This window comes from Adelges cooleyi, unplaced genomic scaffold, assembly GCF_023614345.1.
Source record: "Adelges cooleyi isolate 19-005CV unplaced genomic scaffold, UGA_ACOO_1.1 ACOO_flye_CR_arks_rails_tigmint_CR_PRNA_784, whole genome shotgun sequence".
Classification (NCBI taxonomy): domain Eukaryota; kingdom Metazoa; phylum Arthropoda; class Insecta; order Hemiptera; family Adelgidae; genus Adelges; species Adelges cooleyi.
The window spans coordinates 1448556-1520644 of record NW_026096496.1 but is presented as its reverse complement, the minus strand read 5'-3'; the positions used below and the strand labels follow the sequence as shown (position 1 = coordinate 1520644).

Here is a 72089-nt window from a genome sequence, read left to right as displayed (position 1 = left end):
TTCATAAATCTATAAAATAAATAAATAAAAAATTACATTATAACCATGCTAAGAAAAATTGTATTAAAAAATCTTTCTTGATTTTTTTGCCCTGTGTAGATTTCAAATTTGTAAGAAAATCCTTTGGAGCCACTAAGTACATACAATTTATACCCTTACTTGTGAGGTTTCATGGGAAGGTATTGTTATAAATAATTTCTAGCTTTGGTAGCACACAACTGTTTGCCAAGTTTTACATTTCTACGACAAGGAATGCTACTAAATTTTGCATTTAGATAGCGAACAAGTGGTCTAATTTTGTGTAGCCTATCATGATTTGCATGATTTCTGGGTACCATTATTGTTAAAATGAAAATACTGTCTAATTTGCTCAAATATCTTTTAACTCATTGCTTCATAAATTGGAGGAAAAACTAATTGATCACTCCAATAGTCCCTCACATTTGGTACATGGCACACTGAAGTATATAAACATATACCTACATATGTACGTTTTTAGCTCAACAACAGATACACTGCATGGTTTGTTTGAATTTTTTGTGTTGAATATAGCTCTGATTATTTTTTTATTTTTTCAAATAATTCATTAGTGAAAAAATAAATATGAAAAAAATATTGTGTACTAAAATGATGTCATTGGTTATCGCTTATTACCTTTCTTCTATTTCAAGTTGACTGATTTGATGTATTGGTAGGAACAGGATGACTTATATTAGGAGAATAGAGTTACTGGACACTGTTATATTAGGCACTGGTTCTTGAGCACTAGTTTGAGATTGTGAAGTAGTAGGAACTAGATGACTATTAACATTGGATGAGTTAACAGTATGAAAATTTTAAAGTCCAATGGTATTTTTTGTATTACTGTTTCACGACACAATATTTTTATGGTTAGTAATATTATTTATATTTTCTCTGACGGTAAATTAACGGAAATTGTTACAATTTATTTTTTTGTTATAAGAACGTTTCTTACATGTTTCTACTATAGATAACGATGGATGATTTGTAAACAATTTCCATATTACGTATTGTGCTGTGCACGATGAGTCCACATGTCTCAGACCACTTGAAAGTTCAGTTAAGATCGCAGTTCGTACATTATTTCCTTGTGTATAGCAGCTATTTTGTAGTAAGTTTGGACATAAATGCCATCTCTAATGGCACCAGAAATTAATTTTAAAACATTTTAATTGTTTTCTTGATTAATAACCAAACTGTCAACGTATGAATTGCATATAATGTGCACGATAGTATCAAAAACACATGTATTAGTGAGCGTATAATTGAATCCGTCGATGTATATTGGCTTTTAATTTGGATTATTACCATTTCTAAAATGCCTATAACTGGAATTCTGTTTCTACTGTTATCGTTGTAGAATAAAATATTGGAATCTTTATCGAGTTAGTAACTTTTTTGTAGGTTCTTCACCGAGTCCTCTCCATTTTTCATACTATTCATTCTTCCCGAAGTTAAAATTAAATTAATTTAGATTGAGCTTTAAAACCTCCCTTTATCGATCCGCAGTTTTTAAAAAATAATCTTAGGTCGAGCCTATGTTCTTCTTTTTTTTGGATAAGTTCTTTTTCCGATGCTCTTTTTTCTTGTCTCAATATTATGCTTGTTGTTTTTTTGTTTTTAACAAATTCTTCTATATTATCAGGAGATGGGTCTTGTATCATTTTTAATCTTACTTCTGCGCGTCTTTCTATGGCATCCCTGCACCGTTCATTAAACCATAAGCTCTTAACGTTAGACGTATTTTTTTTTAATACTTCAGTTGGTTTGTTAATTAAGATTTAACTGTGTTCCACGTTTCTTCAAGGTTTTGCTTTTTATTTTGAGATCTTATCGTAAGTTCATTATTTAGATTTCCTCGGTATGCTTTAACTCTCTCTTGGTCCTTAGTTTTTGTTTATTTCCAGGCGGGTTCTACCTTTTAGTTTTTTCTGATTCCAACTATTCTAAATGATGCTTTGACCAGGTAGTATCTGTGTCTCCATCTGCTTCTTTATAACTTATAACATCGTCTAACACTAGATCTGTATCTTTTATCTATAAGTATATAGATCTATAGATCTATCTATGGTCAATTTTGTTTTGTATTAATAATAATATATTAATTACTAGTTGTAAAAGTGTGTTTATTGTTTAAATATAAAAAAATGGTATTTATTTTTAATTATTATGTGGTGGTTAGTGGTTTTTTTATGTTCCTAAGTAATGGACTATTACAATTTACTATTTGTGATTAACTATAATATAACCATATATTTTGTTATTATTTTATTAATTTTTAAGAGTAGGAACTCTTAAAAATTAATAATTGGATAATTCGGGATGTAAATAGCTCCTTCCAGAATCTTTTCTTGTATGGTAACTTTTTCTACATTTGAATTGAATAATGTGTTATTTTATTGATTCCGATAATTCATCATTAACCAAATTTACACGATGGCCGCTTCTTTTTTTCACAGGACTACAGTGTTTTGATAAAAATGATTTGTTTAAAATGTTTAGTCTTCTACTAGAGACTGACGTTATAGAACAAAAAACATCAGCACAAACTTTTAACAAATTACCATTAGTAGCGGGAATAAAATATTTAGTAACTATTCGGGAAGAGTTATTGGTCTTACGATCTAATCGTATAGGTGCTGATATACTCATCATGGTGAGTAAAAATTTGTCTTAATCAATTTTACTACCTATTTTACACAAATTTGTTTTGAAATCCATTAAGTTTTGTTCGGTCAACTCAGCCACTCTAAAAACTGATGGATTACTTTTATTAGCATGGTTACATTTAATTTCCCAAGTAGAGGCCAGTGTATTGTTTTTAATTTTTTTTTTATTCATTAACTTTCTTTTTCTTCCTCCTTGCACTTCTAGAACTGGATCATTGTATTCAGGATCCATGTTTGTAGATAAATCTGATAATGATTCTATCATGGGAAGGTAAGAATTGAATTCTAGTGTGTCATTAGCTTGTGTTAAAATGTTTGATTCATGAGGTATTTGAATGATAATGGCATTGCTTAAAGATTGGTTATTGTCCAAATTGGATGGTTGAATATTTGAAGAAATTACTACTTCACAAGATTCTATATTAATAACCGACTGAAAAGTAGATAATAATGTACATTATTTATCTATTTTTTTTTAAAGTATAAAATGTATTTAAAATAAAACCAAAAGTCCTTTAGCAAAGTTCTTTAACTTTTGGTGTTACTTTATATAGCAAGTTGTTTAATAATATGTATACATATTATTTGTTAAAACTAGGTAGGTACATCAAAATATATTGGTTGAAATGATCATTTAGACATTTTGAACTTATATATTTCCTGGTAAAAAACAGGTTTTAAACTTTTTTTAGCTTTAACTTTCCAAATACTAATAATAATAAAAAATCATTCTAGCTTTTAAAGTAATAAAATACTTTTTTAATGTTGTTGATTTTCATTTAAACCTCAAATACTAGTATTTGAGAAGTAATAATACTCAAGTATCTATACAATATATTATTGATTAATACAAAATATAAATGAGTAACTTATTGAGAAGATACCTAACAATCTTATACAGGGTGGGGCGTGGTTACTTCCTTATTTTAAAAAATCGTAACACAAAAAGTATTGGAAATATCGATTTAATTTTTTTTCCATTGTACAGGGGTACATTTTAAGTTTTATTTCATTGGGTTTTAAAAACGACATCTCGAAGGTGGCCACCGTCTCTTCGTCAATGCACTGAAATGGCCGAAATCTCTTTAGCCGCCGAATGTTTGCGTGCAGATCGCCTAGGGGATTTCAAAAGCGCCGCCCTTACCCTCCCGATGTTTTCTGGCGTCCTGACGGTTCTTATAATCATCAAGGCACTTTAACTTTAAAATTTATCAATTATTGTTTCATTTGAAGACAATTCTCCTGTTTTTTTTAATGCGTCATACGCAGTTCGTAGGTAATGGAGTAAAGCAAAATTTTTATTCTCTACATTCAATAAAAATTTGTTTTTCTCGTAATAATTTTTCAAACGTATTAACACTTCTTAATTCCTTCAAACTAGAAAGTCCACTATGTATATAGTTGATAGCAGTTAATAAATCAAAAAATCTGTTGATTGATATTAAAAAGCTTGAAAAAAAGTTTAGTCAGAATTTTACAACATATTAATTATTAAAATTTTTTTTTTTTGTATTTTATTACTTAGTCCAGGCATCTAATTTCATTCTTCTGTGTGCACATTAAGCCAATCCATTAAGTCGTTCTTGTGACATAGTAGATCGTATATACGTTTTTAATCGTTTCTTCAGTGTTGAAAACGTACGTTCAATTGTGGCTGAGGTAACCGGCGCGTCGTACATACTAAAATTTGACTAAAATACTAAGATGTTTAACATTATTTAAAATTGTAGTTAATTTTTGGTTGTTTTTAAAGTGATTGTCATTTTAAACAAATGTGCTACAATTGATTGGTAAATTGTTCTTATAGCAAAATTATTTTTTACTTTTTATTGTTTTTTAGAAATGCGTTTTTAAAAAAAAAATTGTATTAATTTATTTTATTTTTTACTTTTTAGTCCTATTAAAGATACTTCATAATTTTTAATTTTACAGTTTTTCTACTGAAGATTGGGTTCTCAAGGCAGGACAGTGCCATGTTTAACATAACACCTATAAATTCTAACACGGGAATGTATTTCAACTCAATGAAACCTGTATGGATAAGCGAAACTGAATGGAAACTATCAATTTATATAAATGTAAGCCATTATAATTATAAGTACGATAAAATTATAGACTTAAGAGAAAAAACAATAAGCAATTGTTATTAAATTGCTAATCAAACATCAGCAGATGCATATTATAATCTAACATCCTTATCCCCATCCCCAAATCTCTTATCTTATATCTCTCCTATGTTATCAGATAGATCAGCTGATATTTTCTTTATGATAACATGATGGTGTCGATTTTTTCGTGTGAGTGCCAAAGCAAAGACATGAAAACGTCAAAAAATAGGAGACTTTTTGACAGAATTGGTAGGTTATCAAATACTTTATTTGGAACTTTATCAGACCAACATTATGATTATTTTGAACATAAAATTAGGCAATTAGAAAGAATAGGGATAAAACGATAAGTTTGTAAAAAAACTAACAGTAATTACCTAATGAGCTGTTTATAGTATAAATACAATAGCAGAATCAATTAAGAAGAAGAAATTAACCAAAATGAACGAACAGATTATATAAAAAAACTAGGAATTAACGCTGATAAAACAAATACGGTTCTCAAACAAGTAAAGGTTAAACAAATAATCAGAGCCGTACCGAGCCATTTTTTACCCTGAGGCAGAACTTTAGCAATGCGCCCCCTGGGTGGTGGGGTGACACACTCCCAGTTTTTATTATTTTTCAATAAAATAATAAGATTAGGAAACTCTGTAAATTTTTTATTAGGTTTCGAGCAAAACAAGAAATAATATTTTTAGCCACAGGTTTATAATTCTCAACCTTACATTATAGTAAACAAATCAATCAAAAATTACAAATTTATAAGGTATTTCAAAATAACAATTAATAATAATAAAAAATAAAATAAAATAATTATTATTTATAAAGATATTTTCCTTGCTTTTGTGTCGGCAAATTTGTCAATAACTTCTTCATAATCCAATTTATTAGCGATTTCTGTTTCAATTGAAAGTATGGCCATGCTTGATAATCTCTCCTGAACCATTGTAGATCTTAAGTAAGTTTTTATCAATTTAAGTTTGCTGAAACTCCTTTCACATGAAGCTGTTGTAACGGGCATTGAGAGAAAGATCCTTATAGCAATTTCAATATTTGGATACGATTCTTTAAGCTTATAATCGTGAATCATTTGTAATAAATCCAAAAACGTTACTGATTCAATACTTGGCAAAATTGATAAAGCTGCATGTTTAAAATCTTTAATTTCTTCAACTATTTCCGCAGTATTTATATCTTCATTATATTTAAGTCCTAGATCAGCAGCTGCTTTTTGCAAATCGTGTGAACTCATATTGGTTAATGAATGACCGGAAAGAAATTCAAAATCGTTTGAAATTTCCATAATTTTTTCATACCGCCATTTCATCTGAGTAAGAAGAATATCTATTGAGTCTATAATGGTAATTCGGAAATTTTGTTCTGTAGAAATATTTATCACATCATCATCTGTTTCATAAAGTTCTAATCTTTTTTTTTTTTTTTGTTCTTGATTCCTTAAAAGTTGCTGATATTTGTAACTCTTCTGCAACTTTTGTAGCATTTGTAAAATTGTCTTCCATAGTTGTGTCGCGAATTTCCTGCAAAGAATTTTTAAGCCCAAATAACAAATTGGAAGCTTTTTCCAACGATAAGCTTTTGTTTTGTAAAGCTTGATTAACACGATCTATACTACTTAAAATTTGATTCCAAATATTAAGTAAACAGAGAAAGTCAAAATTGATCAATTTAAGTAAATTTTTAGCTGTTGATTTTGTTTCCAAATTAAGTTCTGAGTCAGAAATATTTTGTAGTACCTTAAATACATCTTTTATTTGTGAGTTCATCGCCTTAACAGCTTGTGCTTTTGAAGCCCATCTAGTATCTGAATGACCTTTCAATGAAATTTTTAATGTGTCCATTAAAATTTTCCATCGAGTGGTTGATTTGACAAAAAACGTATATATTTTCTGAATCACATCGAAAAAAAATTGTACCTTAACATTAGCTGATGCTGCATGTACGCCACTTAAGTTAAGGCAGTGAGCAGCGCATGGAATGAACGTGGCTAAATTGTTTTTATTTAATATGACTGCCTGAACGCCATGGTATTTTCCTGACATGTTAGCTGCATTGTCATACCCCTGTCCCCGTACATTTTGTACATCAAGTTCATCAGCTTTTAATTTTGATAATATTTCCATAGCCAACCCGTCTCCAGTTTTTTCCTCTGTGTTTATAAAATCTATAAAACTTTCTTCAACTGTAATTTTTCCATTGTGAATATCAACATAACGAATCACTTCAGCCATTTGTTCATTATGTGACACGTCAGGAGTGCAGTCAAACAACAAAGAAAAATATTTTGCTTTTTTTATTTTAGATAATATTTTATTTCGAACTCTTTGTCCCAACAAACAGATAAATTCATTTTGTATTTTTGGAGATAGGTAACTGATAGCTCCCTTGTTATGATTTACAAGATGTTGTTTTAGAATATTATCATATTTACTAAGTAATTCTATTAAATTCAGAAAAATACCAGAATGTTTAGTTCCTACTGTTGTGCTCGATCCTCTAAATGCTAAATTATTTTTTGTGCAAAATAAAATTGCATCTAAAATTATGCGAAGTATATGACGCCATCGATCTTTTTCTAGCAAAATCGCCTTTTGTAATTTATCGTCAATGCATTGAGAGTTTTTCAACCTATTTTCAAGAGATTTCCATTGTAAGAAATGACTTCTATGATCAGCCGATTTCTCGTGATCTAAAATACGATTAATATTTTTCCAATCCGAAAAACCCTCGTTTGTACTTGCAATACTTGCTGTTTTTGAGGTATTTGATTTAAATAAACAGCATGGAAAACAAAATACTGCTTTACTATTTTTAGAATAAATCAACCAATTTCTATCTATAACTTCATTGTTTGATAAAGTTTTTTTAAACCAATAAGGGGAAAATCGACGACCATCGTCTGACACAGATTCACTAAAATCAGCATCTTTTCCTTGATCAGGTTCTTGCGTTACAAGGTAAATTCTAACACTATCCGTAATTGGGGGCCAAGAAGGTGGGTCGTTAGAATTTATAAGTTGAAAAATAGTTTCAAGACTAGTTGAAGAAGATGTAGGTTCATGAATATTGGGTGAAATATCATGAATTATTTCACTTGATTTTATAGTAACAGAATTAACACAAGTTTCAATTTCTTTACTTACTAATATTGGCGTATTTTGAAATGAGTCATTTGAATCACCGGAATTTTCTTCTGAAATAAAGATTAATGATTATTAATACTATTTATTTCTGAATAGATCACGGTTTTGCGAACGTACAATCGTTTAAATAATTAGAAATACGAACTGCATCTTTTGGTACTACTTTGAAGAAAATCGGAGCAGTTTTAATACCTTAACTTTTGATTAGAAAAAAAACTAACCTTTATTTTCTTGATATTCTTCCAAGTTTGACACTATTCCAACCGATTTTTCATCTGAACCAAAACCTCTAGAAAACCAGTCTTTCATTTTTTTTGACAGTTGTACGTCTTCATTTGCTTTTTTTTTCTTAATACTTCGATTCTCTGCTCCACTTCGTTTCTTTTTATTATTCATTATTCTTTTTAATATTATTATTTTTTAATAGTTAAAGTATCTGTATAGTTTAAAAATACATTATTTTAGTATAAATAATTTATAATAAGTACTAAGTACATACCTGTTTCTTGTACGAAAAAAAATAGAAAGTTACACACTTGCCTTAACGAGTGATCAGCAAATACTAAGTCAAATTATTAAAATAGTAATAATTACACAACATTTGTTCACTATTTATAAACTGATGTATCGTACGTATATCAACTGATATAATGTAGATATTAAGCATGTACGTCGATCGATTCGTCGATTAAACGGAAAATAAAGATAATATAATATAATATACTACTAATAACAAAATATATAACTAATAATAAATACTAATAATGGTATACTATTCTTATCGGCGATCAACGTCGTCGTAATTTCGAGGAAAAAATAAATATACAATCTAAAAATAAACTACCCGTCGACAAAGGCATTGAACGTATTAAAAATATAATATGTAATATGTTTACGGATTAGTGCGTAGTAATGACAAATATTATATTGTCAATAATATTTTTTCTTAAGTCAATCATTTAATATTTTTGCGCCCCCCATCATCAAGCGCGCGCGCCTCGCTCGCCTCACCCTAGTTACGGCTCTGCAAATAATGGTAGATCAGACATCAAGAGTAACAACATTGTTAACTCAACACATGTTTGAAATTCAAAATCTAGTAGCTATAATTAAAAGAATTATGATGGTAAAAGCGCATTCTAGTATATTTTCACCTGAGCAATTATTTGAAGAATATTAAATTACAACTCAAAGGTATTGAAGATCCATTGTCGGTGCAAATTGTGTGAGTAAAATTTCCAACATTTCCGATGTCAGTGCAATTTTGGGTAGATGGTAAGATTCTTGTAATACTGATCATTCCCATAGTAGAACATAAAAGTTATAAGCTGTACCAAGTATTCCACTACCAATTCGACAAAAAGACAATTACTACGCCGTAATAAAAAATAAAAATAATTATATATAGCACTTACCTCTTCTTCCTAGGCTTATAGCGGTCCATTCAGGACCATTGCCGCTTCTAAAATGCCTTTTCACCTCTCTCTATCCAATGCAGCTCCCATATCTAGCAATGGATTGACTTTTTTTAGGTCTTTTTCTATTCTATCATTCCACCTCTGCTGAGGTCGGCCTCTTGATCTTTTCCCCGTTATCTTGTTTTCCGTGACTTTTTTAATTAGCGTGCCTTCTGCTCGCCAAACATGACCTGCCCATTCCAACCTCTTTCTAACTAAGAAGTGCCGTAGCCTCGGCTTATTGTATAGCTGCCGCAGGTTTTCATTGGTTCTTCTTTTGAATCTTTCCAAGTCATTATTGTATTCTGGTCCAAATATTTTCCTTAATATTTTCCTCTCGAAGCTCTGTAGTTGTTCTTCATCCCCCTGGGTGCTAGACCATGTCTCGCATGCGTACGTCACTATGGGACGCATGTACATACAGTATAGGCTCTCTTTTGTACGTATGGACAGTAACTTGGAGGAGAACATTCCTTTCAATGTGAAATAACATCTGTTTGCCGCATTTATTATCATCCTAATTTCGTTATGCATGTTGTTTTTTTCGTTTATGTTTACTCCCAGGTACTTGAAATCTCCTACCTGCTCGAAAGTAAGGCCTCCGACGCAGAGATTACCCTTCGCCCTCGCGTTCCTAGTCATCACCTTATATTTAGTCTTGTTCTCGTTTACTACTAGTCCCATACTACTACTGGACTTGATTAGTTTTCTTGCTCTCTCCTCGACATCGTGTTTAGATTCTCCTAATAGAATAATATCGTCTGCATAAGCAAGTAGGGTATGGGTCCCTATTACTTCCATTTCTTTTGGGTCTGGTATATCTCTTACTACCTTTTCCAGAGCTAGGTTAAATAGTACTGGGGGTAGTCCCCAGTATCAGTATCAGACATCACCCTGTCTCAGGCCAGTCTTACATTCAAACATTGTGGATAATTCTCCTAGAAAACGTACATTACAATAGGTTTGTTCATTACACATTTGGACTAGTCTCACTAATTTGTCGGGTATGCCAAAGTTTCTCCAAGTTATCCACAGTGGTTCACGGTTGATGCTGTCGTATGCCTGTCTAAAGTCCACAAACAGCATATGGAGGTCTTTATTATACTCGTAATATTTTTCCATGAGCTATCTTAGTGTGTGAATGTGATCTGTCGTAGACTTGCCTTTTTTAAAGCCACATTGGTATTCTACAACTATGTCCACTTCGTACATTTAAGATGCCTATTGATAACATTTTATATGCTGTGTTCAGTAGTGAGATTCCACGATAGTTTGTTACCTTCTTCATACCTCCTTTTTTGAAGATTGGACAATCCCTAGGTTCCAGTCTTTAGGCATAGGTACAATTTTTTTTCCATACGTCTTTTATTAAAAGGTATAATTCTGTCGCAAGATCTTTTCCCGCCAGTTTTAGTAGTGCCGGGTTAATTTCATCCTCTCCTGGGGCTTTAAAGATTTTAAAATTTTTAATGATAAGCTCTATTTTTTCCAGACCTGGTTCAATCAACTCCGGTTCTAGTACTTACCTCGGACAAGGAATATTATTTTACCTTAGATGACAACTACGTCAAATCATTTAAGCATACCAATGATTATCTGATTTGTTCTAATGTACAGCTACAATTTGTTGTTCATTCCGAAGAGTGTGAAATAAATGTATTAATAAGAAATACCCAATTAACTAATTGTGATATTTAGTTAATCTAACTAAATTAGGCAAAATAAACTTCCATAGGTTAATTAATGGTAATACTTGGTTGTATGCGGCAGATAGACAGAATGTTGCAGTAGATTGTGTGGACGTTTCAAACGAAAACACAATATTTCTCGATAACATTGGAGGACTGTTGACGCTATCGTCAGAATGTAAAGGCAGAGGGGTTCTTATGTGTTAGTGCCAATCAATCAGCTGAAATCGGCAGTTTTTACTGACTTCATACCGATTACTTTAAATATAACGACAGAAAATATTAATTTAAAAAAAATACTTACAACAGGGGTTCTTAAAAACGTAAATAATTTAAACTTTAATAATTTATAATCGGACCCATGAGTCATTATAGATAATTTAAATAGACGATTTGATATAATCGGATAACATAACGCCGAATGATTATACTACACATATAAGGATTATAATTTATAACAACTATAATAGTAGTTATAGCAATAGTTTTATTTACATTTATAATAATAGTTCTTAGAGTTAGGTCTGACTATGCAGTGGCACCGAACCCATCTGTTCATAATCCTATAAATTTTGCGCCAGAAAAAATGAGCTTTTGTTAGTAAATATAGATTTATTTACGTATTTTTTATTTATTTAAAATATATTAGTGTATATTAAGTGTATTTATTTATTTGATTTATACAAATTATGTATTATATAAATATATTAGGGTGGTCCTTAGTCATAGATGAAGAATTTTTTTAAAAAGTTTTTCAATGAGCTACCCCGCCATTTTGTTCATTACTATGAAAAAAAAATTTAGGTAGAATTTGGTTTTGATAACTCACCCCCTTCACGTGCCGCAAGGGGGTTGAAAAATGACCAAATAATGAGTTTTATAGATTTTTGAGTTTAAATAAAAAAATTACTGCATTTAGTATAAAATTACATACTAACTTTATGATAGATTATTAAATTCTCTATAAAAAAGGTTTTTACACATTTTTCCAAAAATGCATTAATATCCATAAAAAAAAATAAAACATAATTTTTTCATTTATTTGGAAAAACTGGTTTTCTACGGTTAATTAAATATGTTTGATGAACGATTGGAAATCGAGTAAAACGCTTTTAATGCATTTAATACAAAATTAAATTGCCTACAAAATAGATTATTAGGAAAAATTTCATACGATCAACCATTATGTATTTAAAGATCGTTTAAACAAATATATTGTGAAAAACGAAAATTATCGTTAGAAAAAAAAGTATAGAAATCGACCCGGGAATGAAATAAAATAATCATATGTTTTCCTATAAAAAAGCGTTTGTCTCTTCAAGTACCTACTGGCCGGTGGCTAGTTTATATAAAAATAAACAAGACACAGGTGTAATATACCACCAAAAAGCAAAACAAAATAATCATTTATATTATTGCATTTGTGCACTTATAAATGATAGATACCTTAAAAAATTGAAGCACTTTGAAATAGCAATAACATTATCAGGTGTTCGACAAGGATTTTTTACACAAGAATAATCACCTACAATGCAGTAAATGTGATAATTCAAGCAAGAAAACCAAGCAAAGATGACAAGAAAATAAATAACTTAATGAATTTGACCTATTAACCCTGGTTTATACTAATCCAAAGAGGGTGGTTTTAACTTTGACATTTTATATCGGTAGATTATAAAATCTGTATATTTGTAATATGGTTTTTAGTTTCTACCAAAAAAAAATCAAAAATTACTACTATATCTAAAAATGTTTTTCTTATTCTCATGACACAAATCACAGGTGTTCCTACCAGTGGCAGGTGGAATATTTTTTTTGTGTTAGGCCCAGACATTTTCTATATTTACCACCACCACCACCAAACTTTATTTTTCATACTAAATCAAAATTTAGATAATATTTTTTTTGTTGTAATGAGTTATTCATTTTTTTTTTTTTACTGGCTTTATGGCTGGACAATTATATAATTTACAAAATAAAACAAATAATTAGTTAACTATAAATAAGTTACTAACTGTTACTGTGTAATTGTTATGTATTTATGTCAATGAAAACATGTACATAAACATTAAGCTCTACTCACTAATATTAATATTTATCAATTATTTACTATCAGTTAAAGGCGTCAAAACTGTGGATGTGGATGGTAATAATGTTTCAATATCATTTTGATCGTTTACTAAATTATTACTTTTTTTGAAGTAAGATATTATCGAAGAACTCAATTTTCTTTTTTCACTCGTTATTAATTTCTAGAATAAAAAAAATTTGAAACAGTGGTAGTGGTGAAAAAATACGCACTATTTTGATCGATAGGTGGTACTTCAATAAAAATGCATTTGTGATTTGCACTGATAATTATAAATTATCAATTTAAAAACCTAATATTACGCACAAAAACGTATTTTTAAAGAGATTTGTATTGCTTAGAGCTATAAAATTCCAATTCTAAAACTATTACAATATAAAAACTAACTGCGATTATTAAAATTATTATAATATTTACCTGCAGTAGTAATATGTTTCTTTATTAAATATGGTATAGTGTACAGGTTTTACTGGAACGTCGTATGTGGAGTGTACGGACACGAATCGCGAAAAAAACAAATGCGCTATCTCATACTCGACAAAGTGTCAATATATTATTATTATAGTATTATAGTATTAATACATATCGTAATATGGTTATAATATAGTAATACATATCAAAACAAAATTATTTTGTTTTGAACGTTACGACGACGCACTAACGGCAAGCAGCGAGGAGCGGTAAAACTATTGTACGGCATATTAATTTAAAAATAGATCGACTTGGTGACTGGTGTTATCGCAAAATCGTAGAATAATATAGCACGTAATATCATATACATTTGTATGTGTACTGTGTCAAACCCCATAAATAACCGGTTGTAGATAAAACGTTGCGCCGCGGATGCCGTGATCACTATTTTAATAAAATAAAAATGGACAATTTTCAATGGAAAAATAATTAAATGTTCATGGTAAATACAATAACGACCCTCCTCGATAACTTGCATGAACAAAATTTTAGTCACAATTAATTACAAATGGAATATTTAATACTTTTTTTGTGAACGGTGGGGGGGGGGGGTAATTGCCCCTATTGCCCCCCCCCCCTTGTATCCGCCCTTGGGCTGTATAGTAGTTATTAAAATACAACTTATGATGACTATTAGTATATAATTTAAATTTAGTCAATTTTTCGTTTTTTACAGTACGCGTATACACATGTTGAACGTGTATAGCAGACAACTTTTACAATTTTCCACAGTTAAAACAGTTTATATAAGTAACTGGCACCGTGTAGTTATTACGTAATACGTAATACGTATTAGTATAATTCAATACGTTAATGCATGGAAAGTCACTAATGACCCCAATGATAAATTAAACTCCAAGTATTTATTTATTCTTCGTAGTCTATGCTAATATCTCTTTCGCAACTTAAAAACATTAAGCTTTTAAGTCGATTTTAAACCATAGTGGATCACAACCGTGATTTAATTATTTTCACCTAGACAATAATATATTTTTAATTACATATATAGCTATTACATAGAATATATTATAAAATATGTATTAAACTAACACAAATTAAATATTTCTTTATTTAATTTTATCTTGGAGAAATATCGTTCAGCTTATGATGAAGAAACCTGTAAAGTCCCTAAAGCTTTAAAAGCGATGTGTAGGTATGGAAACGCAGCCTGCAAACCATAAGTTTATAAAACGTAGAGGATTCTACCAATTCCAATTTTTCCTTTAAATGTTTCATTTTGCTTATTTAGTTCATCAAATTCTGCTTTATCGTCAATGTCATCTTCACATTCAACAGGTATTTCGTTAGATTCTTTATGTAGCAATAATATTAGATCAGCACCAGCCAGTAACATAATATAACAATTTGTTTTTAATATGAAGTGTTAAAATCATACATTTCGAGTGAAATGGGTGATCAAAATTTATAACTGTTTTTTTTTAAATAGAAAACTTTTAAAAGAGCATTTTTAATTTTAGCTTTACGTTTCTCTATTCAGTAAAATCTCTCAAATTGGATAAAAAATAAAATTAAAAAACATGTATTTGTCAGGGTTGTTAATTCTAGACCCTCCATAGTGCTTGATTTGGTATAATCGTATTCCCAAAATTTATAAAAAAATTAATTAATTAAAAAAACACTTTTTTAAAAATATGCTTTTCTAAAAAATATTTAAAATGTGAATTAAAATGTAAAAAATAATTATACCACAAGAACAATTTACCAATCGATTGTGGCATTTTTTTTTTTTTAAATGTCAATTACTTTGAAAACAAGCAAAAACTAACTACAATTTTAAACGTCTTTAATTTTTGACTAAAATGAAAAGCGTGGGCCCTATTCAATAAAGTCCCTAATCAATTTAGCAGATAAAATTTAAGATAATGTTTTATATTGTAATTTTTTTTGTAATTTAAATTTGGTTCAATTTTAGTGTGTGACAAATACATTTCGTAATACTTAACTTAATACATTTGTTGAATAGGGCCTAAGCTTTCATTTTAATAACAAATTAAAGATGTTTAACATTTGTAGTTAATTTTCTGTTGTTTCTTAAAGTAATTGATATTTTAAAAAAAAATGTGCTACAAATAATTTGTAAATTGTTTTTGTAAAATTATTTTTTATATTTTAGTTCACTTTTTTATTATTTTTTAGAAAAGCACGTTTAAAAAAAGTTTTTTTTTAATTTAATTTTTAACGTTTTAGTTCTATTAAAGGTAATTAATAACTGTGAATAGATTACTAAATTACTTTTGGAAGATCTGAAAAAACATGAAATTTTAGTGAATATGACCCTGTGTACGGCGACCTGGATGTCCGAGTCCCAATATTATTACAGGATATTGTATTGCCATCCGAGATGAGTACAGACACCAAGTTTCAGCCCTCTACGACATCGGGAAGTGGGTTAAATTAATATTGCAATATTTTTAAAAAATGTATGTTTGTTTTAATACCTCCAGGTTGAGTATTTAATAATGTAGTACAATCTTGTTCTATGTTAATGCTTTAACTCTAAAAAGATCATTAAATAAATATTTTGATTATGAAAGTAACGAAAGTTTTTTTTCTAGAAATAGTTAAAATCTAATTATTTTTAAGGCAGTATATCACAATATCTGTTTAAATAATATCTTACATACTAGAAGTTGAACTACATTGTAGGTTTATTATATTAGTTGCAGTATTTGAAATAGTGTTTTGATTCATGGAAGGATACTTCGACATAGTGTCAGCACTCGCATTACTTACATCTATTCATACAAAAAAGTATTACTCTATTTTTTATCAAACCAAAAATTGAACCTGATTATTATCATTATTATTTTTTATTTTTTATTTTAATGTTTAATATATTACATTTTAAAATTAAAAATCATTTAAATGAAAATCTACACTTGATATTATGGTATCAAGGGTGTCATTAAAATTATATTAGTATTTATGAGTAAAGAACTTTATAATTGAAATTTGAAAATAAGACACTTGCAAATATTATTGCAATAATAATACAGACAACAAATTTTTCATAACTTATTTGCTTACAGTTTATTTTTTATAAATTATTAATATTGAAATTATCAAAAAATAATTAAATCTAAAACCATTTTATTTTACTTCTTTTGGTAAATCTATTATAAAAAATTGAAATGTCATTAATTGTTTTTGTTTTTTTTTACTTATTGTTAGCTTCATTACATGAAGATAGATGTCTTTTCCAATTCGTATCATTTAATTTTAATCGTTTATGTGCCTGTCCCAATTAGTCGAATTCATACGGCGATCGCCAACTCGTCTGCGTGAATCACATTTGTTAGAGCAGTTTGACATAATTTAATAAAAAATAAGACAGAATATGACAAAAGTCAGTAATAAAATGGGTGAACAACAACGAATGAATCCAGACCGACCACTAAGCACTATGTAATATATTTTATAAAACACGATTATTTTATTTCAAATAATATCACAGTTCACAACTAACAGACCATTGATGATGATAGATACGCGGGACAATAAAAGAACTGTTGATTGACAAGCATTAAAAAATAGTCACTCCACTCCAAAATTGATTTTGTTACCATACTTTTCTCACATTTTGATTCCACACTAATTTTATTTAGAAGTATTAGTATAACTGATAATGTTTTTCTATCAGCGACATGCAGATATCAGGCAAATCCACCTAGTTTCACATAACTTTTTAAGTTCAACTGTAATTTTTTAAGGAAACAATTCTTTTTGGAGTTCCAAAAAAGCCACGTGTACTGTAGATCTAGATATAAAATTATACAAAGCTGAGGAAGTGTTATAGAGTATTGAATATCTGGTACATTTTTACAAACATTCACAATGAATAAATTTAGACGATAGTTTTAACAGTGTGTGTATAATGCTTTTGGAACTTTCTTTTTGAAAATTGCTTGCACACTATTTTGGTTACCACTCATTACGGATGCAACGTCATATTGAACAAACGTGTTTAGATATTAACGCCGGTCGATGTTACCTATTAAAATAAATCGTTCTATTGTTTATATAACGCCATTTTCCCTATATTCTAGATATAAGTTATTTTTTACTTTTTTAGCTTCGATGCGGAGCTGAGAAGGTATTGTTTTTACAATTATGTGTTTTTATTTTTTTATTTTTGTGTCTGGACCCACGATATCTCGTAAACCGCTGAACCGATTTCTTCGTGTAGCAACTTTATAGTTCAGAAATCATACTTTATCAGGCCAAAAATTAAAAAAGTCACCCCTTCCCCATCAAAATCGAGATAAACCTAAAAAATTTACAAATTTTTCAACTTAAAACTACGATGCTTTATAACTTTTTTAAAAATAGTCGAAAATGTTCCAAATTTATATGAATTGTTCTTCAAACATAGTACTATCGATAAACATTAACAAACCAAAAAAATATCATAAACCCTTTCCCTTAGAAGGGATAGAATTTTTTTCTTTATTTCATTTTTTCAAGCAAAGTTTTAGAGATTTAGATCTGAAAATTAGACCGAAGGTAGATCTAAAATGGAACTATAACATATACAATTTTCTCAAAAATCTGTAGTCAATTATTTTTTATCAAGGAAAACCCCCAAAAATACGGTTAATTTACACTTTGGCCGTAGTCAGTTTCTAGGTTGCTATGTGTATGTAATCTAACATAATAAAATCTATAGACCGTGACCTCTCTGTCCCCACTATGCCCCGGCCCCAATTTACTGGCTTTTTTTAATATATTTTTTTTTTGTTACAATTTTTTTTAATCTGAGGTTTTGTCGATGTAATCTTCGTTTAGCTGTTGTACAATATACACAAGTAGATGATGATATAGCATCATTTAATGTATATTACCAGCTAATGTGTCTTAGTGCACCAGATGAGTCAGTAAAGTTTTGTTAGTATTAATATTATTGCCATCTACTTTAAATCCTCTGTAAATAACATATTAGTTTATAAACATAAAAATCGTACGGTATATCAAAAAAACGAAACCTCAAGTATAGAATGTATCGCCCTCTATTTTTTTCATGACAATTTGGTAAATTTAGTACTATTACAGACAGTAGAATGGTATACATTCGCGCAAATCCTGTTTTCACACTATAATCACGGTTGAATAACGTCCACTTAACTACAGCTTTTACAACCAAAATCTACATTAATAATTACATTCGGTTTAGTATTTTATTTGATTCAAAATACATTAGATTGGATATTTATGAAATTTTATAAATAAGCTTCGAAGTCTTGTTAATGTCAATAGTTATAAGGTGTAATTTATAATATACTCTTCATTAATGATTTAAACGAAAACATCAGATAAACAAACAAAATGTATTACTTGTTGAAAATAGTAATACATCAAGTAGATAAATTTATAATCACTGGCAAACGGTTTTCAAATGCTCAGCAGAATAGCTACGCCGGCTAAAACCCATTTGGACGGTTTTTGGCGAGTTTTCAGATTGAACGTCCACACATACGTCGGACCTCTGAGTTTAATTTTATACACGGGACATTCGTACACATTTCGCAGGTCTTGTTTGTCCTTGATAATAGCTTTTACGTGTATGACTGGCATAATGGGGAAAAGTTCCTTGGGAATTGATTCAACAATGCAACCCATATTGACGTCCCATCGAGCTCCCTCCAATATTAATCCGTTGATCATTGCTCCCTCTCGGGGTGGCAACCTAGCGAAAACAGGCTTGTGCAGTATATTATAATGTCGGTAGGGAGTTTTTTTGCACAAGGTTAAATTTATACGGTATTGGTTAGCCAATAGAGCTTACAATACGCTATTATTGGAATAATAACATTTACGATGTTCGTTTACATACACACTACCCAGTTAAACGTTATGCAAAAATCCCCAGTATATACATTTCTATCTTCCTTACGATATTTCTTCTTTAAATTTCTTCGTAACGTCACACTGCAAACACATCTTGTCCAATGGCCATTCCATCTTACGCGCTGTACTTTGCATGATGGCCGTCAGGAACGATTGCGGATTGAAAAACCCGCCCAACCATACGGACGAAGGTAGCTGAGAATATAAATATATGTAATGCATTAACAAAGCCAGACTAGGAAACCTCACCTAAATTTTTAAAAAATCAAGATTTTATAATTTCAACGTAGTTTGTAGGTAAAATAATAGATTTAGACTTTCAACCTTTTTATTTTAAAGAGTATAGGTTATGGAATTTTCAAAAATTCAATAAGTTTGGATTTTCTTCCACTATATAGCCTTTTTTCGTTTGCTTGAATAATGTTACTTTTTATTTCAATATTTACCATAATTATGAAGCAGTTTACAGTTGCAATTATGTACAGTTTTATTAGAAGTTCCATTTAATGAAAATCAGAAGAAGATTCACATGTTTGAACAAATCAACATTACACATGTCACATATCTATTTTCGAAAAGAATACCTACTCTCATCCTGAGATATTAATACAAATTTTTCATGGAACCGTAACTTCTTCTTTGAGGGGGTAAAATTATATATATTTGTGAATTTGTGCTACAGTAAAAACAGGTGTTTGATCGTTTTTTGCTATAAATCATACTTTGGCTGCGGTTTCACTTACTTGGAATTCGCTGACCCACCCTTCGAGTTCACGAAGTCTGAGAAGCAAGTCGGCATACCAGGATGATAACGACAACAATGAAGGATAGGCCCGTTTTTCCCAACTTGGGGGTACTTTATCCATAAACAAACATTCTTCTAAAGCTTCCATCACCGAGGTTATAGTAAGCTCTCCCTATAGGTCAATAACGTGTGCAACATTTTAGGAAAGACGAACATACGTCATGTTTTATGATATATTTGCCCTTACCTTCAAACCTAAATTGAGTTCTTTCAACGACCGTCTAATCTCGTTCATCAGCGTGTTCATGCGTTCACACTCTTGGAACGATACGATAACGAATGGCGTACGTTCTTCTACCCGTGCCACCATGTCAGGAATATTAAACGGTTCGGGAACTTTGTCAAGGATATCGTCTAACGCTTGTTTTACCTACAAAGCAATGTTATCTGTTTTATATAATTTATAATATACAGAAATAAGAATATTTTTAGTTTGAAGTAAACCGAAATCGAGTCGTCACGTAATATCCGACAAAAAAAAAATACAATGGTTAGGTTAGGTAGTCTAACCTTTTCGTCTTTGGACATGCCTCCTCCGCCGGAGCTACCTGCGTCCCGAGGCTGCATTTCCATCAATGTGGCGAATAAATTCTCCGATCTCGTGGTGAGAGTGCCAATTTCGGCGTTAGAATGTAGTCCGTATAATATTGGACTTTCGGGTGGTAGCAAGTCGTCAATATACTGGTGGTACGATTTGTAGTCCATGTTTGGAGGTGCCACGAAACCTGGCGCGAACGAATGATCACCTTCCATCTACGACACGATTTAATTTAACTTTAGCATAGACATATTTCTACATTGGCAATATATTTCGACATGAATATGTCTTATGGCTGGGATTAATTGAAAATTTGCTTTAACATTTTCATGCTGATAATAATTAAGTTATAAGATATTACATCTAATAAAGATTTGATGATTTTATTGATTTAATTGTATTATCACTAATTTTTAGTGAAATTGAAAGGAGAAGACAGAAGAAAGGGGAGAAAAAGATGAAGTGAGTTTAGGGGCGGCGTGTGGAGGGAAACGAAGTGAAGGAAGTAAGCTGATCATAAGTAATATTCACGATCTAAATCGAGTCTTTCCTTGAAGGGAAAGATTGATTAATTTTAATTTTCACACATTACCAATTCCGGATTCATATAAACTTCCAAATAAGTCCTGCATAACCGTCTGTCCCAGTCGTCGGTGATGTGTCCGCCGTACATAATTTCGCCGAACAAATATCTCAGGTCTTCCCACGGGACTTTGTTATTGGCTTCCAAATAGTTATAAAGCACGTTTACCGAAATTGTCAAGTCGCCAACGTTAAACGGATACGATCTGTTCCATCCTTGAGCCCCGAATCTCGCTCGTTCTTGCACGCAAGAGTGGAAGTAACACAAACTGAATATGATCGCTTTGAATTCACCTTCTTTGGAACACATTTCTAACGTATCTTGACTGAAATTGTCTAGAGCTTTGTGTAAATTCGCCATCATTCCTGTCGGTGACTCGTTTGTGATTTTTATGGAAGAGTCTAACACGCCCTAAGTATAACAATCGAAGTGTATTTTTTCTTAAAAAAATATATTATTAGATGTATTTTACCTGAGGTATGATGTGAAATTCAGGACCCGGGGCCGGTTCGGCACTGATAAATAGTCTATAATTTTTATGCGGGTGTTCGAAAGATGCCTCCATTTTTTTGTCTAAGATCGGTAGCCATTTTTTGACCAAATGTACATTCTAGTTAAATATATATTATCAATATAAATATCGATACTTTTTTTAGCATGAAAATATGTTATACCTGTAACATGACCCAGTAGCCCATCTTTGATGACAATTCTATCGCATCTTCTGCTATTTTTTCCTGACCTTGTCCTAACGAAATATTAAGGAAATTTTTCTTTTCGATGGTAAAACCTTTTTTCTTTCCTAACGCTTCGACGTCCTAAAATATATACACCAAAGCGTTCGTGTAAAGTCACAATAATATCATTGAACAAAACAAATCTTACCCTAGTAGGATCGACTCCGGCCGACAGTATGAAAACCACTGGAGTTTTTGATGTTGTTTCTTTAAAAGATTCAGGAAACTCGGGTGGTCTGAAATTTGTGTACTTTGGCCCGAGTGCTTCTTCAACATATGCCTTTGTGGCGTACGTCATCCGATCAGTTCGTAGCGCTCGGAGTATACAAAGTCTTTGTAAGGGAGATTTATTTTTCCAATCTTGTGGCAACTTTTCTTTTTCCGGCGCTTCGCTTTCAATATACATTTGCCAACGTTTACCAGACGTTTCAATATCTTTGTCCAAACCTCTTTAAATAAAAATCATTACAAAACAATTCTTGGAAAATAAAATGAAATAAAAATAATTACATGAATTCGCTGTCAGCCATGACGAGTGCTCGTATAGCCCCCCAAACGTTTGAAGATATAAAATCAAACGGGCTGGACAGTCCGACGATAATGGGTCGTCTCAACAAGTAGTCTAGCTCTGATGGTTTCACTTTTTGTGCTTGGAGTTGTATCTAAAATAAGAATTGCAATTTGTTAGGTAACATTATCGATAGAACGTTATAGTTATCATTATTATGCTTCATACCTGAATAGTCACTTGAGCGATAAAAGTCAGCTTGTCTCTTTCAAATAAGCTTCTGCCTGTGTAAATAAATGTTTGGTAGGTTATGTTGTCAATAAGATTAACGATCCGTTCGCTTAGCGTGTTAGCTTTTTCAGCATTTCGCATAGCCCTCTGAAAGACAACGCTGAAAGCCTAAACAAAAAATATGCAAGAATTACCTGATTAGTCAGTCACAGAATTGCCTAAACACACTTACTTCGAGTGAAAATTGATAAATCATGTTAATTTTAATCAAATCGTTCATTATAAAGTAAAGAATTGACGCTCTTGTAGCAGCACCACGGTAGGCTTCACGGGCGGTATCGATGTTTTTGGATGTAATTTTTGCTTCTATAACCTTTTCTTGGATTTCGGTGGCGGTTTTCTTGGATTTTTCCAGATTTAAAACTAATTCTTTGTCTCCTAAGATTTCAGCGCCGGCCGACGCTAACCTCTGCAACAGTCCGTCTTCGAGTTGTTTCAGAGTGATTTTGAAACCGTTTTGCTGTTTGGTCAGTTCGGTCCTGAGTTTTTCCAAGTCTGGTCTTTCTACTTTAACCACTTCAGCCAACAGCTGGTCTTCTAGCTGATCACGGTTCACCGTAAAGTTGATTAATGTTGTCTGCGCTTGCATTTCTGGTTTGTAGTGCGGATTTGAAAGTTTCGTATGCAAAATAAGTTTGAAGCTCGGATGAAAATCTACCTCTTTCTCCCCAATTTTGACGGCTCTTTACACGAAATTTTAATTTTAAAAATGTTATATTATTTAGAGAAAAAAAACATTTAAAAAAATTTATTCTATCATATTTATTTACCTTCCTTTTTTTATTAAATTTCGACCTAGCACGTTGTCCAAAACGGGGTCGATGCTCTCGCCGATATTTTCAATCAGTAATACGTGACCGTCTCGCACGCAATTTTCTATCAAGCCCAAGTAGTTTTTGTAGCTTAACCTCGTTACTTTTAACGTTTTACCATATTTGTTCTTGACCCACTTGATTCCTTGTAACTTCATGCATACCATATCGTGAATATTTGTAATACAGACTACTTATTTATAACACATTTGATTTTATTATTACCTGAGGATCAACCATCAAAGGCCACCTGTCTGAATTCGTTAATATCGTTGCGTTTTCGGAAGACATTCGATCGTTAGGCAGACCTTCGTTGTTCCACGCAGCAATTTGTGCGTCGTCGGTGAGTAAAACAAGCGGATCTAAATCGTCGGTTACAGGTATTTCCGGCTGTGAGAGACCATTAGACAATAAATAGTAGATATAATGCTAAATAATAAACCATAAACGTATGTTGGATTATTACTTTGACTTCTTTGAAAAACGGTATCCACGAATTCTTCATTAAATCTTGTCTGTAGATTTTCGTGAAATATCCTACATACGATACGAACGCTGAAACCATTAAAATATCTCCGGGCAGGGTCTGCAAACTCTTTTGTAGACTGTTGTGGTTGAAACATTCAGAAAAATATTAAAAAAATAATAACTAATTCTAAATGAAGGGCTGTGGGGAAAAAAGATCAATGTCAATTTTATTTGAAAATGAGATTTTGGTATCAAATTATTTGTATTAATGTATTGTATCTTTTATGCGCTCGAACCAAGGAAAAAAATAGCTTAGTCGAGAGTAACGACCGCCGGAAGTTTAGGCATACAGGCAAAATGTATTACGTTTTGAAATTAAAAACATGATTTTCTCAGAATGTTAAAAAATTGACATTGATCTTTTTTCCCCGCAGCCCTTCAAATAGTTTTTTTAAGAATAATATAATGGTCTAACTAAAAAGTATTGATAATTATTTTAATTTACATTTGAGTAAATTTAAGAAATATATATTATAACCTGATTATTAATTGAAAAATAATTTTTTATAGTATTAATCAACGAGTAAAGCTACACCTGACCTTTTGATATCGGATAAAATTTATCAGATTAAATATCGATTTTTTATTTATTTAATTAAAAATTACTGATTTTTAAATGCACTCACGTTGCCACGCTTTCTTTCCAACGTACGTTTTCTGATGCTAAGCCGTTTACAAGTCTATTAGCCAAATCTATTCGCATGGCAGTTTCGTCAGCTTGATTTTGACATTTAGTCTTTTCGGCAACCGCTCTTTCGAATTCGTCCGTTAGCACTTTCTGTTTTCTCTCCAATTCCTGTACAAAAGCAGATATGGTTTTTAAAACTTTCTAGTAAAATATTTTTATTTCACTCCGTATTTACATTAATCATATTTCGGAGTTCTATAAGCTTATTTCTAGCTGCGTTTAATTCTTCGGTCGCTTGATCTCGAGCTCTTCTTTTGGGTTCGACCACTTGCCAGACGTCATTGAATTTCATGATATTTATAACCCATGCGCTCAAACCTTAAATTAGAGAACTTCTATATTAAACAGAAAAACATATACAGACTTAAACGTTGATTATAGTACTGACCGGCAGCAGCTAACGATTTTCCAGCAATAAAATCTGGATCAAAATCTGGGTCTTTCAAGTAAGGTTGAATTGCTTTGACCACATCTGGATGTACATGCTCTTTGTCGTAGTTTATAAGAGAGTCTAAAAACTGGTCAACTTTAGCCATCATTACCTTAAAATTAAGGATAATTAATACAATAATTAATAATAAGTCAAGTAGATGCCGTAGATTACTTTTAACTTACAATTATTAAATATACAATTAGTTTTACTCGCAGTTTTTACATTATGTTAAATTACCAGACCAACATAACCTTTTTTGATCGGTTAGAGAATTGAATATTTAAGTATATTTGTTTGATAGTTTACCTTACAAGCTTTCCAACTTCTGTCTCTCGGAACTTTTCCTTTTTTAGATTGTAACACCATTACAGCAGCAGTTACATTTACTACTAGTGCCGGAGGTGATCCGAAAGATTTTAACTCCGTTAAGTTGTTCTATAATACACATTGAATATATATATAATTATATTGTATATAATTGTATTATATTTGTACAATATGTTATATAAACATCAAACATTAGTAAAATACATTTTCTGAGTTTTCTTACGTACGTTTGCATACTTAAAAGAGTTAACAACCTTATATGCCATAATGAGTTAAGCTACGACTTAAATTTTTTTATTTATTTAATCGAAAACCTTGTTCAATGTGTCCAAAGCCTTTTGTGCAGCGACCAATGCGGGTTCAGCTTTTTCTAAATCTTCGGCGCACATTTTTTGCTTAAGCGCTACGTCTTCTTCTATGAGCTTTACTTTATATTCTTCCTCGGCAGCTATAGTTAAAAATCAATATACGTTGTAATAGCGCATCATAGATTGTAATATATTTTGAGTAAAACCTTTTTCTTTTTCTAATTTCACTTTTTCAGTCTCTTTCTGTACAATTTTAATAAGTTCTTCGGCTTTAGTATTCTTTTTAGCCAGTTCAACTTCTTGCACGTCTAACTCGACTTTTAATCCATCTACCTAAACACAATAATAAACTTATGTCAAAACTTTTCTAAAAAAATTAAAATGTTAATGTTGCAGTGCAGCGAGAAGAAATTGTAGGAGAGATGTCAATAAAAAAAAAGTAGGTAAATATTATTAACGGCGAAATGAGGTATTAATGAGTTCTTAAGGTGGTTTTCACTTTTGAACAAAATTCTAATAGTTTAATAACAATAATAATAATAATAGTAGAAATTATAATAATTACTTGAGCCGCACAGCTTATAAGCTTCTTAATACCGTTTTGAAATCTCAATATACCGTATTTAATATCGTTCGTTTTGGTAACTAGCAACTTCATGTATAATGTTATTTGTTCTAAAAATGACTTTGGTGTGGTATAGTTGTATCTGCGGTCGTTGGCCAAGTACTTAAGTGACACGTCGTTGACAGAGCTGTGCACGTGTGCCATGAATAGAGAAACGGGTTTTTTCAACTTAAACGTAAGTTCTTCCAAGTTACTTAAGAATCTGTACGATACAGATTCCAATGCTTCTTTGGGCCATTCGTAAAACCAATTGATCGAAGTGCAGTTGACTAGAGCCGGGAATCTCCTGGCTCGGATCCTCAACGTGCTGCCTACGGGCGAGAAGCATAGCACGGTCTTGAGTAACGACCGTACTTTGTTTATGAAAAACGTCCATCCGTTTTCTTTGGTTTCAGGTAGACCCGCCGCTTTTACCTGGAAAAAAATAAATGATCTAAAGATCCGTCACAAAATATATTGAAAACCTATCCAGTCAGTCAACCTCCGGGCCGATGGTCTGTATGATGTTGTCGATTTCGTCGTCGGCGAACAAATCTGGTATCTGACCGCTGGCCAGCATGTCGTTGATGAGTACCAGGAACCGCTCGTCTGCCACCTGAGAGTCGGTCATCAGGAACATGATACCCATGTTCTTCAATCCGGCTTTTAGGTATAGCGCCGCGAGGTCTGCCTTCAAATCGCCGATGCCATACGAGGCCCTCAGTTGCACTTGGAACGGTTCCAGCGAAGAAATGAACGCCGACAGTCGGGCCAACGACTGTTTTCCACTGCCGCCAACACCGACAAGTAGTGCGTTACCTCTGGGCAGCTCCAGTATACGGTTAATCCGGCAAACGTGAGACATGGCGTCCTCGAACAGTACCAGATTCATTGCACCCACCAGTTCGTTGTACGAATTCATAGCGTCGGTCAGCAGTTTTTGTAACACTGGCCACGATCGGACGGGCATGTATTTTTGATCACCGATGGCCTCGGCGAAATGAGAATACAACAACGGATGAATCAAATACTCGTTTTCTTGAACGTCCTACATTCGATAAAATCCCAGTTTGGTTGGTTAACATGTGTTTTACGTGTCCAAGAAATCGTTTGTGCAATATTTTAGTTATGAGCGGATTATGTAACTTTGAACAGGGATCGGAGTAATATGATTATCATGTATTGGAATAACGTTATGATTGAATTACTCGCTAGAAGAAGTCATGTGATCAACAGTCCCCCCTCAAAAAAATATTTTCAAAGTATTGCTTTATATTGTAGTATATAGTAACAAAATCCCGGAATAAATTGTCAATTCCTACATTGTTATCTAATCACATACGAACAATTATCTGCTGCTTTCATTCGGGTAATGAAGATAACTTTTAAAAGACTATACAACTTGAAAGAAAGTATCGAAATTTAGTGATGATTCGTATTAATGAATTGATTAGTCGGAATGGACTAAATACGCTATCCAAACAGAAGAAAATGTTAAGCGGTAGCTTGCAAAAAACTTTAATAGCCAATAAAAGCAAAACAAAATCATAAAGGCTATATTGATATATAAATTAAAGAAAAATTCTATATCTAATTACAGTATTATTTAAACACTATACTACAGTAAAATATTGATTTTTATTCTTACTTCATAGACCAAGGACTGCGTGAATAGAAATATACATATGTTACACATTTTTTGTAGTGGGTACATTAGCGTTAGCTCAATGCAATAACATTAAAATACTTATTTAGTTAGCTGTTTTAGAGTTTAAAATTTAGCTTCAGCATATTTTAACATACAATTTTTAAAAATACATTTTGGCATGAACATGTCTTTTGACTTGGGGAGGGGGGGGGGTCTACCTGAAATACGTAATAAGCTTTTATGTATAATAGTTGATGATGCCTTGATTGCTATGGCTGTTGTTTTATTTTTGGATGCTGATAAGAGATTATTGGTTAGATAATTATGAATTATTCAAAATCGTTGATCGTAAGACATATTCATGATCCAATGTCTTTCCTTCAAGTAAATTATACAATTTATTTATGTTATATTATAAAAAAAAAGAAATAAAAATGCTTCATTGATACATTGATTTACTTACAGAAAACGTTTTCTTTATTTGTTCAACGATCGTCTTCGTGAAAGTCTCTTGATCTTTTTTATCAACTAACTTGTCGCCATAAATCCTGCTGGTTTCGTGGAGCCAAAGTCTTATCATAGAACTGGTCGACGTCACACACTCGCCAGTAGCAAACATTAAACCCTGCATAGGAATGGTCGTATTAAAAAAAAATGGTTAGATCTATATTACTGAATTGTAAATAGTTCATACCTGGAAAACGTTACTCATGTCCCGAAGGTTGAAAATGTAATGAAACTTAATGGCCGTCGGTAAGAAAACCGTTTGGATTTTATCGTGGAATCCTATTGCCAACTGCACAATCAGCTCACACAATCTAATTATGGTTAGACTGAACTTGTTGGCCGGATTAGATAGATGTTGAGAAAATATGGAATTATAAATAGTTTGTAAAGCATCGTGCGACGGAAATCTAAAAAAATTTGGATTATTAGTGGATTTTTTTTTTTTATATTTCAAATTCAAAATTACCCTAAAGCGAACACGTAGAAATGTCTTTGAAGTCTAGAATCTATAGTGAAACTTCCAGCGGTCGGATTCATACTCGCAGTAAACATCACATTGTTGATGTCTTTTAACGATAATTTGGTTCTGTCGTACCAGTGCTTGTAGTCCATGTGTTGTCTGATAAGAGTATGGGGTGCCACCGTTCCATAAGCGTCAACCTATTTATTAATTTTTAAATAAGTAATTTTTAGAGATTTACTATAGGATCCACACGATTATCAGTTTATTTACCTCTGGCATGTTCATATCGTCAATAAAGTATATTAACGTTTTGCCACCTGGTGGACCATAATTTCTTCCAGCTTTCTTCTCTAATGGTTTTTCCAAAATCATTTGCAACATTTCTAATCAAACAATCATCATTTTTAAATAAATAATTTTATCAGTAAGGCATTTTTCAAAAAAATTTCGATTGACAAAATAACAGATTAATGATGAGTTTAAATGAACCGTTAAAAATATTAATCGAATACAAAATAATTAATTTATAGTTTTAACGAATAATTAGTTCTACAGACAATAAAAATGTTTTAACAATGTGATCAAATACATTATACATGATAATATTAAAAATATGTCAAACAGTTGGTATATACAAAATAATATTTTAAAACAGAAGATACAGTACAGTTAATGTCTGCACAATATAACACTTAACAATATAACAATATAACACACTTATAAAAGGAGGTATATTATATATTATGAGGTATATTATATTAATAAATTTACATTGTCCATTTTTTTATCATTTTATTTTCTAATTAATTGTCTGTTATCTAAATCACATATTTCAATTGATTGGTATCTACTAAAATTTAGATATTTAATATCTTATCATATTTAAAATATATGACCAACTCTGATGATACAAATAAATAAAAATCTACACATATCTAATTATTATGATTTGACCTAAGTATTGACCTGTAAGTTTAAATTTTGCATACCTGATGTTGTGTAAAAATTAAGGGGAACACTCGTGACTGCGTATAGATCATTTGAAAGGGATTTAAGTTTTTCATTGATGATTACTGTTTTCCCTGAGCCAGCTGAACCAACCAGCATAACTGGTTTGCGTTTATCGATCAAGAGATCAAGGAAATATCTAATTCTCGTTGTTTCATTGGTGCTGACCAGAGTTTGCTGTAGCGTGTACACAATATTGTTAGCATTTTATATAAATTCCTTTTTATTGTAGTTTATTTAATTAATGTATTACTTGTAGCGGTACGTCGGGATCTAACTCGAACGGCAACACTAGGTCTGACCACGGTCGGAATTGCTTAGTCTCGGATTCGATGAAATAATTGAAGACAACTCCGGCTGGTGGAATTTTGATTGTTTTAAATTCCGATGACCACCATTTAGTAAACTCGTTTCTCCAATCTATCAGCTACAATAATATAATAATTAAGTACGGCATTTTAAACATAATTTTAATCGCTGGTGGTTGTTCTTATTTTATTAATATAAGAAAACAATTTGATAACAGCACTCTGGAGTTAAAAAATAAAATACTAAAAATAGTTATTTAAAAAAATCAACACAGCGGGGTCCAGGAAGAAACAGATCTCTAGAAACCCGAAACTGTAGATTGTAAAAACTATCGGATATAAATTTCAACCATTTTATAGGCAGTAATTGTAATATTATGTAATTAAAATCATATTGTTAGCTTCGATGCGGACCTAAGAGAGGGATACAACTTTATTTTATTAAAAAATCGAGCGGGCTGCCTAGTATTCATACTTCATAGGTTGTCATAAATGACACAGCATTAACAATGGTGGTCGTAATAATAATACAAATCATAATATTACATTCAAATAAAATCAACCCCAATATGTTCAAATCTAGACCATCCTCATTTTTATATTATGATAAAATAATCATAATTTATTAAAAAAAGATGTAAAATGTATGAAGTTAAAATGTAAAATGTTTTTCAGTTTAAAATGTAAGTATTTCATATTGACGATTTAAGTAATTTTATTAAATATTTGCAAATCAATTTAAAGTTTCGTAGCAAGTTTCGACAAATGAACAAATAAACAATTCCGTATATTTTTTAACATACCTGATCTTGGAACGCTGCTGAACCAAAAGCCCAAATGCACGCGAACACAAAGTAGGTCTCGTATATATCTCTCGTAGTATCTGGCGGTACATTTGCCGGCGTTAAAAGGCATTCTAAGAGCGTGCATAGCATTTGAATGTGCGTGATTTCAGGAATGGGAGTGATTATTTTGAATCTCGTTTTTAACGCTTCCAAACAAACCGGCACGTATTTATCGAACAACACGACCAGGGCCGCCTTTTCGGTCGCGCTGGTCCTTGTGTCTATCCAGCTAGCTACGTAAGGGTTCCATCCCAAGTCAGCGGGGTTTATGTAAAGGATACCGGCGCGAGACACTGTAGCCGGAGTGGCTGACCGCAAATTCGATATCTCAAACAAAAGTCGCATTGACCTCGTCAGAGCGATACGCTCGTTACTGGCTAACGTTAAGACCTGCTCAAAAGCAAAATTGTATTATTATTATTATTATAATCATAAGCCAATTTGCGGTAAAATTAAAAAAAACATGCTTTGTTATCATCCATCACTGTGTTCAGCGATTCGATCCACATGGGATCAATATCACCGTCCATCACCATCCACTTGGATCCGGTGCCGGGCATTTGTGCCTGTTCTCTGATCAGACACGAAAAAAGACCTATGAAATACATTTCAGTTCATTATCGGTTTTTCAAAATATGCGATGCATTTCACATGGATATTTGACATTTTATGTCTTTGCTTGGCCACACAACCGGAAAAAATCGACAGTTTTTATATAAGAACATCGGTCACGTTCGATAAGAGCCAGCTGATGAAAGATCAGTAATAAAATATTTAATTTGACGATTCAATACGCCTCATTACTGAACCATTATCCACAGGGTTTTCATCTTAGATTGGGGAAAGGGAGGGAAAGGGTCATTTTTATTAAATCTAAAATTATGTTTCATGTTATTCATGGTTCATGTGAGATGAGTTTCACTGTATTATAATAATAAATATCTAAGTATGTTTACAATGTGTTAATCTTTTTTAGCTATCAGGTCTGAAATAACTACGAAACCATCCAGAATAGGATTAATATATATCCATGATTCAATTTTTCTCTGTGTAACGGAAAAAATGTGCGATTTTTACCGTCCACCCATTCCCTGGTCGCCGCGCTGATCACGCCAAACAACTCGTCGTTTGTCACTGCTTTTGGTTCAATATCGTTGTAGTACGGTTTGTAGCCCAAATTGCTGTACGTCTTGTATAGAGTTTTCCATACTTCCGATTTGCCCGTACCCGCATTGCCGATTATAAATACTGAGTGTCTGACCTCCAACAGTTCCACCAATTGGACCACCTGCGTGCGACAAGGAATTGGTCCGGTAGTTCGCGCAATGTTGTTATAACAGTGGTATTATTAAAATAAGAAAGCAAAATACTTTTAAAATAAAGCTGTCTTCGGGTTGAAGTCGGAGATCGATAGTGGCTTTGCGCACTTGATTTTCGAATTCGACATCGCGTTTACGTGGTACGTCCAATGCCGGAAATAGATCACCAATAAGTCCCATGAAAATGGCCACATCATCGGTAACAATTTTTGGAGTGTTGAAATCCCTGAGCGCTCGCATTAGCACTTGGTCTTCGGGACGATATCTGTCGGCTCTCTGAAAGAATGATTAAAAACGGCTGAGATTGGCAGCATTATTACTTAAAGTGTGTAATATCACTGAAATTTTACCTTTAACGAACCAGCCACCACTAATAGCGATTTGATTGCTCGAAGACCCCAATCGTAGTGATCTTGTTTAGACAACAGTTCTTTACACAGCGAGTATAACGTCAAAAACTTTCTGGCTAGTAACCGAGCGCTTTGGAACCCTTCGGCTATTAGATTAATTTCGCAAATCAACTCAAAATCAGGAACTACCATAGCGCAGGGTCTGTTATTAAGTAACGAAACGTTAGAACGAAACGAATTATGTATAACTTGGTAACAAAAAATTCACCTAAACAAAGCTTTAAGATTTTCCGGAAGTTCTGCGCGCCCAGCATAACCGGGGTTCATTGTAATGAACATACCCACTGTTGTTATAAGATTGACAGTATCGCCTAACAAAATGCACGTACTCCTTTTTGCCTTGATGGAATCCAAAACAGATTTCACTTGTGTCGCAACGACGGAAAGTACTTCAACGGAAATACGATTAAACTCGTCGAAACACCCCCAAGCACCGGTTTGGGCTAAACCTTTATATATGTTACCACACGACTGTAAATAATAATAATGGTTCTATTAAGGTGAATTTGACTGAAAAAAAAAAATGTTTTTACTGACTTGGTAATCCATTTGTTCTGAACAATTAAATACGTACACCATCATTCCGATAGCTTTACCCAAGTCTTTGGTAGTTTCGGTTTTACCAGTACCGGCCGGGCCAGCCGGAGCACCTCCCATTATTAAATGCAGAGACTATAACATTATTAGAATGTATAGGAGAGTAAAATTGATTATAAAAATATTTTTAAAAATAAAGACTACAAGGCAAAAACTATCAAACCCATAGGGTGGTCAAAGTTTCAGCAGAAATTTACTCTCATGCGAAAACGATGGTTCCCTTACTTCAATGGGGATGTAAAGTTTGGACCACAATACAAAAACACAGAGACTGGAACTTTGAAAATAGCTTTTCTCAGTTCGAGAAAAATGAGGTTTTATCGTTTTTGCCTTGTGGTCTTTAAATACGATTGTAATTAACTTGCCTGTGATAAAGTAATGTAACACCTGTCAGTAAGAGGAGTGACTACTAATCTTGGTGTATTTCCCAGATATTCATAAGAATAACGAAATTGTGCATCGCAAATGTTGGCAAAACAGTCCGCTTCCTTCAAGTCCCATCTGATGAAATAGCATGTAATTTTGTTAATACTCGACCATAAAATAGTGTGTATCCTTTTTTCATTATTATAAGTTTACCTGTGTCGAAGTTGTGATTGCCATTGGAATGCAGCACTGGTTTCTACTCTCATCTGTATCATTTTCGCAACAACGTCTCGGCAATGCACATCAATTGTACAAATTGTGTTCACCTTTTGCCTATCTCCAACGGACAGGTCACCCAATAACAAGTCAATGAGCTCGTTTAATTGTGATATCTGAAACGACGAACGAGGATGTCACGAATCACAAGCGATAAAATACGGAAAAAATTACTTGTTTTTTATTAAATTCTTTCATTGCATTCTCGTGTCCTAGTTCCAGACGAGCAAATGCCTCGTTAGTTTCGGTAGTCCACGAAATTTGTATACCGCACAACGCCGTTTGTGCAGGATAATCGAATATCCATAGTCTTCTAGGTTTATCGTCATAGGTCTTTACGCCTTTACTAAAGTAATGACGACCCGACGACCTCATTATATCCGTTAATCGATTCAACCATCTTTCCACCTAAAAATGACAAAAATATTTTTCTATCTAATGGAATAATTAAAACCAAATAGAAGCACATTAACGACTATCTATTAACATATGATAGATATTATAAATTAGATATTGTTAATCGAATCAAAAATAATTATAAGGACGTGATATGGTCATTCTATTTTGTTGACTTTTACATTAAGTGAAACGCTATTTCTAAGTATAAGGGAGTTTTGAATACCTGACATATTTGTTTTATTTTTTATGTTGTTATACACCACAGCTACAATACAATACGGATGTTGTTGACATTTGTTTTTGTTGGACGAATTAATGATTTATATAAGTTTTTTAGGGGTTTAGTAAAAAAAAAATTCGATCAAAGATTTTTGAGAAAATTGTACCTTTGCTCTAATTTTCAAACTTAAATCCCTAAAACTTTGCTTGCAAAAAGTAAAATAAATAAAAAATGTCTCTCCTTTCAGGGGAAAGAGGTTATGATATTTTTATGGCTTGTCAATGTTTGTCGGTAGCACTATGTTTAAATGATATTAAAAACAAATTTGAAGCTAATTCAACTATTTTTAAAAAAGTAACGGAGAATCGTAATTTTTAGTTGAAAAATATGTACATTTTTTGGGTGTTTTTCTCGATTTAGAAGGGGAAGGGTTCTTTTTTTTTTAATTGTTGGGCCATTAAAGTACTTTTCTGGGTACTATTTCTGATCTTTAGCGCTTCTACATGAAGAAATCGGTTCAGCGGTTTAAAAGATATCGTGGATCCACAAAAAAAAAAAAAAAAATAAAAACATTATTCTAAATACAATACTTTCTCAGCTCCGCATCGAAGCTAAAATAATGTACGATTTTCAATATTTTATACGTCGAAGGAAAAACGCAAATATAAATACCTACTTTTTAACTCATTAAAATGTATTTATACTTAATAAACTGCATATATTTTACTTGTCCTCCGCAATCGAGAGTCCCAAAGAATTCTACGTATTCGCCGTCCTTGGCGTACATGCCGTTTGCCAGTTTTTCTTTACCAAATTTCAACGCTGACACCGAATCGTAAAGTTTAGTCAAATGTCTGTAATAACCGATATAATAGTAAAAGTGTACTTTTGTTTTTTTACCACAGCTAGGTGCGTAAAAACACTGCCGCGTAAAGCCTCTCAATCAAGACGCCACAACATATTAAAAATGCGATATGTTAGTTATATTTAGGTCTTATGTTATATTATTTACTTGCAAACCGCTTCTGGATTATTTCCATTGGACAGAATTTCTAACAGATCGGCGACGGATAAGAAATAGAACCGCGGATACGCTAAACGTTTCGTTTCCAAATATTGTGCTAGTACTTTTTCACACTTTCCTAATTCTACTTGTATGTTAGCAAGTTTTTCATATAATCCCGGTTTACTTGTAGCTTTAATAACATTTGGCGTAGTTTTTATATCGGTGAGCAAAACCTGCCAATAGAAACGATAATAATAATTTATGATTCATTAACACACATTAAAAAAAAAAAATTATAAGTGTACCTTGAAGTCTCTGTCAATCATCTCAAACCGTCTAGTATCTTCTGGAAGCTGTGTTCTTATATCGTCAGAGCCGATAAATATGGATTCCAAGTACGCCCATACTCTTTGCACTTCCATCCAAATGTTGATTATTTTGTCGGCAGTGTTTAATTTTTTTTGCCACGTCGAAACTTCATTATAAAAATGACCAACAAATTTTGAACTCATCATATTTTGCAATTGCACTTGATTGTCCTCCAAAATTTCGATAAGCTCTTCTCTGGCTTTTAGTAAGAAATACTTCGTACGACCATGGGGAGTATACTCAAATTCCATGTTGTTCCAAGTTTCTGCAAATTCTTTTAACGATTTTTCCATGCCCATTTCTTTGACGGACTTATCGACTATAATTTTTACGTCTTCCTCACATTGGTGCAAATTGAGTGCCACCAGATCGTCTAAAGTGGTCGTGTCCTCTATGGAGAATTGCACCTAAGACAATAATCGAGTTCAGTGCTCTGCGCGTTTTTGTAAAAAAAAAAATACATTACATTGGTCACTTCCATTAATTCACTCCAATGACGGTCTTTCATCGCTGGATTTTGAAGTTCAATAAGGGCTCTCAACGACGTCATCATGTTTTTAACCATATTATCAATTTTTATGTATACTTCCCAATCTCGTATTTCTTTGTCCATTGCTTCAGAAAAAAACAACGTATATATAAATTTTTTTAATTTTATTTTACAATAGGGCGTTAACCCAAAACACAAAAACTATGAACAATAAAAATAATATACCTACAAATAACAATTAATATTACTTTTCAAATCTTTGGCGAACCGTTTCAACTCCATGTCCATGAATTCGGTATCCACGTCTTTCCACAAAGTCGCTTTCCACGATTCAATCCAACTTCTTACGACACTAACAAAGTCCCATAGTTGTTTGATGAGTTTCAAACTTTTTTTAGTAGGTGCCAATATATTCTGTTCCGGTTGTGGTATTTCGAATAAGACGGCTTGCGAAAGCAATTTGTCGTGTAGTTCATCTAAGTTTTCCATGTCTTTCGCTGATTTATCTATTTCTACATACGGACGCTTACATTTCCATCTAGCCAATAGAAAATGTTAATAGCGCACAAATACCAAAAACGGCAATGTTAATTTATTTTTAACGTTTACCTAAACTGGGGTGCCGTTAAAAAGTTATTTTTAAATATCGTTTCTCTCACACCCAACAGCACGATTCTTCTGCCAATTATCGACCCTTCTGTTTGGATCAACGGGGCGACTTGAGATTTGACGTTTAACGCGTTCTTCTTTGTTGTCATCCATTTGCCTGGCAACTCCTAGACACTCGACGACAGTGATTTATTAAGCTACGAATAATGATTCTGGTTGGAATACAAAAACCAATAATACCTGCATCAAAATGTAAACGTCCTCTGGCATTTCGACGTCGTAAATTTTGAGCAAATCTAATATTTCTTGTAACGGCTCAAACATGTAATCATACTCCATTTGGCGTTCACGGACTTTAAACAGGTGACCCATAATAGTGACCAGCCCTTCGTAATCGCCTTCTTCTAATGGTTTTAAAAGACCGGCATCTGTTTCTACGCAAAAATCTCGTAACGCCCGCAAACTAAAGGCAATAAAACGTGTTTGTTTAGCTAAATGTTAAAAAAACTGTATTTACTTATATTTTCTCTTTAAATACCTATTAACTACTTTGTCGACCAAATATGTTTTATATAAATCGGACCAACTTATAATCAATTCCAAAAGACTGGTTCTGAACGGTTTAAGATCCGCCATAAACCAACTGTCAAAAATTATGTTATCTACTATTTTGTCGATGTTTTGAGTGAGGCGATCGTAGGAATCAATCTAACCACAAAATATAAAATTAAAATACTATTTTTATTTTATTATAAAAATCAAAAGTATTTTAATTACTTTTGATTTGTAATCTTCGAGTTTTGGTGAGTTTTGAATAACAACAGGATTCCCATCAGCGTCAACCTCGTCTATCATTTCTAGTTCGTCGTGAGTGAGATCCCTGCCGTAGGTTATAAACAAATTTAACGCCGACTGCTGATCTATTGACCATAGAGGTGAGAATTCTTGATATTGCGTTACATATTCGAGTGCCTAGAAATACAGTTACAATGTTTAATTGTAACAAAGCAATGAGTACATTGCACGTGTGCATGATATCATAACGTGGTGTAGACTGGAAAAATAAAAGTAAAACATTTTTTACATACTTTTTTAGTAGTATTTTTTACTCTTTCCACGATAGACCTCGTCAAGTTTTCCACAGTTTCGAAATTTTTTATTTCGACCTACATAATACAAATAATTAAAATTAGTTGTTAATAGTAGTAATAATGAAAGTACAGAACAAAAACAATAAATCAAATTGTGTAGTAAGCGAGATTGCTCACATTATATGGTGTATTGTCGTCTGCTACCCTTTCCATATGAGACCCTAATTCTACGATATCGTCAATTAGTCCATTCATTAATGCGAGAAAGTGAAGATCGTCGTCACTAATTTCTAAACTAGGCATAAACGTTGAACCACTCTTTTGAAGGACATATAAAACTACGAACATCGCACACGCTTCTCTTAATGTATTCATTTCTGTGTCGATATAAGAGAGACTGAAATACACAGTATAATTTTAGTAATTCAGTAGAATCGTATAACATATTATATTAGAGTATTAGGTTATAAAATCAAACTAGATCATAGTCATCAGGCTATGTTACACATGTAACATAATTCAATATAATATATGTGAACGAATTTCAATTGAAAACTTGTTTTACGCGATTATTTTTTGCACCATTCCTATTGGTTGTGTGTTATATACGTTACCTGCAAACGGCTGAATTTCGTATTCCATCAAGTACAGCTTCATCGACGTATTTTTTATACTCTTCCCAGTTCCGTTTTATGTTTTCATCCGACAAAAGTATTCTTATTTGCAAATCAATCCAACTCTCAGGAATATATTCTTCTTCCATTTCTTCTCCTTCATTGAATTCTGTTTCTTGTTCTTCGTTAAGGCCTAAATCGTTTAGATTTATCAACGACTGAATGTTTTCTTCTTCTTGCATTTCTTCTTGTTCAAATCCTTCTTCTTCAAGACCTTCTTCTTCCATTTCCTGACCTTCTTCTAAAATAGACGCTAATGCATCTCCCTCTTCTTCAAGTTGATCAACGTCATCCATATCATCGACAGCTACTTGATCTGCGAGTATAACATTTTCATCTTCCTCGCCCTCTTCTTCGAATCCTCTCATGTTCATTAAACTCGGATCCACCAAAGGAACGTTATGAAATAACAATAGGTCCTCCTTAAGCAACTGTTGTATTCGTTTACTAGCTTCTTCCACTTCATTATATCGTACATTTTTAATATCGACTAGACGTTTTTCGAATTCGATTAGCATTGTATTTTTATCGCGCACGTATAATGGCAAAGATTTCCATTGATTGCTTAAAGCTACGATTTCAGCGTAGTTGGTTTGTATTTGCATTACTCGATCGTAAAGATTTTTAGTTAGCTTATGAATATTAGCAATAGTGTGTTGGATAACAGTAAGAACAGTAGTTTCTTCCTCCATTCCTTCCTCCTCGACGATTTCTTCTTCGACATGAATCAATTCTATTAAAATATTTAAAAAATGTTCTTAAAAATATTATAAAACCGTATAAGAGCTTATTAGTTTTATTTAAAATTAATTATCCCATCGTTTACCTTCTGACGACCAAGTAACATTTCTTTGTGCGTTTTCTATGAGGAAATCGATTCTTTCAATTTCTTCCTGTATTAATTGGTATTCCGTTATATGAGTCTTCGTTCTTAATGTGTTGTACCTAAAATTAAATGTTATTTGGCAAACTCTCTATTGTTTTAATTATTACACTAACCATAAAACGATTTCATTAATATCCCTTTTATAATCAATTAACCCTTTTTCGCGTTTATACAACTCCAATGCGTCCTCTGGTAAATCTTCTATTGTGATTTTTAACGCGGGATCTTTATAATAATAAATACCGAGAAGTAAATAACGGGTTTCTTTAATGGCGGCATCAAGCTAGATAAAAATATTGAATTAAAAAAAAAACAATCTTTTATTATTTTTATTTTAATAAATTACTTCTTTAGCAAAGTTTAAACCAATTGTTTTGTCTTCGTTTACAATAAAAAGAGGATAAACTATTTTCTCCCTAATCATTGGAGGAGTATCGCTTTTCCATTTATCGAACAGAGACCATAAATAAGTTTCAGTCATGCCGGAAATTTCGTTAACTTTAGACATAATTGTGACTCCATTTTGGGTTTTCATAATTCTGTGGATAATGTCAGTGAACAAAAAAAACAAATCAAATCAGTAAATTGGTAGGTACATCAGCCCAAAAAACTATAGATTACATAAATTCGAAATTTACTCACGGTAACTCTAACGATTCAATAGCTTTTAAATCTTCAACGAGACGATTTTTTAAAGAATTGCCCCACATAACCGTTCTCACAAGCGGTGGATAATTTACATCCGTTTCTACGGGCCAGCACGACAGTTCTGGATAGTCTGTAGCTTCATTAATATTTTTTACGATACCAGTTTGACGGTCAAAAATTCTCTACAAAAATCACGGATTAAAAAAAATGGATTTTTCAACTACAGTTGACATACCTTTTCTTCAGCTAACTCTCGGTCTAATAATTCCAAAACTTTTTGATAATAAACTGTCACGATGCTTTTAACGATTGGTCTTTCTAATAGAGCCGCACCGAACACCATAATGAACTAAAACAGAACATTTTATAGGAAAAATGCAGTTTTTGAATTTTCAAGGGCGAAACCTCCCTTTTCTTGATATAGAGTGATGAGTGATGGCCCTTAAATTTAGCCTTCAAAGCTAATAATAAGAAAACAAAATAATAATATACCTTGTGAAGTGACATAAGATCATCCGAGTATTCAAAACAAGCCTTGCTGATGGTCGTGATTCGCTTGTCGAAATCGTCCGACATTTCTAAATAAATATTATAGTCTTCCTCGAAAGCTTCGTTGTTTGCCTCGCTAAACATATCTAATGGGTCGTATGAAATGGTACCAAGTTTTTCCAAAAATTTTGAAAAACGAAGAAACATTTCTTCGATTTTACTGGAGTACCAACGACCAATGAGACCGCCCACTTCTACTTTTTCTAATTTTTGATAGTCCAAAAGAGTGACGATGATATCCTTTGAAGTGTAAATAAGTATTATAAATGTTAAATCATTATCATTAAATCACCGTACTATCTATAGCAATAACCATCCATTGTATCGGATGCAATGCATTGCCTATTCTAATCCCATAGACACTTTTTTGTAGTCCATTTTGTATTTTATTTTGAATTAATACTTTTTAATGTATTTAAGATTCAGCCCGTTAGGAATAATATTTTTAAATTAAAATTTCTCTTGTAGTTTGCTTAGAATATATAGACAGTACAAATACATAGCGTTCATTACAACGCTAGTAAAAACTACTTACTTTAATATCAGCGAGACGTTTTTCATATGTGTTAAGCTTATCGAATACGTCGTTTTTATGGAAATTCCAATACCTAGGTTTAACCTTCATATCTTTATTTTTATTCGCTAGTATCGTAAACTGTTCTGGTAGATATTCAGTTCTGATCAACTCGAAGTGATTCCTAAAAAAATATTTCGCATCACTTTCTTTATATTTTATTAGTTGAAGTCGACTCAAACTTGAAATTCAGTAATATTGCTATAATTTCATCTATTCTCGGTAAATTTTCAATAAGTTCACCTTGAAACAGAGCGGTTGGCTCCAAAAATTTAGAAGACTAAAACCAAATTAATTAATACGTACTTATTCAATTAGTTAAAATTATTCTGAAAATAAAAAAAAACCGTCACCAACCTCTAACATAATTAAATTGCATATAAGACTTAAAAGAACAACAATGTATTCGTAGTTCTGAAATTTCGGACAATTCACCCAGATCAAACAGAGTTTTCTCATCATCATGTACAAATCGTTTTTTGCTTCGATCAATCCGACAACCTCGATGTAAGACAGCTGTTTGTTTATTGTGTTCAAGTATTTGTTAATGGTGTTCGCTTCACTGGAAGCTATAACAAAACAAATAGAAATGTATATTTTTTGAAACGTGGAATAAAATAAGCAACTTACCCGACACTATAGTTTCAATAATTTGCTGATAAATTGTCATATACGGACTGTTGGTTATGGTCAAAAAATGTCCAATTTTTTTGTCGATTTGCTCGTACAAATTTGAGAAATTTGTTTCTCGATTTTTCCAATAAAGAATAACTGTAAAAATATGAACGGTCTTTATTTCAGTAATTAAAATATATATTTTGTAACTACTATGATTTGAAAAAATAATTACAATCAGACGGAAGCGCTGCAGGGTCTTTGTCAAGGATCACTTGTGGTTTATATCCCATCAAAATATTTAGGTCTTTAAACCATGTCAATATCTTATGTTCTATCCGGTGTTTCAACACTTCATCTATGTCTTTACCTTTGCTAAATAGATTCCAATAAAATATAAAGATAGTAAATGTAAAAACAAGTCAAAATCTGTCAATTGTAATTATACAATTAACAACAACTTATTTACTTAAACTATGCTAACACATTTTTTTTTTTTTTTTTTTAAATAAAATAGTTAATAAATAACCTCGAAAACTTAAACTTAATATCTTATTTCACTAAACGATTGCCTAGACTTTAATCCTTAATAAATAAGTGGTCTGCAGTCCTCTTAACTATAGTCATACAATGAACTGAATGCCGTGATTTTTTGAAAAAAATACGATTAAGAGAAAAATTAACAAAAAAATTTGTTTTTCATTTGTTCTTCTTTTGACAGAATGTCAAAAAAAAAATATTCCTAATTTTTCAAATTATATGGAAAATTGTAATTCTTTCAAATTTATACATATTTTCAGGACAAAATACCCTAGAAAAAAGTAATTTCCATAGACATTTTCAGCATAAAAACAAAATATTTTTACCCAAAGGTTGATTTGAAAAAAATTACTATTGACAGAGATACAGGCCAATGTTGTCAGTGGTGGCTAGGGTGGATTTAATAAAACATACAGCATACTAGTCAAAAGAAGAACAAAAAAACAAAAAACAATTTTGTTTTCGTCCACTCTCTAGTACACACTATGCATTGCACTTACCGCCTTGACTAGTAAAAAAAAACATACCTAGTTTCAAACATTTCTATTGCTTTATCAATTTTGTCGTAGCCAAAAGGTAGCGTGAGTGTTTGACGGTTTTTTACCAATCCGGTTACATTGTTAATTTCGCTCAACAAGTCATTTAGGTTATCTTGAACGTCCACAAGTATCTCTTCGGCACAATTTTCGAAATTATCTTTATTTGATAAAACACTAGTCAACACCTGTCCAATCAAATGCGATACTTGGATTATTTCAGAAACGTAAAATTTAAACGATACCTATGCTGTGATTTGTTTTTTTTATTAAAAGCTTTTTAATTTTCCTTACGTTTTCAGTGATTTGTTTCAAATCGTCGATAGGATTAGAAGACACTTCTCCAAATTCTAATATTGATTGATAGTTGCTTTCAGTCACTTCTACCCTTTCCATTTTTAACAAATACGTCATTCTTGTTTTGTAACCGTCAGGGAAATCGGTCAATGGCATTAATACTCCCGAAGGAGTCAAAGTGAACAACAGTTTCACACGTTCCGGCACGGTGAAGAAGTCCATTATCATGTTCTAAAATTAGGTAAATAAAAATAATTTTTAAAATTAAGATTCTATAGTTTTTTTTGTTAGTAAAACAAAATTTGTGGTTTTATTTTTCTATTCCTTTGCTAATGTTTTGAACATGTGGAATAGTTAATTTTAATTTAGCGGTTAAAATTCAACTGATTACAATATGAAATTGTTATATTTATATTAACAAGTACATAACTGGTTCAAAAATAATAACACTTCAATTATTAGTATAAACATGTTGAGTATTTATTTACACAGAGTGTCCCACAGAGACCTGACAAATGCAATAATTTATATTTTATTCTAGTGAACATTTTTAAGATTTGTTTTTTAAATTTATTTATTCTCGTTTGGGCTTAAAAAAGCACAGTTATTCTTAACTTTCTTCCTTTTTTAATTATTTTTTTATGTTATTGATTACTTTAATTTAAAATGGTCGTTTAAAACTTAAAGAATGTCAAAACTGGTTTTCGACCAGTCAAAATGCTCAACAAATTATTCTCAATAAAATAGCTATCTTCAATTTAATAAAATTAATGTAACAAAAAAAATGTAAAACAGTTAACAGTAACACAAACCGTGGTGTTTATTACAAATCTTAAAAATATCCACTATAACAAAAGTTATTTTATTTGTCAGATCTTTGTGGGACACCCTGTATTTTTAAAATTTCATTGAGTTTATAGTTATGTTTTTAAGTAGATACCTTTTTAATAATTCATTGTAAATGCATTATACAAAAGTGTTCAATAAAATAATTAAAATCCAAGTAATTAAATATTTCTTTTCGAACACTTATAGACAATAATTTAATGGACCTTTTTAGCGTACATTTTAGGTAATTTTCAACGCATAAATGAGAACGTATTTCGGTTGTTTTTAGAACAAAAATATTCACGTCCTAATTTTAAATACTTTAGGAAATTAGTTTTACTAAAAACCACCTCGTTTAACAAAATTTTTAGATGGCAGAAAGCACTTGGAATAAATTGTTCGTCGATTCTTCGGTTATTGTATACATAATATATCATTTGAGTTCCTATGGACGCCTTTTTTTTACAAAAAAATTATAAAAACTTTAGTTATTTTATAATGATATAAAACAACATCAATTAAAATGTAATTAGTTTTATCTGAGAAATTCAGTGTTTTGCGTTGAATTGATGATAACGCTGTTTATTAAAATAGGTACAAGCAAATCGGACGTACGTAGTTTTCCGGCACTTTCATCATGTTATCCCATTTGTCCATTTTGAATTTCCAGCTTTTCACCAAGTACCTGTACACGAACGCCAAGCGCCTGTCGCTGATCTCCCCGTCATCGCCGCCACCGTCGGCCATGCCGGCCGATCCTTAACAAAACGCACACAAAAACCACTCTCTAACAATAACCGCAGGCTACCAAAGAGAGTTTGAAAAGAAAAAATACAAAATTTTATAAAACTATCCGCGAGATATTTTACCATACGAAATAATAAACACGGCACGAGTTACCCTAGTGACGGGTATCGGTGTTGTATTGAAGGGAACGCGTGAATTCGGTTATTAATTAGGTATCGCGTCCGCGGTATACGAAATCAATAGTGCCGTGTCAACAGTCCATTAAAAACACAGCTTGCGTATGAACGCTGTCAATCATCACTCAGACACCTTTATACTTTATTGTGAAACTTTCCGACATGGTACAGTACTCACCAATAGGTATAATAGAACAATATAATAGACCCTGCCGAACCGTGTTTCCGTGCTGGCCTACGAGTTCATAAATTTCAATAATAATGATTTACAAATAATCCCGCTCTTTTGGGTAAGATATGTCAAAAAAATCAACTTGTTTTAAACCCTACGTTTACTCAAAAATACTTTCGGGCAATTCAAACAGGTGCCTTAACCGCAATTGATCTAGAAATCTACTCGTTTGCACTTTACTTAAATGCTTATACTACAGTTGCTCAACTGCGAGGCTTCCCCTCAATTCCCTGTCAACGTTAATCTTTTCTTCAATTTACTTGTTTTACTCGTAGTATAGATTGTAAATAGTATGTTTGATTTAATCGTTTTAAACTGCTTAAAACAGTCGTTTTTTTTAGTTCTTCTAATTGTTTTTAATGAAATTTAATTTATATACAAAAAATATTAATATGTACAGTTTAGTCAAATCTCCAAAAAAAAAAAAAACACTTATTTTTAAACAGTCCTTGTACGATGATTTTCATCAGTTATCAAACTAATCTGACGCAACGAATTTATATTATATGGTTAAACAATAAATAATATTTATATATCAAGAAAAAAAAAGATAATTAAAAAAATATTACAAAATAACCCTAAAAGTTCACTATTAACCATGGAATATAAGTATTAATATATTCTTTGTAATAATTGCTTTTTAAAAAAAATCTTTTTTAAGCAATAGTTTTTTGGGGTATGTTTCAAATTGATTTTAATGAAATTTAATTTACAAAAAAAAGTATTTATATGTACAGTTTAATCAAATTTGTAAAAAAAAGTTTCTTATAGCCCTTGTGAGATATTTTTTACCATTGAACTAAATATTTTAATGTTCAATGGTTAAATATTTAATAATATTTGTGTATTTTGAAGAAAAAAAAGGATTATTCAAAACAAATTACAAAATAACCCTAAAAGTTTACATTAACCATGGAATAAAAAAAAAATTTAACATTCGTGGACAGTTAGATAGTCCGGAAAATATATAATATACCTTTAGAAACACTTACATACTAGGTCCTGCTATAGCAGTAGACATTACAGTACTGCCATATCATTATTTGCATGTACATATATCACTATATTGCTATAACAGTACATGGTGGTAAGTTAAAAAATGTTAGTATTTTTACGAAATAAAAAGAAAATACTTTCAACAAACTTTACTTGGTTTATTTCTATAAAAAAAAAATTGAACTTATTTATTCTTACTTAAATTAAGTACATAATCCTTTAAATTTTAAGAATGTTATTATAAATTATAACTAATTGTTTGTATGAAACTCTTCAAAACATGGTCCTGGACAATGTGGAACAACGCATTCTCTACACTGGTACTGAGTTTGTTTTCTAATTTTTTTTTTGTACAGATTTTACAGTTCTTATAATATTCTTTTCTTTTGTACTGAGGTGGTGGAGGAATTTTTTCTTGAAAGTACTGCTCTTTTACTGGTATTGGACGTTTTTTTTTTGGATACTTTGGAGAATTAAATAGTTGACTAGCTTTTGTATCTACTGGAAGTTTTATCATATTTTTTATAAGAGTATCACGAAAATCTTTGAAAGTTAAAGTCGTGCAACCAAATTTTTTTTGTATAAAAAAAAACTATTACAAACTGCAATATCTAAAAGTTGGAATAATAATTTTTTGTACCACCTTGATTGTTTTCTTGGGCTACTGTAATATTTTACCATTTGGTCGGATCTATCAATACCACTCATATTGTTGTTGTAATTAATGACTTCAATAGGTTTATTTTTTTCTTTGCCAAATCTATTTTTCGATAAAGCAAGCTGTGGTTGATATTTTGTGGTTATAACGAGAACATCCCTTTTATCCTTCCATTCGGATACATAAACATTATTTTTGCGACGCCATATGTATTCTCCCGGTTTAAATTTTTTGGTGACAACACATTTAGGGTTGCCTTTACGGTTATTACGTAAAGTTCCCGTGGTGTGTGTTTTTCTAAACAGAAGTGCGTTTGATACATCGATACTATTGTAAGTAATAGTTGTCCATAAAAATTGTATGACCTTTGTCAAGGAAAGAATCCATTTGTCGAAAAACTAAACTATTGATTTTTGATGTAGCCACCAACTTGAACCAACTTCTTCCCTTGTACATTTCCATATTTAAAACAAACCCATCAGGTGTACAAAGTTCGAAAAAGTTTATACCATATCGTGCTTTTTTTAATCTCATATACTGTCTAAACAAGAGGCGGTCACTGTAAAGTAAAAGCGATTCGTAAGGTACATATGCCGATTTAAAATTTTTCATTAGAATTTTAAAAATTGGTTCAATTTTTTTTAAAGGCCCACTTGGCATGTTTTCGTGTTCTTGATTAAAGTATTCAATGCTAAAACATCTTAAAATGTGTTCAAAACGCCTGCCAGACATTGTTCTTAGTATAATGGGGTGATAGCACAATGGGTTGTAGGAAAACATGGCTCTAATTACAGAAAATTGTACAGATCCAGAAAGCAAACAAATTGCCAAAAATGTATAAAGTTCTTCTGAATCCATTTTATTGAACTCTGCTATACGACAATGTTTTTATGAGGGCGAACTTGAGAATTCATTTTTATACCATAATTATTTGTAGATGAAACCAACTTATCCGTTATATCACGTGTCTATAACATATCAAATATTTGTATAGGATTGTCTTTTGCAGAATCGGGAATGATAAGTTGTACTCCTGACATACTACTGTCAAATTGGAAATCCGGTATATCATCCCAATTTTCATACCATTGATCGTCATTAGTATTTATATCTGTAATATTTCCGTCATCACTAGAATTTACCTCAAATGATTCGCCACTTGTGTCACTTTCAACGTGAGTTGTTCGTGGTTGACTAGTTGTTGGTAATGAATCTCGACTTGTACCAGGTAAACAATTAATTATAAACTAAAAATTATAAAAATTAAAATTAAATTAATTATAAATTATTAATAAAATAATTTATAATTTATATAACTTGTGCTCGTGTTTTATATTATTAAAATATAAATTGTTATTTAATCAAAATAATTTTGTATTAAACGTTTTTTTATGTACACAAAATACATTTCAATTAAATTTTTGTATAATTAAAAATATCATTATTTTTAAATTTATACATTTTGTAGCAAGGGCGGCATATGTATTTTTGCAGGACCGACCTGACCTCTGTTAGGCTGTTACGATACATGCCACGTTCATTTTGTTCGCTGTTGGTCGATTTACACCTGGCCTCACATTGTTCGTTCCGAATTTTGGCTTCCTTGTTCAATGTTCTCATTGCTCTGTACTCGGATTCGTATTTTTTGTACGTATCAACAATGTATTTCAACTGACTTCGGTGCCCGTCCGAGTTGTCGATTGTCTTCAACAGCTGCATGACGTCAGAGTCCAGCGACCGCAGGCTGAGACTCATCAAGGCATTTTCGTTGTCCGTGTACACGTATCCGATCTGCCGCCTTTTCTCGTACAACGCTTTCAGCTCCATCACGTTTGTTCGCAGCAAACAACACAGTTTTCTCAACTTGGCCAAACCCTTCAGGTCTGTCGCACTGGAGTCCGTGCCGTGCCATCTTGTGTCGGAATGCTCGTTGCCGGACGAATCTACCGGAGTGCTTTTATGACCTTTCGACTCTTTGTCGTTCGAAATGTCCACTTGAACGCTTTTTTTATCTGCGGGATCGTTATTGAGATAGACCGCCCGATCGGTGGATATTTTCGACTTATGGTCATCCGACCCGTTACCCTCGGACTCTTTCGTTGAATTTGTTTTCTTCTTGGACTCTAACATGGAATCATTTTTTCGCTTTGAATCTAAATTTTTGGATCCGAAAAACGAACTTCTTTTTCGCTTTGATTCAGACTTTTTGGTCTCTGCTTTTGAACCACTTTTGTCTTTGTCCGACTTTTTTTGTTTGGTCTCGACTTTCGAACCTCTTTTGCTGTCGGTTAACGTCAATCGCCTGCTGTCACGAGTGTGGGAAGGCTCTCGACTGTGGTTTCCAGATTTCAGTGATCCGTGACTTCCTTTGCTATCGTTCGGCGTTACCTGGGCAAACTTGGTTTCGTCGACCTGTACGCTGGCCTCCGCGGTAGTCACCACAAACACTTTTTCTGTTGACATGTTGTCTTTTGTGGACATCATTTGCACCACGAGGTTCTGCCCGAAGTGCCGGCTTAGCGGACCCACCTCGGACTCTATGTACTTGACGTTAATCGCGGTCGACAACCACATGGCATCCTGGTTGGCTCTCTGCAGGGCTGTCGAAAACCGGTCAAAGTGCTGCACCAACTTCGTGGATTTGTCGCCCACGCACGTTTGTTCGAAACCATTAGCTTGCGTCTGATACGGATTGGCTTGTATGGAACGACCCTTAAGCCCTTTGAAACAAGAGTTCATCGAATTGTCAACGAACTCGACGATTGTCAACACAAGAACGCTGTCATTTTTAACGTCACAGATAGGGACCAAACAATTATCATTTATAGAAAACTTATTACGCGTTTTACAATATTCAAAGCCATTCCACTGTTTACTTTTGAACGGTTACTCTTAGACACGAATACATAATGTACACTTATAATGTGCCAGCTGCGAAGACTGTTCGGCCAAATAGTTCCTAACAAGTACTTTATTAAGCAAAACATTAAAAAAATTCACCTTTCAAAATCGAGAAAAAAAAACGGAAAATGTACTCATTTTTATTATGACACCGTTATAACTTTTCAAAAAATAGTGAATGCTAGAAAAAAAATCTTTCTTTGATGATATAGAAAAACCCTTTTGTTTGTTTTATGTAAAAAATCATCTTCGCGCGTTGTAAAATCAGATCAATATTTAGTATAACCAACTATATTTCTTGCTTCTAACAGTTTTGATACAGATATATATGTATTTATACTACTAAAACTATTAAGAATGTTGTATCGTTCTTGCGAAGATCTTTACAAAGAATCGGTGGTCTTAAATATTTTAAACAAATTTTATTTGGTATTTTTTTATGTTGGATATATTTGTTTACTCCCGCGATTATTATTAAGCCGTAATTACAGCTTCCACTGTTTCATCGCCAAAAAAATTAACCACTTTTTTTTATTAATAAACAGTAAAATTATAATATAAATTTCAGTTTGTAAAAATAAATAAATGTAAATATTATAAAAAGTTATAATATTAAATTATTTAATTAATGATTATTATGAGCATCTGAGGTATAGTTATTAATACATGAATAAGAATAAACACTATCATCAGAAGAAGGTCGGACGTCTGTGTGCAAATTAGATGCTGTTGGTTGGTGGCAATTCTAATTGATATTCTATTATTGGTTAATGTTCTTGAGTGGTTTTTTGCCAGTACAATTGCTGGCGTTGGAACTGTTGTTCACCTACCTACTTCCCTTCTATATTACTTACAATATTAAATACTTTCCTTTTCACTAGCAACTAATCGGCAACAGAAAACTTCTCAACCGTCCTCTCCATTGTGTCAAAAAAAAGATCAATCTCATCTACTTCTTTTTTTTTTTTTCTACATTTAATAAGTGCTTCATGAGAGTACTACTTGCCGTCTCTGCTGGGGCTGATTTCCTTTTCACGCCTTGAGTGGATTTCCAACCTCCATGTACTTGGTGTCTCCTTAGTATGTTTTTAAGATGCAAGTATATATAACCTATCAAATTGTAATGAATCTCTAGGTGGTATTTTTGTATTATCATTTAAATGCAAAAACCTGATTATTTTTAAAAATCTTTTTATTGGCATATCTGAAATTCTTTTATTATGAAAGTTGTCATCTTCAGACCAATATAACCTCATACTTGGTAAAATATTAAAACCCATTATAATAAGCATTCCTATCACAGTTTGTAATTCAGGTACACTTAAATTTAATTCAGTATTTGATTGTATAGCATATAAATTAGACTCTTTAACTACCAAATTTTAAAAAGTTGAACTGATAAATAATGCAAAATAACTTAACAATTTTGAGTTATCAACTACAGCATTTAAACCAAATTTTTCTTTAAATTTAAATGATGAAAACTTAGATGGTATTTGACCATTTTTAGACCATTTTTAGACCATTTAAAATTGTTTGAATTTTGACTTTGTTGATTCTCATCTAAAGCATCATCATCTGAACTAGAAGATAAACTATTAGGAATGGGAACAAAGGGTGAAAAATAAACATCGGGGTCTTCATCTGTATCTTCGAAATCACTTGAACTTGGACGAATAAACTCTTGTAAAAGAGCTCTTTGAACCCTTTTAGGCCGTAGACTTCTGTTTGGAGGTACAGATGACCTTGTACTTGGAGTTAAAAAAGATACAGCACTATTATCATTAGACTGCGGAATATCACTGCTACCAGAAATAGTTAAATTTTGAGATCTTGTTGATACAGTTTCTGTTACACCAACATCAATAGGCAAACAATCAGCGTTACTATCCCCTCCAAAATCTGAATTTTCAACATGGTATCTGGAATTGTATTCAGATATGAAAGTATTTCATGCTTTTACATTTTGATATCTCTATAATAATCAAATATAACAAAAAAATAAGTAACTTTAAGTTGAGAAGTAAAAATGATGTACCTACATGACATTATAAATTATAAAAAATTGATAAGAAATGTTTTACTCAAGTCAATATATTTTCCTTGGCAAACCAATAGTTAGAACATTAAAAACAAATTTAATTTCTACATAACATACTTAAATTAAAATATTACTCCTAAGTCGATGGATGTATAGTTTAACTAAAATTGATTTAAAAATTATGTAAGTTTACACAAAAATAATAGATAAAAAAAAATAAATGTTTTTTAGCATATTTGAAGTGTCGTAAGAAAAAGTGTTGTGAATGTGCAAAAAACAAGCTAAATATGTTATTAACTAAAAAGTTACTTACTGTTTGAAGTCTACAGATCAATAAACGTACGTCTCACCAGCCCCCCCCCCCCCATATTGGAAATAAAAAAAAAATGTTTTCAAAATTTGTACTACCACCCTTTTAGAGTAATTAATAAAATTCGTGATGGGGGCTGGGGTGACGGCATCCCAGCCCCCCAACTATGAATTTTTTATTTTGCGTCTGAATACATTTTCAAATAAGTTTGTGAGATCGTATGAAAATCAACTTAGAAAAGACGTGATGACATATTTTGATTATGTCGTCTATTTAGTTTCAAGTTTAAATAACTTAAAGGAATATAGGATAAATTGGTTATTGGTCATAATTTAACTCTCCTGCAGGAAATACCCCTTTTAGAAACGAACAGGCAATTGTTAAACTGTTTTTTTTTAGCTAAAATTGGTTAAAATCTTAAAATCTTTAAAACCCTATTCCCAAATAAGCAATGCTTTTGCTTAAAGCATAGATTAATTGTACTATGGATGAACAATGTTTATGTTATGACTGGCAACGTGTACAACACAAATATGATAGTGTGGAATCAGGTCACTGGGAGCTCTCAATGGTAGAAAAAGTATTGGAAACGTGTGATGTAGCTAAAAAAGGAACAAAACACATGTGATACGCCCGGCAGGCATATGTTTGAACTACAAAAAAGGATTCATGCCGTTCCATATGTATTGTTTATCTATACTATTTAATCTATGCTTAAAGGGAGCTGCTAGCAAACTTCACTTTATGTGAATCTAACTTTTAAAAGATTATCTTTAAAAGTCACTATAAAACCAAGAATTTTTCAGGTAAGCATTGATGGTAAAGTATTTTTAAGTAAAACGCGTATTTATTTAGTTTACTAAATCCCAAAATTCTTAATAATACAAACTTAAAGCTTAAATTTAAAAAAATTATTCTTGAAAGTATACTTTTATATAATATATTTATTTAACTTTGATTGATGATTGTATTAAATATATTCTTACTAATTGTGCTAAATCTCCTCTGTTTATGTTGTTGGGCAATTTTTACCTTGTGCCCTCGTATGTCACAATTATAACATTTGACTATAATATCAATTAAAATTTAAAATTAAACACTAATTAGATATATTAAGACATAGTCATAATAAAACACAGTACTTGACACAAAGTTAAAAACTTCCCAATGTTACAGATGATTATACAAATTAAAAAGTTGGGTTTTATGAAAATATTGAATAATAAAGCAAAACTAGTTTATATTTAAGGCTCCATTAAGTTAACCCCCTTCCCCCCACATCGGAAATGTTAGTATTCCCCCCGTTCCAAAGTTAAACCGTTTTCAAAAAGAGGGGGGGCAACTTAACGATTAACATGTATAATAATTAAAAGAATTTTTAGGTAAATTGACTAATACAATTTAAATTTAATAAAAAAAAAAACAACATAATTTGTATTATTTAAAAATATTAAAATTTAAAATTATAATTGTTATACGAGTGTAGTAAAAAGGTCGTTGAAAAAAACTACTATGGGAAATTATCACGTTTTACCTAATATCAATTTTAACCTATATGTATGTATTGTATATATTGTAACCCATTGTATGTATGGCAATAACAATACTCCTTTATTTTCGTCTTCAATTTCCACTATGGGATTGCCGGTTTTGTGTATTTATTCAGCTCTTTTCATAGCTTTGTTTATGTTGTTTAATGTATATCCATTTTTTTGGAGAGTTTGCCGTAGGTATGTTTTTTCCTCTTCGAGGTGATGATTATCGGCTATTCTTACAGCTCTTGTTGTCATAGTGTGGAGTAAACCAATTTTTTGTGTCGGGCAATGGTGTGACTGCATGCAAGTACCTGTCAGTGTGGGTATTTTTCCTGTAAACCTCTGTACCGAAATTCCCTTCTGGATTAGTCTTGACTAGCACGTTCAGCAAAGGGAGTTGTTCACATTGCTCAATCTCCATTGTGAATTGAATATTTCTATGTATACTATTTAAATGGCTTAGGAATTCACCATGTTGCCATTGTACAAAAGTGTCATCTACATATCGAAGCCACATCTTTGGTTTAAAACTGCTATTTTCTAAAGCCTGTTCTTCAAACCATCCCATAAAGATATTGGCAAATACTGGCGCTAGTTTTAAATCCATTGTCATTCCATCAGTTTGTTCATAAATGGCATCTTTGTATGTAAAAATAGTCGATTTGGTACATATCTCTAGTAATTTTTGTAGGTTTTCATCTAACCATTTATTTTCCTTTATAATTGCTAAAAACAAAAAAATCACGGTTAGGGTTAGGATTAAATTGATTTATTTTGTGATAAATATACGGCTCATTTGTATACCTATAGACCCTCGTGTGAGACTTGATCGTTATTTCTAAATTTTAATCATTTTTAGACTAGAACCTTTTTTTCAGGAATTTTTTCCATGTACTCATGTACACCATTAGGTGTTGGAATATTATATTAATGTATGTATTAATATATGATATCAGTAGACAGTTATACCTACCGATGGTGAATATTATTAGCGTTCTAGTTATAAATATTTTGTTCACCGTGCCTCAATTGATTTTGTTGCCCATAGAAATTCACTAGGAAATAAATCGTTATAAATACAGGTAAAGTTGCATACTGTAACCATAATATCTAACAGTTAATTAAATAAAAATCAGATGAGCAATAGATCAATAATAATAATGAACTTAGTGAAATGAGTATATGTATGAGTATAGTAATGAATAATGAATTTAGTGGTCCGAGGTGATTTCACAAGTGAGATGGTAGTTTTTGACCGTCAAATTATCTCATGCTACCGAATTATGCTTAAGAAAAGTTTTTTTCGTTTTTTCTTTAACAAAAAATTAAATAATTACCAAAAAAAAAAATGTTTCTGTATACATTGTTTTTATAATAACTTTGGTTATAAATATTATAGATAACCCACCGAGACGAATTTCAGTTCTGGAACAACATGGGATAAGTGCTTGTAGTATCATTTTCATTAAAAACAATACTACTAGTATCGTCCAGTGTTAACGTCCAGAACTGAAATTTGTCTTGGTGGGACATCTATAATATTTATAATAAATTATTATATTTTTAAGAAACTTAACATTTTAATAATTATTATTCATTTATTTTGGCATGTCTTATCCAACTTTGTATGTTCAGGTCAATACACAGCTCTGACAAGTTTGGGAATTTTTGTTGATATGACATACTTATATGTATATGTGTGTATGTATATAAATATACCAGTTGGTGTTTTATAAAACGTTGGGCCGAGGCGTCCATCAAAGTCGAATGGCCGAATTGATAGCCACATTAATTATTAGAGTAAGGGTGGCCACACTGAGTGACCATTCCCTTCTGCTACCTGTTTACTTGTACTTTTGTCAACCAATTATTTTTTGTATAAGTTAGTAGTAGTTGCCCACTGCGCTTAACGAGCATTCGTGGTTTTGTATGTTGTTTTTATATTTTGCAATGGTGTTATTAGTCAATAGAATAGATATAGATATATTTATAAACCATTTATTTTTTGGTAAATAGGTGTAAACGCCACTGGCTAAAGGTAGGGATCGTTTCACTCTCTATAATAATTTAATTTGTACAGGCTTAATACTACAAATTTCTACAATCTTAGTCAAAAAATATAATACGGTTTTTCTTAGTGACACTATTTTTTTGGATAATATTTTAAGTCTACTCAATGAGAGTTGTCAATACGATTTATAAAATTTAAAATCATAATAACGCACACAAATTTGATATTGAAGGCTTAACGATTTAAGTCGATTATTAAAGAATTCTCATTTCATCACCACAACAATTATAATATTAAGAGTAATGTTAATAGACATTTTTTATACCACATCTTTATTAAATAACGGTGAGAAATGATTATGGGTCATACTTGGTGTAGAATTTTCAAACATAAGACATTCAACAAATTTAGTGGAAACAAGTGATAAAATCCGTAATACGTTATTACGAATATAATCGTTTGATGGTCCTAATACCCCGAAGTGTTTCCTGGTCGTCTAAAGTCTGCCATTACTGTTATCTGACCAGACACAGTTTTGTGAATAGCTGTAACGGCCGAACCTCCTCTAAATTTCAGTCTGTTTACCGGGTGACCAATTTCAGTCAAATGTTCAATCACTTTCTAAAAAATAAAAAGGGTATTCTTATTTAAGTGTAATGAAATATTTAAAAACCATTTCGTGCACAATAGTAATATGCATCTAAAGATTTATCTTACTCTGAGCACACCGTATTCGTAATCAATTTTCATTGGCACCAACTGATGATAGAGTCTGGACTCGTCTACAGCTTCTTTAAGGGATTTATTATACCAAAGTACCAGAGCAGCTACCTGCAAAATCAAACAACAGTCGTCCTTACTAATTTATGTGCCTAAACAATGATTTTAAGAAATCATAAACTAACATCACACGAATAACCAATAAAATCTAGCCAATAGTCATATTTATTTGAAATGCGTTATTATTATTTTTCCAAAATAAGACAATCCTAGATTACTTTAGTAGTTAGTTAATGTTAGTGAGTTTCTAACATAAGACGTAGCTAGTGTGATTTTAGATCCACCCGCTGCACCTAATGCTAGCACGACGACTCCTTTGCTGTTTGTTATTACTGTTGGGCACATCGAAGACATTGGTCGTTTCCCCGGTCGTATGTAGTTCGCCGGGGATGGTGGAATACCGAAAAAATTCGGAACACCCGGTGTCGAAAAGTCATCCATTTCATTGTTTAAAATAATACCTGTGCTTGTAGACATTACACCAGAACCGAATCTGATTAATAATAAAACGTACAGAATATTGAATAAACCAAGTTTAATTTTACAAGTAAAATAGATGAATTACATTGTGTTTATGGTGCTTGTTGCAACAACAGCACTTCCCATGTCATCTAAAACGACTACGTTAGCAGTACCATGGTCAGCGGGTATTCCAGAATACGCTCCGTAGTACTCTTGTTGTAAAGATGTGAAGCTATCGTTTATCTTATTTCGTATTTGCTTCATATACTTGTCCGATCTGACTTTTTGGAAAATCTGAAATCGTACCTCGTTATCAAGTACCATATGACAAATTTCACAAAAACCCAAAATCGTAAACAAAATTATTGTCTCGATTTAACGCAAAAAAACAAAAGAAAAAGAAGAGAAGATTAATTTTGAACAAGAATTGAGTGGGCTTAATTTTTTGAAGATGTGTCATTTAAATTTCTCCCCTACTATAACAAAATAATTTGTCATACAGATGATTTTCAGATTTATCCGATTTATTTATTATTAATAAAATAATTTATTTATGACAAAAAAGTGTAATTCACTTAAATAATTTAAATATTATGACTACATATAATTTAATATAATATTCGTCAGAGTAACCTAACAAAAAATAGACTATCTAGTCAACATCTACGTGGTGTATCCTGGGAATAATAGACTGAGCTCAAACCTTTGGACTCAACTAGAGCTGTACCAAATTACTATGTGAATTTAATTAAAAATAAGCAATTGAATATTTTGGCACCCAACTAGAGTTTTCCCTGTTAAATATATGTCGAGACAAAACTCATGTACTCGATAAAATACGCCGGGACTCAATTTATGCTAATTTTGGAATTTATGACCCGATTCGAGGTTTTCCAACCCCAAATCAAACATAATAGGTATATTTATAAATAAAATCTAGTTTACCTGAGACACGTCTACGTAATTATGGTCACCAAGATGAGTCCGTTCTCCATAACCAAATTTGAATGCTTCCACTAAATGATGGGCGTCTAGGCTTGCATTTCGAGATGGTAGTTTTCTATCCAGTACTCGTAAAATGTAAGCTAAAATTACTCCGGAGCCTGGCGGAGGTCCTGCATGTAATTTTAGACCGTTATACAAGCTCACCTTAAACGCCTCTTCAATTTCCACACTGAAAATGATTAAACGTTTTTTTTTCTAACGATTTTTAACGGCAAACAACATTCCGGTGGCTTAAGTTATAAATGAGATAAATATCAATTAGTTCAAATACATATAGATTGAGACGATCTGGGTGGTTTGGGAGAAGGCCGAAGACGTTTTTTTTAGTATAAATTTTTTTATACATGAAAGAATTTCAATCTGTAAAATTAGTACATGAAGATTTAAATATTATATATTATATTAACATAATATATGATGTTGATACGGCCAAAAAATCTGCTATTTTCTTTTCTCGGCGGGGAAAGGAGAAATTTAATTGAATAGGACTTTCAAAAATTATAACTGGTTGAATGAAAGATGCGATGATGAAAAAAACCGAGATAAATTTTTCCGATAATTAGCGCGAAATATATTAAATAACAATTATAAACTCTATGTAAATCAACTATCCATTGCTTTGTTTATAAATGTTATTTATTTTTATTTTGTACTTGCTACTTCTGTCAAGAAAGCGTAATATATTTTTTTATAAGTACTTGTAATTTGCTAAATCGTCTGCTGTTATTATTCCACCGTTATTTTTAATGTCTTTTAAAAAATCAGCTGTCAGCTGTCCTTTATACAGTGCATCTGCTCCATCTCTTGCAATGATCCTCATGGCCTCGGCTAATTTGGGTAATTTGTAAACATCACCGGCTTTTTTTACACTGCCGGTGTTTTCATCAATAAAATAATCCCTAAAACATGAAAATTGATCAAATAACAAAAAATAATATAATATTTTTAAAAGTGTGCTATATGCTGTAGCCTAGTGTTTGTTGATGCCAGCCTAATGGCATAGACCTAAATGTAAACATAATGTATCTCTAATATATTATTAATTTCTCTCTAATACCTTATTGTATATCACTAATCTCTTCTATCTAATCCCTTATCTCTTATTTCTAATTGTAATGAGCGTGACAAATTTTCATAGCGGTCGGATTTTGCGGACCGACCCGCAGCCATAAGACATCCATTTCAAAATATGTTCTCAGCAATATCTTACACATAGTAGAAACTTACTTGATTGTTGTGGTATTTTTAATTAAGTCTTCATAGCGCGCCAAGTTAGTTGCCAAACGTTGGCTAACGACTATTCCCTCTTCGCACTGCTTTATCGTTGGCTCAAATAACGAACTCCATGTTACTCCACCGCCGTATTTGTTATAAACAGTCCAGTATCCTTTAAGTTCTCCGGGTATGGCGATTGCTAGTCCGCCTAAATATTAAAATACATGTATTAGGGTGATAAACATTTTTTTTCGTTTTTCTTCATGACAGTTTGTACTTTTGGGTAAAACAATTTTTCGGATTTTTAACATGATTTTTAGCTACTGCAAGTTAAAGTTTTCAGAAAAAATTTTGTTTTTTAGTTATTTCTGGTATAAATATTAATTTGAAACATATGTCCTTAGTATAAAAAAAACATCGGTAGTTGAAAATATTTTATTCCTATCCTATAGTAGAATATAAAAGGAGAATTTTGAACGAAAATCCAAGATTCTACATGGAAAACTATAATAACCTGAAAATCGTATAATCATAATTTTGTTGCAAGAAATTTAGTTATATACCAGCATAAATATCCAGTTATCTAAATAGTTATAGACATTAAATTACATTTTTATTATTGAAAACATTTTTTCATAAAAAAACAAAATCTGTAGAATATTTATGATAAAAGAAAGATAATTTGCTTATTAAGTACTAAATTACTCTAAATTATAGTTTTTCTTTGTATTAAAATCTGGCATAATACGGTGACCTTCTAGACTATTTTTGTATAAAACCTTCTATTCTTTCTGTTCCACAGACAGTAGCCCTAGCTACAGTTACTAATTTTACACACCTTTTGACTGATTGAGTGCGACAGGGCACATGAGAGAATTTTTCTAAAATTTCACTGCGTACTTGATCTTTGTCACTCATTGCCTCAAATATTATTTGTGTATTTACTAGTTTTGTTAGTGAAGGTTTAGCCATAGACTTCTAATCTATTAATTCGACATAGTGCTCAGCGTCAAAATTTATAGTGGGACTTTAAAAACGCGTATCTTTCCTGAAGTTGTTTGGCGAATCTCTAAAATTATTTTTAATGCTGACTCCTTAATGAGTTTTCTTTCATCGGCCAACATCGCAGTTAAAATAAAAGCTTGTGTTGATGTATTCGATTTGGAGTTTTTGGAAACGGTTGGTGTTGGGGCCTAACAGTAATTTGTAAAGTAACAGGTTGGTAGCTCTATATTTTTAAATGTTAGTGGCAGGTGAAGAAAGCAAAATGTATAGTTAAGTAACCTTATTTTACTAGTTATATGAAGCAGTCAAGTAAGTCGACAATCGATGATGATATCGAGGCAGTGCACGGACCGAGCATTAGGTAGAAGAAGGTTGTTAAGAAATAGAGTCGGACATATTCTATGACGAAATAAAAAATCGAGGAGTAAAGGTAATATAGTTATATAAAATATAGCGCAGTAGGATCGCGAAATTGTGTAGTTAGTGAAAATATACCTATCCCGAGTATGGACGGTTTAAAGACATCGGGGCACAAACGAATTGGCCGAAATTGAGTAAAAATTGTAATATTTACAAGGTAGCAGTAGGAATACATGAAAATAAACAATTGAAACATCTTGCTATATTCCTTCATATCATAAGGGAATACGCCCGAGAAATATTTGAAACATTACGTACTAAGGGTTAAGATCGTAGTAGCTGGGGTCTAAAAATCTTCAAGAACAATTTCTTACTGAAACCAAGCTGACACTGGAATAAGTAATAAATATAGCTAAAAAATTCAATGCAGCTCTGGTAAAAAAAAAGCTTATGAATAACCCTCTGGAAGAAGAGAAATCAATATTGAAAATGCCTAAAAAATACAATAAAGAATTCACAGTTATAATAATAGTAAACTGTAGTAGGTTACATGATATAAATTAAAGTCCGGCATATCAAGTAGAATCCCGCAATTGCAAGTTGCTTAAAGCTGAAAACGCACCGGCCGGCACATTGACTCGCAGCGTTGCGCAACAAGAAGACTGCAGTTTTTTAGCAATTTCCCTAGCCTTCATTCTTTCTTTTGAAGTGTTTTTTGGATTTTGTTTTAAAACATGGATCAAGACGTGGATCGACTACTCGTGCTGATCGAACCTTTATATATAATTTCAATTTAAAAGAACACCAAAACCTCCTGTTGTGAACTAAATGTGTACCGAAATTGGACAAGTATTACATTTTACAGTCTTAAAAACTTATCAAAGGTATAATATTCATTCGGATGTAGTTGTAAAAATTTGTCTGGATAGTTCCTTAGTTCACAAAAAAACCAGAAATATTTCTTTTTGGTCTATTGGGTGAACCCAAAATCTAGGTCGTCTTTCATTTTCAACATCCAAAATTGCCACAATAAAATATTCACCTCTGCTGTATTATCCATTTTGTTGACTCAAAAATATGTAGAATTTATTTAGAATAGAGGAAAAAACTGACCAAAAAGCACTCGTCTCTTTTAACAAATGGTAATCATGTACTGATATAATCTTGTAGCAATTTAAACAATTTCAAAATGTTGCAGCCGATTTTTTTTTTATTGCCGAAAAACTGTTTTACAACGAAATGTTGCAGTCAGTGCGTTTCTAGCTAAAGTTATTAGAGGTGAGGGGACAACTGCCCTTACTTCACTTCTTATCTACAACTAAAGTACAAATAATTCATTAATTGTTTGAATAAGTACCTTTTTGAGATTTGATCGAGTCATTAATGAACATAGTCTCATTGGCAGCGGCTGGTGCCGATTCACGTGCGTTGACTGCGGTTGCCTTTTTAGTAGTAGCATTATATATAGTCATCAAAAATCCTCCACCTAATCCCATGTATTCCGGACAGTGAACACCGTCACATATCAATGTAGCTATAATTGCGTCTACTGCATTGCCACCATTTTTCAAAACGTTACTACAAAGACATGGGTATAATCAAACATCAATGACTCAGTAATATTTTTAAATACAGTATGTTGGCCAACAATATCGTATGTTTCGACATTTTTGCCCATTAATTAGGTAGTTACACATTTACATATAACCTTATATATTACCGTCCAATTTTGGCACATGGTTCTCCGTTGGACACAACCCCGGCCCGGTCGTAAACACCCATGGGCATGTCTGACGGGGGCAACGGAGCATCTGTATCTGGAATTTCTTTATTATTTGTATGATGTGAAAATACAACTAGCAATGAGACTAACACAACCAATAACGCTTGATTGAAATCTGAAACTATTTTTGTACAATCAACTAATAAATACTATTTCCTTACATTCATTGTTGATAACCAACATTTCATATTCAAAAATTACATGTAATTTTTACATGTATGAAAACTACACTTCACACATAGTACAACTATTTGAACGACAGACATTTGTTATACAGATAAGACACTGACCGGAAAGACAACCATCATCTTCGTCGTCATTATTTGGCATTTTCTAAAAATGATCGCACTGATTTTAGTAATATTATAAACGATTATTAATACAAAATTTTGTCTGAATGTAATTTTATTATTATTGTTGTTGTTACAATTGTAGAACTAATATAAACATAATTGTTTATTTAATAATTAAAAACTGCTGTAATGTTGCTATACCTACACGTATAAATGTAATGTTATGAGAATGTTACTATGAAAAAATAATCATGCTTATCTCATAAGCGGTACATAGTTCTAGAATAAAGTGTAGCAGTACATTTATAATTTATAGATAATTCATATAAATAAACATTATTTAAGATAGCTTAAATAGGATAGATAATATTCAAAAAGATTATTTTTATAAAAATGTTTATTACTTATGACAATAATATAGATATAGATTAGACTACAAGAAAACGTGTCAGACAACAAAAAAAGAGATAAAGTCCAAAGAGGTTACTAGTGAAAAAAAAAGGTTGTGGAACCCCCGAGAAGGAAGACGGGAGGGGGCGCTGATAAACAACCTGGCATGCTGTGTATGTTTGACGATTGTTGTAACACATTTTCGTATGCTATTACTTTCCTTTTGGACACAAAATTATACATTTTATTGAAAGAACTACACATTTTTTCTACTATTTTGACATAGCAAGTACAAATATGAGACTATCTTTAATTTAAATATAATATTATATTATAAGAATACAAAAAAACCATCTACCTGTCTTCTGATGTTTAGCTAATGTTCTAGGTGAAAGAGCATCCATCATTACACGATTCTTGTTTGAATTGGAATAATACCTTGGAAAATCATATACTGGAACAGAGTTCAACCCAGTATTTATCAATATTCTATTAAAATATACATAAATCAGAAAATAAATTTTAGATAATAATATAATTACTTTGGCTAAAAATCATCAATCTTTGAACTTGCCAGCTTATGCTTTGAAGGGCTTATGGAATTTGAAACATTCAAGTTCATGTATTTCATAGGAAACAATTGGCCTTAAATAGAAATATACAGTTTTATGCAATGACCATTATTATACAAAACAAAAATACAATTTTACACAACTAAATAAATATTATTGTTACCTGGAGATTGTGTAAAAGGTTGTTTATATAGGTATAAAGGTAACTTTGGAGAAATTGTTGTTTGAGTTTTTTTTATAAGAGATGAATCTTTTGCTTTTTTTGTTGACAACAGCTGTCGTCTTTTGTATTTTAAAAGATGTTCATCATTTTCGGAATTAATATCTTCTGTTTCTGACATTTCGATTGCAATTTTAAGCTTTTGTTTCGCTCTAATAATAATAAAATAACCTTGAAAAGTTGACAATATGTGAGTTTTTAATGTTTCTATATTATTTCATCATACAGTAAATTAATTGTTACCTAATGAAGCCCAATTTTTTTAGCTTCGGTGTGTAGCTGAGAATGTATTGATTTTACAATGATGTGTTTTTATTTTTCATTTATTTATTATTATTTTTTTTTTTTTTGGTTAGTCTAGACCCACGATATCTTGTAAACCGCTGAAACGACTTTTTCATGTAGCAACTCTATAGATCAGAAATCATACCTGGAAGGTACTTTATTAGCCCAAAAATTTAAAAAAGTTACCCCTTTCTCCATCAATATCGAGAAAAACACCCAAAAAATTTACAAATTTTTCAACTTAAAACTACGATGCTCTAGAACTTTTTTTAAAATAGTCGAAAAAGTTCCAAATTTATATGAATTGTTCTTCAAACATAGTACTATCGACAAACATTAACAAATCAACAAAATATCTCCTAGAAGGGATAGAATTTTTTTCTTTATTTCACTTTTTCAAGCAAAGTTTTAAAGATTTACAGTTTTAGAGATAACTTCACTTAAAAATTTTAAATTAGTAATTAGTAAATTAGTGTTGAAAAAATTACTATATAATTTTCGTTGTCATTCCCTATTACAAAATTGTCATCTCTGTTAGTTTGTGTATTTTCTTTCAATAAAACATTATATAAATCAGGTAAATTGTCTGGAAGTTTTGGAATTGTAGATAACCTAGCGTGGTGTATATTAATACGAATTAAGGTTAAATCCTAAGTTGTCATTGTTGGAATGTCTTTTGATAAAGCTCCATGAATAAGTTTTGATTGTTTATCAAAAAGTTCTTCTACAGCCTTTCGCTTTAAATTATTACTCAACTGTAGTGTATAAACCCTTTCGAAAAAAAAATCGACTATTTTTTCCCATGTTCAATTAGTCCTAAATAATATGCTTACAAAGTTTTATACTTTGTACTTAATACTTTATACTTAAAGTTTTCACTAAATATACCCAGAAAGTCTGTCCACACCTATGATAGCCGTACTAGATAGTAATTTAACCTTAGCTATTTTCAGACGTTTTATTCAGACATTTTTATTATTCTATTTTTTACAAAATTATAGCACTACTGTTATATATTGTAGTTAGTTTAGAAGATAAATTCCTGTTTGAAAATTAAAGAGAACTTTTAAGATTCAAATCTTATGACATTCGGACTTTTGTTATCAATATTCTGAAAAATAATAATGTTCAAATTAAACAACAAACGATTCCAGCAATTTCAGCATTCCCAAATTAGTAACTTAAAAAGAAATAATAAAATACCTATTTTATTGTTGGTACATATGTAGGTCATAACACGAGAGAAAACAAGTTAAAAAAAAAAAAATACGGTTTATAAAAAATCATAAACGTTTATATTTAAAATTAAATCAAATTACAAAAATAAGTCGAATAAAAAAAAGAATTATAAAAAAAGGTGTTTATTGTTTAATTTATATTATTTTTTTTGCGCAAACCTTTTTTATATGAGTATTTTGATTACTTTTCTGGTTTAATTTTTTTTCGCAATAAACACATTGAAAGGGTTTTTCCCCCGTGTGACCCTTAGTGAATATCAAAATTACTTTTTTTTTTCCTTTATTGCAATTTTCTACTAAACATATGTATTTATATGTTTTTTTTGCCTGTAATGTTCAAAAATATGTACAAATAAACTATAAAATATTAAAATATTTGATAAAAAAAAATTACCATTTGCAAGTTGGTAAGGTCAGTCAACCCATTTGTTTTGGCCGGAACATTGTTTTCAGCAATGTCTGAAAACAATTTTTTTCAAATTTAGTTATATTTAGATTGAATGAAATATAAGTAAATTATTAAATAAATAGTATATTAATTAGGTTACATGGGTAATGTGATAATGTCAAATGTAAAACTGGGTTCTTCATAAAAACGCAAAAAAATAAGGTAAAAATTCATAGGAAATACGAAGAAACGGGAATTTATCTTATTTTATACATAATTATTTCAAATATTTTGGTATGGTCGTTTTTTCGTCTTTTCAATAATTTTTTACCTCTTTTTTTTGTGTTTTTAAGCGTTTTTATGGAGAACCCAAATTGAAATTTCCAAATTTTATGTAAAAAAATGTCAGGTTTCTAAAAAAAATATGAGAAAGTCTCAATTTTTAGATATAAACTCAATTTTAATGACAGCACAGTGATTTACCGGCATTAAAACATGTTTACTTTAGTTGAAAATTAGGGCTCTTAATTGATATTAATGCAAAATACCTATTAGATTATTTCGACTATTTTATAAAAGTTATAATAAATATGCAATTCTTTTTGTGTTTTTCCAATTTTAAAGGGGAAGTGGTCAAATTGTTGGCCCAAGAAAGTAACTTTCAAATAAGATTTTAATATATAAAGTAACTACTATATATACTATACTATCTAAATTAAATACTGTTGAGGCTATAACAGGTAATGGAGCGCAATTCTATGCCGGTTATCGCCAATGATACAGATGCCCTCTTATCTTGGTTGTCGCGGCCGTCCACACCACTCCGCCCTACTCCGCACGATCTATACTGGCAATACTACCGGTCAGCTGTTCACACACACACACATATACGCACCGGGTTATACTATGTAAACAAATGTGCCACGCCCGTATTATCAGTGTTAGTAGTGCACTTGTTGCATTCTTGTGAATTTGAAGTATATAATAATAAGCTAGACTTTTTTGTGTGTTTTTCTTCAGTGTTTTTTAGTTTTAAGTGTTATTATAGTATTTTTAAGCCATAAGGGCACTGTGATTTTTTATTATTATTGTCTTAAGGACAAAAGATTGTTTATTATTGTATTTTTAAGCCATAAGGGCACTGTGATTTTTTATTATTATTGTCTTAAGGACAAAAGATTGTTTATTATTGTATTTTTAAGCCATAAGGGCATTATGATTTTTTATTATTATTGTCTTAAGGACAAAAGATTGTTTATTATTGTATTTTTAAGCCATAAGGGCATTATTGAGTTGTCATAAGGACAAAAAACTATTTTAATATTTTTTTTTGTTGTTCACTTTACCTTGTGTCTAGTATTATTTAGGTTTAGGTAACAGCCCTGGCCAGCGGTTTGCAGTTCTTCGGTTTGTGAGTACTTTTTATTTATACCATATTTTATTGAGTTTGTTTTATTTGTATTTTAGTTAACTACTGTGAATTATTAGAACATGTTTTGATCTCATTTACTAAATACGAGTTAGGGCGATAGACATAAGGTTAATCGTACCATCTATATTGCTAGTTAGCCATAAGGGTTCAATCTAGTCAATAATCAATATTTGTATTTGTGAATCATTTTTGTTGTTCTAATAACCACCTTAGTTATCAAAATACTTTTAACGTCATAAGCTTTAAGCACTCACTTAACTTTACCTTTTAATCTAGTCATTACTATATTAATTATTTATTTGTGTTTGTGAATTATTATTCACAGACCAGATTAATTTATTATTGTGCCAAAAGGGCAATTAATTCCTTTTAGTTTACCAATCCTTTTTTTTATATACTAATTATTTATTTGTGTTTGTGAATTTTATTCACAATTGTATCTTGAGCCAAAAGGGCTAATTATTTATTTATTACCATTTATTATAGCATTTTATTGAATATTATTATTATTATTATTATCATCGAGTTTGAGTTTTATTTATTTAGTTTTTAGTTATAGTTTTAAGTTTCCTACACATCCACACTATACACACTAAACACACTTTTGCACCACATAGCTCACTGGTCTTGCGTAGGCGATCCCTCACACTTCCAGTGAGACTATTTACCCCACTACCCACACAGCACTGATCGGTAAGTGTAAAGCAATTGGTAACCGGGTAAGTGGCCTATTATTGTCCGCCCCCGGCCCGTACAAATACTATTATTGTTCTTTTGGTGTATGAGTACATGAAGTAATTGAAACATTTATAAAATATAATTTTTACTTAAACATTTGTTTTTTTTTAATTTTTTTTTTATTAAATATAGTCCGCGACAGCTGTGGTCATTGGACTGTCATTATTTTACATAATTTAATAACAATCTTATGCATTATATATGAGTAATTTTATGAAAGAAACAGTTATATTTTTAAATTTTGTTGATAAGCTTGGAATTGTGTATTAAATCTATGATGCTTTTGACGTTGCGTGGGTTTGGGTTCAATGACTCGGAAAGCTGGTCTCAATGACTCGGAAAGCTGGTCCATTTGTTTTTTATAATTGTAAAAAAAATGATATTACACTTTTATTCTGATACCTACTTGATAAAATAAAATAAAAAGGTTTTTTCCTTATTATCCTTCCATCAAACTCAAATTCATTTTTCCGAATTTCATTCGCAATTTCGCGTTTATCTCTCGCAGAGAATATTTTAGGACGTCCCGTTCGCTGTTTATTATACGACCAGTTTCTTCATAGCGTTTTATACTTGGATACCTACTCGTATACTTGGATTTCTACATTTATTCATATCTAAATTGAATAGTTTTAAAACATCTTTTATTAAATTCCCATGATACCCGGCTCCATGTTTATCCAATGTGAAAAATTTATTTCAAAAGTATGATCATCGTGATTTACAACTACATATCGAAGTATAAAGCTCACCTGATCGATTCTTGTTATATCTTGAGTCGAATCCATGATTATACTATAACACTGGGCAGACCTGATTTCATCACATATAATAGTTGCATTTACGTAGCTAATAATTCAATCAGCTCATTTCGAATTTTCCAACTGAAGTGTTTTATTCTAATGTTACTTTGGTACAGCAAGTTGTTTAATTCTGAATCAAATTCGTTAATAATCTTACTGTCCGCGAAAAATTCCCTTCATCTTCTTCATTCTTGGATTTTCCTTCATTTCCACGTAGTGCGATATCTCCAGATCTTAAAAATAAAATAATATTTATCAACCGAAGAAGAACTTGTCTCCAAAATTTAGCCTCTTCTGAAATTTGTTCTTCAAGTTTACTATCAATAATCTGATTTTATACACAAAGAATTTTTATTTGAACAGCTTCTATATGTTAAATGTATATTTCATGTACTTTTATTTTTTGTGATATATGCTGCCAATCATTCAATTAATTTATCCAATAGAATTTTAATTTAGATTTCCTATCAGCGAATAGCCAACAAGTTTCGCAATACACTTTATTTAAGTCGACGGAATAACAAAGCCATGATCTTGGTATTTTAACACCAGTTGGGTTTGTGACAAAATATTACTCTGAAGAAAATGTACGTGCTCTGGCTTCAGTTTTATCAATATAATAAGTTATAGGATTTTCCGGAAATTTAATATTTGGTTTACATGGTCCAAATTGTAGAATTTTTCTTTTTAAGTTTAAATCAGCAATTGTTTCGGGAAATTTTCCTGTTTATTATAGTTATAAAGCTAGACAGTATAATTGTCTCGAGGCATTATATTATTTATAATCAAAGGCTTGATCGTTGGACGGAAAGTCACCCGAGGCGGAAACAACTCGGAAGGCGACTAGAGCTCTGCTACATTTATGTGCACTTACTCAAAAGCCACCTTAGTGTTTAGGTAAAAGGTATTACGTAATTTTATTTACAGCGTGTGCGTGTTTAACGGTTCGTGTACCAAAGTGCATATACGACAATGATTTGTTGACATACTAACTTTTTCGAGACAGGTGGTCAGTCAACAATTAGTTGTAAGAAATTAAATTTTTAAATAATATGTGCGTTAGAGCTAATATTAACTTTAATTTTTAAAATAGTATCACTAAAACTAATTAGTTATTAATTATAATTAATAAGATTGTCAGAAAATTAAAAAAAAATCAGTTCAAATTGACTTAAACCATTTTAAGATATAAACCTATTAACGACTTAATTTTTTTATAAAATATAACATACAAATATTAAATATCCCTACTTATAATAGTTAAATGTGGCTGTGTTATTTTATCTAAATTTGTAGATGCAGTGGGAAAGTATGTGTCTAACGACCCTCGTACGCTCTCCATTTCATTTTCTTTTTTCTTTTTTGAGCACCGCTTATAAATCTTCTGGTAGACATTTTTGAGGTAATGATAGAAGGGGGAAAAATTCGGTAAAATAGTTAATTTATTTTAAATATGTACAATATTTATTTTTAAAAATTCAATATCAAATATAAATGTACATATGTATTATAGTTTATACACTTCGACTTACCCAATACTCTTATATTATCATTTATCTTCCCAGCATCGCAAAATAAAATTGATACACAAAACCATGGCAAAAATAACAACAAATTCATCTGACATTGAACAACAGCTAAAACTATTATCAAAAAAAGTTTTTCTAGTTACTACACTGGAAACTAGCTACTGATATTATGTACTCGTTGGTCGTTTGTTTACACTTGCCAGTGGATGTGCAGCGGCTGGGTGCGGGCGTGTAGATAGTATCATAATACAATTAATCTATGTTTAGTTTTGGAAACTCATCACTCCTCCTCATATTAGATAATAAATGGAAATAAATAGAATAATTTTTTTTCTCAAATAATGTGGTTATCTGTGTTTGGTCTCTATATAATTTTTTTTAAATTTATAGCCTTTATACGTTTGGCTTTCGAGTGTTGTCATATAATCAAAATATCGATAACTGCAGTAAACAAAATAAAATTTATCAATTTTAAATCCAAAATGGCCAATGTAGATATTCAAGTGTCACCATTAAAAATAAACAATCGAATACTAAAAATTATTTAAACCTTGTTTTAAGAAATGAATGTTTAGATTTCAGTTGTTATGTCTTCATAAATATGAGGCCCCTTAAACATAATCCGGAGGCTTGTCTGGCGGTGCGATGCTCCGCCTGCACCGGCCGTAGTTGCGGCACTTTAGGTGAGCAGAAGACGCAATATAGCAAAGGAGCAACCCAAGCAATAACAGAATATGAAGTTCTCAAAGATTGGAAATTCACTCATCTGTGAAGGCTCTTTGCTGTATTACACAATTACTTTAAACTTAGGAACAATTAAAGGTGCAGCAGTGTTTTGTTAGAGCGTCGTATGGGAACAATATGTTTGTGCCTGCCTTGCAGGCATCAAATGTTTTAATTGGTTCAACGCAATGTCTTTGAAAAAAAAATGTCTATGGTCAGTGGGACCAAATGTCCCAATTTCCCAAAAATTTCGAAACATCTGGCCGAGCATCAATAAAACAAAAAATTTTTCCGCCGAGTCTGCAACCACGAAAGAGGATTTACATGTCTCGTTGAAGTACCGAGATAAATTTAGAGTAGTGGTGGAATTATAAATAATGATATAGTATATTAAGAAGCAGTAACAAGCTAGTATATTAAAACATCAAGTTTCTGTCTAATATTGTAGTGTTTAATAATCGGCTTAAAACAATTCATAGAGAATTTGGG

The 72089-nt window shown here is 31.5% G+C and overlaps 2 protein-coding genes across 2 annotated transcripts; both read right to left on the bottom strand.

The window, feature by feature from the left end:
- Window positions 1-19076: 19076 nt before the first annotated feature.
- On the bottom strand, window positions 19077-45519 carry LOC126845427 (dynein beta chain, ciliary-like). Its single transcript, XM_050584081.1, is given in 65 exon segments — window positions 19077-19371; window positions 19579-19727; window positions 20276-20449; window positions 20525-20707; window positions 20848-21090; window positions 21468-21869; window positions 21931-22068; window positions 22133-22276; window positions 22344-22644; window positions 22706-22857; window positions 22932-23102; window positions 23167-23677; window positions 23765-23958; window positions 24032-24196; window positions 24273-24411; window positions 24961-25130; window positions 25198-25340; window positions 25411-25564; window positions 25762-25890; window positions 26097-26230; window positions 26297-26423; window positions 26656-27129; window positions 27197-27742; window positions 28806-28967; window positions 29037-29256; window positions 29316-29509; window positions 29583-29695; window positions 30302-30497; window positions 30574-30747; window positions 31432-31863; window positions 31941-32068; window positions 32551-32761; window positions 32844-33068; window positions 33143-33344; window positions 33411-33673; window positions 33740-33874; window positions 34165-34300; window positions 34379-34557; window positions 34616-34849; window positions 35788-35914; window positions 36073-36299; window positions 36372-36844; window positions 36847-37050; window positions 37174-37463; window positions 37535-37701; window positions 37775-37997; window positions 38073-38242; window positions 38312-38506; window positions 38623-38700; window positions 38803-39022; window positions 39240-40032; window positions 40126-40244; window positions 40299-40468; window positions 40532-40724; window positions 40828-41015; window positions 41069-41182; window positions 41326-41622; window positions 41918-42080; window positions 42139-42236; window positions 42314-42525; window positions 42587-42727; window positions 42807-42946; window positions 43639-43835; window positions 43942-44175; window positions 45388-45519. Coding segments are annotated over 65 exon segments (14007 nt in total).
- An 11328-nt stretch (window positions 45520-56847) lies between these two features.
- On the bottom strand, window positions 56848-63087 carry LOC126845344 (scoloptoxin SSD14-like). The gene is made up of 9 exons (XM_050584004.1): window positions 62927-63087; window positions 62564-62784; window positions 59854-60049; window positions 59325-59525; window positions 58567-58795; window positions 57725-57915; window positions 57412-57652; window positions 57097-57210; window positions 56848-57000 (listed from the first exon to the last, which is right to left on the bottom strand). Exons 1-9 carry the CDS (start codon window positions 62992-62994, stop codon window positions 56848-56850), a joined length of 1614 nt encoding a protein of 537 aa, XP_050439961.1. The 5' UTR covers window positions 62995-63087.
- Between the last annotated feature and the right edge of the window lie 9002 nt (window positions 63088-72089).

Coding starts and splice junctions, on each gene's coding strand:
- LOC126845344 (XM_050584004.1), bottom strand. CDS start 62,994: ATGCCCATGGGTGTTTACGACCGGGCCGGGGTTGTGTCCAACGGAGAA. Junction 57,653..57,724: donor ACAAGCACCATAAACACAAT/GTAATTCATCTA, acceptor ATTATTAATCAG/ATTCGGTTCTGGTGTAATGT. Junction 57,211..57,411: donor TCACACTAGCTACGTCTTAT/GTTAGAAACTCA, acceptor TTGATTTTGCAG/GTAGCTGCTCTGGTACTTTG.